Raw genomic sequence first — 72,089 nt, forward strand, 5'->3', positions numbered from 1 at the left:
TAGTGACAAGCATTAAGCATAACAAGTTGCAACAATATCATAAAAGTACCAACAACGGATACTAGGCACTATGCCCTAACAATCTTATGGCTATTACATGAACAATCTCATCCAATCCCTACCATCCCCTTCAGCCTACAGCGGGGGAATTACTCACACATGGATGGGGGAATCATGGATGGTCGATGGAGAGGCGTCGATGGCGATGATGGCGATGATCTCCTCCAATTCCCCGTCCCGGCAGGGTGCCAGAACGGAGTTTCTGATCCCGAGATTGGGTTTCACGATGGCGGCGGCGTTCTGGATGTCTTCTGGAAAAGTGGTTGAACCCCCTCGCGTTTTTAGGTTAAGGGCTTTAAGTAGTCCAGAGGGGAGCGTCGGGGGCTGGCCGAGGCGGCGTCACCATAGAGCGGCGCGGCCCAGGGGCCCACCGCGCCGCCATATGGTGTGCGCACCTCGTGGCCCCCCTCCGTCTCGTCTTCTGGCTCCGTAAGTCTTCTGTGAAAGTTGATTTTCTGCACAAAAATAAGACACCAGGGCAATTCTGATGAAAACAGCGTTAGTCCGCGTTAGTTGTACCCAAAATACACAAATTAGAGGCAAAACAATAGCAAAAGTGTTCGGGAAAGTAGATACGTTTTGGACGTATCAGTGCCCAGCAAGATGATTTCGCTGGTTGTATGCAAACTAAAGTTGCTGACATTGATGAAACCTCGTTGGATACAGGTATCCCTACACATGATGGAGAAGTAGATTTTACTGTTGAGGTTAGTATAGTCGACAAAGAGATGGATAAACTGAAGCTACCTGGTGAATCTCAGGAGGAGAATGGACACGACGAGCAGGATGAGACCATGCACGAATATCAGAATGAAGACTGAGGTGATGATGATGATGATGATGATGATGATGATTATACTCTTGTCTCTATATCATGCTGTGAGATGAAGAACCATGATTGTTTTGATTTTTCTATTTGGAAAATGTATGAGTCCTGAAGACAATTATCTGTTGGATTGTAATCCCATGATGACTAATAATTTATGTTTGTTGTCCTACTAAAAGTTGGTCAAACTTAATTGTGTGGAAGTAATCCCAGGCTGTTTGATTCATTGGGTCATATCCCATAGGAAAATAGAATGATAATAGATCAAACTAATGCAAAATATCTTATAACCACAATCAAATAGAATTTCTCTTGACATAGGATTAAAGTTGGCATGGCATCCCTACCATACAGGGTTTTTATTCATACTATGCTCCAAATCGAAAATAAGATGGGTCAACACTTTATCGCGATAGATAGGGCAGCTGGCGTTCGTTACAAACCAGGAGAAGATGCACTTCCTATGGAACGGGCGTTTGCATCCCCGGAGACGCACCGTTGTGCGCTGCGATATCCCCAGCATGCATATGCTGCAGTGGCCATCCTCCGGCGCAACTAGGACCCAACTGTCTTGCAGCGCCGGCAAGTTGACGATGAGCCGGTGGTCCACCCTAAGGGTGAGGTCGAAGTGGAGGCCACCGACCCGACGACACGCCTGCTGCCACATCAGGTGCATAACATCGTAAGGCATGATGATGTCCCACTCCTCCTCCGTGAGGTTCAGGTTCTTGAGCAGCCATACACGGGCAAGAATCTCGCGCATAGTTCGCACGACATTGCCCCCACTACGCAGCTCCCTCGGAGGCAAGCCAAGATCCAGCACCACCTCTTCGCAGGGTGTAGTGGTGATATCATCCTCATCCAGTGGGGCAGGGAGGGGGCCGGCCATCCTCCTGAGCTCGTACATCCTCGAGAAGAAGATCTGCACTGTCATAGTGTACGGGGACGCCTCGCCCTCGCCCACGGCCAGCGGCTCGCCGACGGAGAAGTCGGTCGTGCTTGGCGACACACGGCAGGCACGGAAGACATGTGGGCCAGACTCGATGATGCGCTCGCGTGAGGAGCGCTCTAGTAGGGGCGTCGTCACCATTGGGGATTCTTCAGTGGGGTGTAGACTGGCGGCTAGTCGACGGTGAGGTGGTTGGTGTGAGATCTCTGGGATGAGGCCAGGGGAAGTGGGCGAAGTGCTCGGGACTAGGGACTGCCCTCAACTTTCCGCAGTAGTACTCGTAATAATAATTGGTGGACGAGGGAGACTAGTCCAGAGACTACCCAAAGTTGAGTAGTAGTAGTACATCATGTTCGAGGGAAAATGCCCAAGATTTATTATCAAAATTCAAGCTAATTTCGCCTATTTTGTTCTGCCGTTTTTTTCTTGAACACAGTTCTACCGTTCATTAGACATCATCCAACGGCCTTGGTCTCTGGGGGTTCGCTGCTACAATGTCATCTACTATTTTCTACCCAATTCCAGAAACATCCATAAAGCTATAGATAGCTTTCCTGCTTGTTGGCCCCACCCCATTTTTTAATCTTTTCTTCCTTATCCCCTTCGCTCATGCTAGCAGCTACTTGCAGCCATTGCTACACCAGCGAGGTGATCTCTATAATAGGCACGGTTTTAGTAAGACAGCAAGTTGTAGATAGCTAAGCATGAGACACACGCCTCTCTGGTTGAGACTGAGCTCGCTCTGGTGATTGGGCTCCAATGGTCGAGGTGAGTCACAGCTGCAATGACAGAGGTTTGTGCTGGATGTAGGCACTGGGATAGAATTAATTAGCACAGAGGCGTAACTACCACTAGATGGAGAAGGCATAGTACACATATCGGACATGAAGTCGCGTCTGGCGAGCAGCTCGCATTCACTTGCATCAGTGCGGTACAACAAAGATGATGAAGAAGGATTGGAGCTTTGAAGGTAGTAAGAAAAGTTACAAAAAATAATACGTGCAAAACTTAACCTGCATAAACGCACATGCATGGATAATTTTACATTTCTGCATGAGAAAGACATGTCAATTTTCAGTAAGACATGGTTTGATTTGTCAAATTTGATGCTCCATAATGTATTTTAAGTGAAAATTACAGGTTTATTCATTATAATTGCCGATTTTTAACGTGCAAAGCACGTGCAGCTGACTAGCAAACTACATGTGTGTGATTGCTTGCTTCCAAAATAAGGATATATAATCATTTTATATAAGGTAGTACCAATTAGTCGTTATATTGCAGGAGTTAAAGAGTTTTGAGAGATTCAACTCGTTGCTACTCCATAAGAATGGTCATGTTGAGAAATTTGATCCTGTGTTGAACAGAGCCAGAAACATTTCTAAAACTTGAGCATGGAAGAGGCTAGGGGTAATTGCCCTAACGCCAGCCGAGCCTATCGTAGGTGTCGTCCCGAGGCCGATGTGTTCGTCGCCGGTACGTATCTCCGCGTAATAGGTACCTTAATTTGGGGCGCGCGCGGACGCTGCGGTACCCCGAGCTCGAGACGCCACCGTACCGCTAGCTCGACCCGCGACGAGGCATGGCTGCGGCGGAAGCGGAGCGGCGGCGGCGGAAGGTAAAGCTCCTGCTGACAAACATATTAGGCACAAATGGGCAACCTTCAGTAACCCATGTTCCATTTTTTTGTCAGGATAACCCCATGTACCACCTTCCCAATAGAAAAAGTACTGTTCAACCTTCCCCTGTTGGGCCCAATATTTCACTTTTGGGTTGCCAACGAACATCTACATGGTAATTGTTATCGGTCTACTTGGTCCGGCTGTCGAAGCCCAATAACTACAAATGGGCCTTTCTGCTCATGCAATTTCGGCCCTCTTCTAATGAAACACAGATCCAATGATTGGAAAAAAAACACGGAGATTCTACATAAAAGTTGTTTTTATTTATTTTGAATTATTGGGTTCCAATTTTTGAAACTGCTCATTCCCAATATGAAAATCCTTGATCGCTCCATACCCACATGGATAACGGTATTTTTAAAAATACATAAAGTGGATTTGAAATTTAAAACATATCCTAATAATTCCATGATTTAATCTATCAACTTGCAAGATCTTGGAGCGAAAGAGCTTGTATTAGTCTACAAAAATAATAATGATAAACCTGTCGTTAACAAGAAATGAAGGTTTATCGTTCAGAGAGGATGCCATGTGGGACCCATGAGACAGTAGCGTCCTCAACGTTTCAAAGAAAAAGGCAAGTAGCCCGAAAATATGGGTAAAAAATAAATCCTAGAAAGGAAACATTTATAGTTCATAGAGGCTGACATGTGGGACCGATCTGCCAGCAGCATCCTCATCATTTCGAAGTCGGCAGGGATCAGAAGAAAAAGGAAAATAGCCAGAAATTAGGGGTCAAAAATAAATCCAAAAAAGGAAACTTTTATTCTTCATAGAGGATGACATGTGGGACCGACCTGCCAGCAGCGTCCTCATCGTTTCAAAGGCTGCATGGGATCAAAAGAAAAAGGCAAATAGCCAGAAATTAGGTGTAAAAAATAAATCCAACAAAGGAAAGGTTTATTGTTCCTAGAGGCTAACATGTGGGACCCATGAGCCAGTGGCGACCTCAATTTCAAAGGCGGCATATGATCGAAAGAAAAAGGCAAGTGACCAAAAATCAGGGGGTAAAAAATAATCTAAGTGTAACACCCCAAATTTCAATAAAAAGAAAGTTAGAGAATTCCAGAAAGCAAAATTTCAAACCAACAAAAACTTTTCTACTTGCATATAGTACCATGCATAGGACTTGTGCATTTGAGTGATATGCCATGATGATTGCTTTTACTTGTATTTGATATGCTCTAAAACCCTAGTGTGATCATATGAAGATCACCAACCAAATAAATCAAAGAGGAAGAAAATCCAATAAAATGCAAAACCCTAAAAACCCTCACATATGCCCTATGGCATTTTTATAAATCTTGACCCTAGACCTATTTGGTCTTCACCATTAGTTGGATAATGTTATTAAACACTTATTACAACTTTTGGAATCAAGGTTTCTGTTGCTGCCAAAACCCACCGGCGGGCAGCGACGGGCAACACAGTAGAGCCGGGAACAACCTAGGGCTGCGGCTGGCCGAGGTCCCTCCGAGCGACGGCCCGCAAAGCCTTCTGGTCACACGTCCGATGCTGATTGCAAGGGCGTGCCACCTGACCTATACCTGGTCAGGAAGGTGATGGAGATGCCTCGCTTAGTTTCCTGCATGGCATACACGTAAACATTAAATACGAGCCTCGATCGGCTCTCAGGTTATCCTGTGAATCGGCTCAAGGAGCCGATCCACCCATGATTCGTACGAGGTGCACGAAAATATGGTGGTCCTGCTTGATCAAGATAAAGCTAATGAGATCTACGACGATTTAGGGTTTTCACCGCATAATCGGATCATCCTACTCAGGATTGGGCCTCGCGGCCACGCACGGTGATCGTAAGCCGATCCTAGACAAGGCCTAAAAACCAACACGAGGTTGATCCCCGGAACGTCCTGTCTAGGACTAGCAAACGACACCCTACGTGCCGCTGGATCCTCCCGCCCTTTGTAAGGCCTAACTATTGCAGATATTAAACTAATCCTTGATGAACAAGGAGCAATCGTAACGGATCGGATCTACTAAATAATGATCAAGCGGGGTGCCGCCCCTACACCTAAGATAGGTGTAAGGGCGGCTAGATATGCAAGGGTTGCACGACGATAGCATGTAAAACGAGGAACAATGCTAACCCTAACACATCTATGATAACTACGTTGCTCGCCATCAAAAAGGCTTCAGTACGAGCAACGCATGAACAACATAAAGCTTCTGCTGCCTAGATCGCAAGATGCGATCTAGGCAGCATGATGCTTGCCGGTAGAAACCCTCGAGACGAAGGAGTTGGCGATGCGCCGAGATTGATTTGGTTGGTTGAACGTTGGTTGTTGTTTATTCCATAAACCCTAGATACATATTTATAGTCCAGGGGACTTTCTAATTTAGGCGTGCACCTAACCGTGCACGGGTAAAACTCTATCTTCTAATCTAAGATGCGATCTACTATATTATAGATACAAGGGCAAACTAGCCCAACTTTGCATAACAGGCCGATTCTTGTTCTTTCTTCCATGTATATCTTCAAGTCCATCTTGGTCGCGGCCCACCTCTGACCCGGTCAAATTCTGGTGATAACACATGCCCCCCTGGTTTTGGAAATGACATTTCCAAAATCATTGCGCCTTTTCTCCGTCGGGTCATGTCGTGGCAGAGCAGAAATCGTCGCACTACCCTTCATCATGATGCCTTGCCTCTTCCACTTCTTCGCGTGGCTTAAATTTTTTTTTTTCTTGGAAGCACCACGTCCTCGGAAACTGCTGTGGCATTGAATCTCCACTATATCCCCTTTTATTTAACCATTCCAAACAGTTCGCTTCTCCCTCATCCTCCTCGCATTAGCACCCAAAAAACCCTCCCGCGCCACCATGTCTTCTTCCTCCTCTTCCTCTTCCGGTCTTTCCTATGGGTCTTCCTCCTCCCGCGAGACGCCTCCGGACGTACGCGCACCAGAAGAATGGGACCAGGAGGACCATGCCTCCTCCGTCTGGTCCGAGGACGACAAGTCCCTGACCAGCGGGGATGAAGATCTCCAGTTCCTAGCCGATGGGGAACTGGAATCGGAAAGCGAGGATGACTTGTTCCCCTGGGACGGCTGCCCCTCTTCCGAAGAAGAGAAGGAGGAAGACGACGACGACTCCCTCGAGGGCTACCCACCGGCGAAACGTCTCCGCATGTGGTGGGACGACGACGACAACGATGATGACGAGGAGGATGAAGCTCCCGTAGAGGGCTACGGGAGGAGCGACGAGGAGCCCATCGGCAGCAGTGCCGATGAGAGCTCCGAGGACGACGACGAGGGCAGCGACGGTCCGTAGATAGGATCCACTAGTGTAGGTCTAGTAGTAGCAGTTTGGTCAGCAGACCCCTCTTTTGTACCTCTCCCCTTGAGCAATCGACTCTTTCTCTGTAAGAAACCTCGTTTATCAATGAAGAATTTCTCCAATTTTGCCTTTGCCGATTCCTTTTATGCTGATTTAGCCGATTGTCAACTCGGTCAACGTTTAATGAGCCGACTGCCACGCACCAGTTCCTCATAATCCGCTCTTCATCTCTTCGACGTCGGAGTGATCGTGAATTTGGTCACTTTAAGAGAGCCTCAGAACCGCTGCTGAAACGACTCGACGCTGAAGCCAATACCTCTGGATATTCAGATTTTCAGTGATACTCTTCAAACCTGCCCAATCCCTTCGAAGAAGATTATGATGGAGGGCCAGCCGATGAAATCTCAATCGGTTTCTTAAGAACAGAATATCTACGCAGTCAGTTGCCCCCCGAGCCTTCATCAAGGCGAGAACAGCAGTGAGCCAACCAAATGTGGCACGATCGGCTTCCAAGTCATGATGCAGAGCCAGCCGATTTCAACAAAATCGGCTCCCCAGAGCAGAGAATTTTCAGGGCGAGCTGCCCCCCGAGCCTCTTGATTTCCAGAAGAGTCGACGCACTGAAAAACTTCGGGAAGATCAGCAAACCTGTTCCTTTGAACTAAGAAACCTCAAATATAGTGGCTTTCCAACTCTTCTTAGTCCAATCCTTTGCGCTTTGCCGATCAAATCAGCTCATCATCTTTTATGATTTTTTTTTGAATTTTCTGATGCCCTCCAAACTCTGGACGTAACAACCTCTGAAAGTGACATCGATCAAGCCGCCACCTTGGTATGCTGAATTTGGGAACCTGCAGAAGGAGTTTGGAAGTCTTGAGAAGGAATTTATCCAATAGAGCCTCTCCTCGTAACTCAACAACTGCTCCATCAGGCTTCTGCCGGTATCAGCTGCACCCCTCGAGTCGATGGCCATGCATCGGCTGTGTATCAACCATGAGAAAATTTCTTTTTTACTGGCCGATTTTTCCTAATCGGCTCCCAGTGTTTCACTGCACACATGTTTACCCATGTTTATCTGCACATGTTCATCTGACTATATGCCCCCCGAGCCGAATCTGCCAGGTGACTGCAGATATCGGCTTTGTGGTTAGCCAAGGCACTGTACTTGCACGTCGGCTCCGCGAGGATTCGTGTTGACCTTCATCCGCCGACGTGACCGCTGCCCAGTAGATCGATGTTGAACATAAGCAGAACATGTGGTGAAGATAATTTTGGCCGATTGCTGGAATCAGCCTCCATATCAATTGAAGCGCTGACTGAAGGTTCTGTAATGCTCCTTCATAATTTTTGGGGCCGATCACAAGGATCAGCCTCGCTCCGTTTGCTCATCGGTTTGTTCTTGCTACTCGGTCAGGCTGGTGGATAAAACCAGCCCAACCTCTGACTTTATGCGCTTGTTGTCGTCCACCTTGAGTGCCTCGTGTAATCGTGGAGCACTAAGCTCCGTCGGAAGGACGAGTACCATGTTTGTGCCAGCCGATGTTTCATCATCGGCTTTCCTTTGTTTGGGACGCCACTCCATTTTCCGTGGACGACCCTCTTCGTCCAGGGTTCGCTGAACTTTCACAGCCAGATCAGGTCGTGCCTTCCTTAGCGTATGCAAGTATAACCTTTCGGCTTCCTCCAGGCCGCGCAATCGCTGAACCCTGCGCTTTTGTGAACGGCTGAGTCCATTAGGGCACCACCTTGGACGGTGGTACCTGTCTTCTTCTTCTTCTTGTCCCTCGTCTTCTGAATCCTCGAGATCTGCCCACCGAGGGGACTCAGCGCGCTTGCTTTGTGGCGGGAGAGGCCCTAAGCGCCTGAACACAGACACGTTGGCTGCCTCCTTATTCTTCTGGTTGCATTCTGGGCAATTGCCGATTGTGGGCAATCGGCTCATTCCTAAATCCCAGCAGTGTCTGAAGAAGGGACAGTCCCAGTGCCTGTCATTGTCGTCTTGCTCCGTTGATTTTCCTTTGGCACGGCGCTCGTGCTCCTCCTCATCGTGATCGTGCCGACGATGTCTTCTGGCTTCTCTAGCCAAACGATCTCTTTCATCATCATAGCTGGATCGTCGGCGTTGGTCATACTGACTCACATATTTGTTGAGGAGGTGATCAGAGAGGGGTCGCTGATATCTTATGTTCTTCACCTCTCCCTCTGTGACGTAGCGCTTGCCATCATGATGGAGCCGATCGCGTGGAGCGGCCTCCTCTGTGTCCTTGCTACGAGAGCAGCTGCCCTCGTCTCCATCTTTGCCAGAGTGGTGCCCAGGTCCTACCATGTTGATGCTGAACGAGGATCCTGGCTGGCAACCTTCAGGGTAAGTGCATTCTACCATGTTAACGGCGGGGAAGGGCTGGGTGTCGACCTTCATGGCGTACTGGTTGAAAATCAGACGCCCTTTTTCTATCGCCGCTTGGATGTGCTGACGCCACACCCTGCAGTCGTTGGTGGCATGGGAGAGCGAGTTATGCCATTTGCAGTATGGCTTTCCGTTCAGCTCTTGCACCGTGGGGAATTTGAGACCTTCGGGAATCGTCAACTGCTTCTCCTTGAGCAGGAGGTCGAAGATTTGCTCAGTTTTGGTCACGTCAAAATCAAATCCCCTGGGTGGGCCTGGTGGCTTTACCCATTTGCAGGACACGGGGGTTCCTCCCCGAGTCCATTCAGCCACTGCTACCTCTTGATCTCCCGCAGGAACTTCGTCTTCCTCTGCATCGACCAGGACTACTGCACGCTTGAATTTGTCCCTGCACAGTCCGGGTGGCGCCGTTCATATGCCGACAGCTTCGAACCATGTGCGCCAGTGAGGGGTAGTCTGCTTGGGAGGCCATGTCCTTGAGCGGTGTTGCGAGGCCCGCTACTGCCAACTCGACTGCTTCCTTTTCAGTTATACGAACCGAATAACATCGGTTCCTAAGATTCCTGAAGCGCTGGATGTATTCTGTAACAGTTTCTCCACGCTTCTGACGTAATTGTGCTAGATCGGCAATGCCGGACTCGGAAGCCTCTGAATGGTACTGCATATGGAACTGCTCTTCCAACTGCTTCCAAGTCCGGATGGAGTCCGGTGACAACGAGGTGTACCACCCGAAAGCCGATCCCGTGAGGGACTGTGAGAAGAGCCTCACGCGTAGTTGATCCGACACTGAGGCCGATCCTAGTTGTGCCAAATATCGGCCTACGTGCTCGATGGAGCTGGAACCATCTGATCCACTGAATTTGGAGAAATCAGGGAGCCGATATTTAGGTGGTAGCGGGATCATCTCGTAGTCGTCGGGGTACGGCTTGGAATAGCCGATTGCCCTCCTTTTCGGCACCATGCCGAACTGGTCTCTCAGTATGGTACTGATCTGATCCGTCGTGCCGGCCGGCAGGAGTTGAACTCTGAAGATTCGCCGGGGTGGCGTACTTAGCCAGCCATGTTTGCTTTTCCAGCTCTGAGCCAACTGCAGGAGCTGAGCTCTGGAGGTTCGTCGGGGTGGCGTACTTGGTTAGCCACGTCTGCTTCTCAAGATCTGTCGCTGACGTCCCTCCTGTTTTCCCTGAAGTCCCTGATGTTGTGGCCTGGTTTGTGAGTGCCCAGTTACCACAATCTGGCACATACGTGCACGTGTACCCGTGAGGGATCTCCTTAGGCGCCTCAAGCAAGAACTGGCAGTCACTAGGGTCGCCACCGATCTTGTAGACGACGAATGCCGGTGAATTCGGCACCTCTGGTGCTGCCCATGCAAATGGCAGCGGTGGACGGGACTGGAGTGGCAACTCTCCTTGATGCGTCCCGAGAGCTGGTCCTGACGGCGAGTACTGGTGCCTCATGATCTCCTGGATCACCCGAAGAGCGACACGCTCCAACGTGTTTACCAGGCTCTCAGAGTGGCGGTGTAGCGAGTGAGCCACCAAGTAGTTGATCTCCTGCCGCAGGGACCTGGTACGTTCTTCTGACGGGGCAGAGAGGTCTATCCCATCGAGCGCACCTTCCGGTGAGAACCCCTTCCATCTGATGCCATGTGAACGGGTTCTCTGAAAAGAGCCGATGAGGTCGGCTTCGAGGATGGTTTTGACTTCGTCATACCTCTTCTTGAGCTCGTCGGACAGCTCCTCGTAGGTGACTGGCGTGCCGTCCGCCATCTCAGATGTAGATGGCAATGTGGTTGGTGTAGAAGCTTGTCCCACCGGGCGTGCCAGAATGTGTTGCTGCCAAAACCCACCGGCGGGCAGCGACGGGCAACACAGTAGAGCCGGGAACAACCTAGGGCTGCGGCTGGCCGAGGTCCCTCCGAGCGACGGCCCGCAAAGCCTTCTGGTCACACGTCCGATGCTGATTGCAAGGGCGTGCCACCTGACCTATACCTGGTCAGGAAGGTGATGGAGATGCCTCACTTAGTTTCCTGCATGGCATACACGTAAACATTAAATACGAGCCTCGATCGGCTCTCAGGTTATCCTGTGAATCGGCTCAAGGAGCCGATCCACCCATGATTCGTACGAGGTGCACGAATATATGGTGGTCCTGCTTGATCAAGATAAAGCTAATGAGATCTACGACGATTTAGGGTTTTCACCGCATAATCGGATCATCCTACTCAGGATTGGGCCTCGCGGCCACGCACGGTGATCGTAAGCCGATCCTAGACAAGGCCTAAAAACCAACACGAGGTTGATCCCCGGAACGTCCTGTCTAGGACTAGCAAACGACACCCTACGTGCCGCTGGATCCTCCCGCCCTTTGTAAGGCCTAACTATTGCAGATATTAAACTAATCCTTGATGAACAAGGAGCAATCGTAACGGATCGGATCTACTAAATAATGATCAAGCGGGGTGCCGCCCTACACCTAAGATAGGTGTAAGGGCGGCTAGATATGCAAGGGTTGCACGACGATAGCATGTAAAACGAGGAACAATGCTAACCCTAACACATCTATGATAACTACGTTGCTCGCCATCAAAAAGGCTTCAGTACGAGCAACGCATGAACAACATAAAGCTTCTGCTGCCTAGATCGCAAGATGCGATCTAGGCAGCATGATGCTTGCCGGTAGAAACCCTCGAGACGAAGGAGTTGGCGATGCGCCGAGATTGATTTGGTTGGTTGAACGTTGGTTGTTGTTTATTCCATAAACCCTAGATACATATTTATAGTCCAGGGGACTTTCTAATTTAGGCGTGCACCTAACCGTGCACGGGTAAAACTCTATCTTCTAATCTAAGATGCGATCTACTATATTATAGATACAAGGGCAAACTAGCCCAACTTTGCATAACAGGCCGATTCTTGTTCTTTCTTCCATGTATATCTTCAAGTCCATCTTGGTCGCGGCCCACCTCTGACCCGGTCAAATTCTGGTGATAACAGTTTCACAATTCAAATGAAATTCAAACACTTTTCCCACTCACATGTGATATTGGTCAAATCTGCCAAATTTAGTCTGATCACCACTTTGAGCCCCTGCAATTAAATTTTCCCAAACCAATTCTTGCTAACTCTTTGCACCTTTTCAAAGTCAACATCAAGGTGAACAACTTTGATGAAGACCACCCTGCCAAATTCATCTTTGATCACTAGCTATGCTCATCCAAAGTTGCAACATTTTAACAAGTGGAACAATCTCACACTTGTCAATTTTTGCAAATCTTTGAATTCTAAAATTCCACCACCACCTCTAATCACATATGGTCTTTTACAACTAATACCAACACTCACATTTCAAAAACTTTCACCTTTTGAATTAATTCAAATTTGGACAAAGTTGCAATTTTCCAAATATGGCAGTATTTGCACTATTTGAAATAGTGATCTACCTCAACCCTCATCTACCCTAACCTAGTCTAAATGGTTCCCCTGCCCCCTCTAACTCATTCAATGTCAAATAGCAACCCTAGGGGAGGGCTAACAAGGCATGGACATGGCCATGCCGGCCATGTCGCCACCTTGCCGCACCACCTCCTCTCCCCTTGCTTCTCTGCCCTGGCCACCATGCCACAGCTCGCCATCGCACCTCCCTACACCCTCCTAGCACCGCCACTGTCGAGCCCAACGACGACCAACGCCGGAGGACGCTCGCCCAGAACGCGCCCAGATGCCAATCGTGTCGCGCGTGTGCACGCCGTGGACACGCACTGGCCACGCGCCGCGCAGCCCCTCTGCTCACGCCCTGGACCCCCTTTCTTCACCAAGCACGCCGCCGTGACACCTCAGCCGCGCCAGACACGCGCCCAGCCCCAACCCGTGACCGCCGGCGCCGGAGACGACAACATGTTCCCGTACACGCCGCGGCCGTCGTGGAAGAAATGCGACCAATCCAGGAGCCGCCCGACCAAGCCAACACCACCCCTAGCTTCGCCTGGAAGAGGAGAACCCGACAGCACCCTCGCCTAGCCCAACCGCTCGCCGGAATCGCCGCGAGCATGTCGACCTCGCCGCAGCCCTCACGGTCACTCGCTCGCCTATAAAAGGAGAGCTCCGTTCGTCGAATGGAGCACACCAGCACACTCCCCTCTTCTCACTCGACCGCCTGAGCCACTCCACCATCAACATTCGCCGCCGTAGCCACCCAATCGCCACCTCACTGTCGACGGACGCCGCGGAAGCTCGCCGCCGATTGAAGCCGATCCAGGAGTTGCCGCCGGTACCCGTCGACTCGCCGTCGTCCACACCTTCACCGCGCACACTGCCAACCCTAGCTGGAGCCGCGGTGAGCTCTCCCACCCCCTCCCCTCGCCGCCAGACTCTCTGCTTCTCGCCGGAGAAGACGACGCACCAGCGCCGTCCGATCCTGTTCTAATCCTACGCCCCACGTTGAAACTTACCGTTTCGGGTTTTAAGAGAGGCTGACGGGTGGCCCCCACCCTGTCAGCAGGCCCGCGCGCACTGGATGCGTTGCTGGGCTGTTTTCCCTTTTTCAAACCGTTTCGGCCCAGTTTCGTTTCCCGCCGGCCCTTTTAATTCCAACTAGGTTTAATAATTTTCAAATGAATTTCAATACTGCCCAAACTTTGAAATTCAACCATTTCAAATTTGCTAAACCAAATTTAGTGAATTTGATATTGTTAGAAAGCCACTGAAATTCTCTACAACATGCCACTGGCCTCATGGTCAATTTCTTTGTAGAATTAATGTGACAAAAATAACAAGGCAGGGACTTTTCCCTATTCAAATAATTCTTAAAAATCAACCAAATTAGATATTAAGTTAGTTCCAACTCTAATAGCTCACATTTGACTTACACTAATTGTTTATGCAATAAAATGGTGTGGTCACTTTGCATGATCATGCCCTAGTTTAATTAGTGGATATTTTGACTAGTTTACCTAGTTGATATTGTCCAAAACTATTAAGGTTAAATTGTGTGAAGTCTTACACTTCATTTAAACTTGTCTCACATGGATTCATGAGATGCTTGGACCCCTGGTTCCAAACTCTCTTATATGAATTACTTGAGATTTAAATCCAAGGTAGTGTTATTTAAATGGTATGAGGTGATCCACCTCATTTAAATCATTTTCACAAATGATGATGATGAACATTTGACTTATGTCAATATGAGTTCATCCATGATTATGTGAGAAATTAAATCTTAAGAAGATTTTCAATGAGAGGAAATTATTCCTCAAGAACCCTATGGAAACTATCATTTACATAGGAAATACTAAGAAGTGAATTCTACTTAAATCCCACAACCCATGCACCCTAGTTAATTTATTTGTGTGCATAGAGTAGTTTGTGTGTTATATGTGATGTATGGAATAGCCATTGAATTAGTGAGTAATTATACTCGTATTCAAATTTAGACGGTAGCACCAGAGAGTACGCCGAAGAAGAAGGTTGCTACCAAGAGGAGGAGGAGGAACAATTTGAGAACTACCAAGGCAAGCTAATATTCTTGCAAAGTGCAAAGCCCCTTGGGGCAAGGCACCAAGTTTCTTACCTTTTCTTATATGAACCCATCCCAAGTGTTTACCTTACAAGTTTTTACTTGTTTTCTAAATGAGTTACTTTTATAGTTCACTTTGGTTAAAGTACAAGTTGTTTACTAGAGTAGTGAGTTAGTCTTCTCCAAGCAAAGCAAGTTAGCACCCCTCATGAATTAGAGCTAGTGCTAATGAATTAAAACTTGACTACTCTAGATGGGAACAATGTGAACTTGAAGGATTTTGAAACCTTGGAATGAAGATGCATTCCATTGAATGATTTTTGAAGGTGAATGTGAACAAGAGAAGATGGTGATTTTTGATAAAACAATGATGTTGGTTTGAATGCGATACCTTTCCAATTACTAAGTACCCCCACAATACCTGATTATGGGTAGGGCTTAACTGGAAGTTTATGCGTCTTAGTATGGGTTCCCTCTAAACAAGCGTCATCGGGGTTATGCCGAAAGCTGCCTCTACCACAAAAGAAACGATATGATATGATGCGAAATGAGGTGAATGTCCGGCCCAAGCCCCCGTGCGCTCCTGTGCTGACTGTCTATCTTCACTGGGAGGCCAAGCTCATGGGGAGAGGTGCTCATACTAGGATTCGTAAGTGAAAGGTTAGGGTTGATGATCCGCGTACTGTGTTACGATGATTCGGGGAAATCCCGACGGATGAAATCAAATGTTGTGGCACAAGTGTGCAACCTCTGCAGAGTGTAAACCTATTCGAATAGCCGCGTCCACGGTTACGGACGGTTGGAAAGGCCATACAGTTTCCGATGTCATATCTTTGAAAATGATGTTGAAAAGGTTGATGGTGAAATGACTTGTGGTGAATTGAATTGAAATCACCACTTGAATGCTGGGAATGACACTAATGTTCCCACTTGAGTTAGTTAGCACTTGAATAAGCTTTTTCTCAAACCTTGTGAACTAAAACTGGCTTTATGCAAATAAACTAGAGCTTAGCAAACCATACTAGAATGTCTAGCACTTACATTAGTATTAGTTTGCGAGTACTCAACGTACTCACGGCTTTGTCCCTGGCTATTCAAATGGCCAGAGTATGAAGATGACCAAGGAGATGACCAGCAGGACGCCTACGACAACTAAGCGCCTTCCGACGTCAAGCGTTGGCCTGTGGACTAGAGAGTCCTTGTATCTTACGCTTCCGCTATGTTGAACTATGAACTTGTGTTTATTCGTTGATCAATAGATCAACTATTCGTGTAATATGGATCATGTGATTCCAATTTGTAAGACTTATGGATTGTAATGAATGATGACTGTGATACTTAACTATTATGCCTCGCAACAACAATATTCCTGGGATTGCGATGTATGACATAATAGGCATTCGGACTTAAAAATCCGGGTGTTGACAAGTTGGTATCAGAGCCATTGTTTGACCTTAGAAGACCTTAGTTAGAAGGGGCGTTCTGAAAAATTTAACTTTGAAATCAAATGAAAGAAACTATTTGTGAAAATTTTCTACACTCTTGTCTTTGGGACTTTGCCAAAATTTGATGAATCATGTCTATCTTATTTGAATCAACTTAAAACTTTGCCACACTTTGCACTCTCTAACTTACTCCTCCAATTCTCTTTCAGATGGCGCTGAATGAAGGCATCAACACCAAGTTTTACCAGCTTGGGAACGGAGGAAGCTTGATCTTCGAGCACGACCTCAACGCCCTCTCTGACTTCCTTGGACGCCCACACCCTGAGTTTCACGGGGTTCAGCTGGACGACACGCCCGGAGGAGAGTTGCAGTGGGTGATCACTGCCGACTTGAGGGGCAAGATGGAGCCTCCCACTTCTGAGAGGATCCTCTTCTCCTTCCGTGAGAGCAACTGGCTCGACGGACTCGCACGTGGCCTACAGGAGGCACTTGCGCGCCTCTGTGGACAGAACGTGGTGAGCATCCTCGCCTCTCGCTATGCCCACCTTGTGAGGCGTGATGCCGCGGGAGTGCCCATGGAGCTACAGCCGCACCCGGAGTTGAGGCACCACGCTGAGCACCTGGACTTCATGCTCTACCAGACTCAGAGGGACCTCGACGCCACTCGCGCTTACGCGAACCAGACCCATGCTCACATCACCGAGCAGGGTGAGGCGATCAAGCTACTCAACAACGACTGCAGAAGCCTTCGCCAGCAGCGTGCCAAGAAGGACGCTACGATTCGCCGCCTTCGCGCTCGGATCGCGTCACTCGAGGCCACTGTCAAGGCCCAGGAGGATCAGATTCGTCAGCTGGAGGATGACGATGGAGGCATCGACATTCAGGGAGGAGACGCCTTTCTGAGCGACGACAACGACTTTGAGGAGGACGAGAACACCGAGGAGGAGGACTACGAGTTCCTGGAGGCAGGACCTGACGACTACGTCCCGATCGATGTCGATGATGAGGAGTAGTTGCACTAGTTCACTTATAGTAGGTGTGAGTTGTATCCCGTCCCTTGTATCGTATCATGAGAATGGTTCTTAAAACCATTGAAGTATGTGTGTAGTTTGTACTATGTGATGCATGAATGAATGAATGTTAGGTTTGTCATGAAAAGTTTACAAGTTTTCCAAATGCTTTTCAACTTAACCAAAATGAACCATAGAATGTTCCCTCTTATCTCATAATCTTTTACATCTTCAGATGGCCCCTCCGAATCGCACCAACGACGCGATGCTGCAACTTCTGCAAACCATGCTTGCAGACCGGGAAACCGAAAGAGCCGAACGCCAAGCCAACCTCATCGCCTTGCAGAACATCGCCAACCAAGGCCATGGAAACCATGACCACCCCAGATCCAAGCTTAAGAACTTCCAAAACACCAACCCTCCAGTGTTCAGCAAGACCGAGGAGCCCCTCGACGCCGACGATTGGCTCCAGACTATGGAGAACAATCTGGAAGTAGCTGGAGTGGAAGCCAACGAGAAGGTGTTGTTCGCCACTCACTATCTCGCTGGACCAGCCCGCGCTTGGTGGACAAGCACCCGTGCCATGAACGGAGGTCAATTCATGACTTGGGAGGATTTCAAACTCAAGTTCAGCAAGTACCATGTACCCCCAGGTCTTATCAAGAAGATGAGGGATGAATTCCGTGAGCTGAAACAAGGTCGCATGACGGTGGTTGAATACCGCGACAAATTTCTCACTTTGTCAAGGTATGCCCCTGATGAGACCGACACTGTTGAGAAGAGGAAGGAGAGATTCCTGAACGGACTGCATGATGAGATGCAGACTGTCCTCGTCAACATCCCCTTCGCCGACCTCGAAGCCCTTGTTGACTCCGCCATCCAGATGGAGGGCAAGTTAAACCAAGCCAATGAGAACCGCAAGCGCCGCATGGCCAATCAGAGTGGATCAAGCCACCCCCAGAAGTTTCGTCCTAGCTCAGGCGGAGGTTTCACTCCGAGAAACAACAAACCCCAGATGCAGAACTCTCGCCCCGGTTATCAGAACCGGAGTGGAGGAAACTCCAAGCCAGGAGGCAACAACAACAACTACAACCGCGCTCCACCCCGAGCCCCAAACAACAACAACACCAACACCAACACCACTCCCAGAACCGGAAGCAATGCCGTTCCCGTTGCGAACAAGCAAGACAAGAGCACTATCACTTGTTATGAGTGTGGTGTAGTGGGGCACTACTCCAATGAGTGTCCCAAGCGTCTCGCCAAGCTCGCCGGCAACACCGCTGCACCTGCTCAGCAGCAACGCCGTGTCTCCACCGGCAAGAAGTTCGCCCCCAACAACCCCAACAACCGCAACGGTCGCCTCTACCACATGAACGCTGAAGAAGCCCAGGAAGCACCAGATGTTGTGCTGGGTATGTTTTCTGTCAACCATATCCCTGCTAGAGTGTTGTTTGATTCCGGAGCATCTCATTCCTTTGTCACCGAAGACTTTGCATCAACAAGTAAGATTCAACCTCTCAGTTTGAAGCATGTTATGATAGTTCAAATCCCCGGATCAACCACCAAAGCCAGAAAATTTTGTAAAAATGTGCCAATCAAAATCCATGATGTAGATTTCTTTGCAAATCTGATCATACTTGGAACCAAAGGTTTGGAAGTTGTCCTAGGAATGGACTGGATGTCCAAACACAATGGATTGATAGACTGTGCCAAGAAAGCCATAACCATGACTAGCAGCACCGGTATAGTAGTTGAGCATATCTCTGAGAAACTACCCAGAAAATTCACCTGCAACCAAAGTGTATCCAAGCCAACTCTGGATCAAATCAGGGTCGTTTGTCGCTACCCTGATGTGTTTCCGGATGATCTACCCGGTATGCCCCCGGATCGGGATATCGAGTTTATCATCGAGTTAATCCCCGGAACTGGACCCATCGCCCAGAGAGCCTACAGCATGAACGCAACCGAGCTTGTGGAGCTGAAGAAGCAAATAGATGACATGTTAGCCAAAGGTTTGATTAGACCAAGTGCATCTCCATGGAGATCCCCCGTCTTGTTTGTTGACAAGAAAGATGGTGCAAATCGTTTATGCACGGACTATCGTAAGCTTAACGATGTCACCATCAAAAACAAATACCCCCTACCCAAGATCGAAGACTTGTTTGACCAACTCACCGGATCCTGAGTTTTCTCCAAGATTGATCTTAGAACCGGATACCACCAACTGAAGATTCGAGCAACCGACATTCCAAAAACTGCCTTTACCACCAGATATGGGTTGTATGAGTACAACGTCATGTCGTTTGGACTGACCAATGCCCCCGCTTATTTCATGAATCTCATGAATAAGATCTTCATGAACTTCCTGGACAAGTTTGTCGTTGTGTTCATCGACGACATCCTCGTCTACTCCAAGTCCGAAGAGGAACATGAACAACATTTGGAGATTGTTCTAGAAACCCTTAGACAGCACAAGTTGTATGCCAAGTTTAGCAAGTGTGAGTTTTGGCTGGAAGAAGTTGGATTCCTCGGACACATCTTGTCCGCAGGAGGAATTGCTGTAGATCCCGCCAAAATCAAAACTGTTATGGAATGGAAAGCCCCAACCACCCAAACCGAGGTCCGCGCTTTTCTTGGATTAGCCGGATACTACCGCAGATTCGTAGAAGGTTTTTCGAGCATCGCTCGACCAATGACCCAACTGCTGAAAAAGGACAGAAAGTTTGAGTGGACCGACAAATGTGAAGAGAGCTTTCAACAGCTCAAGAGTAGACTGACAACAGCCCCAATCCTGATCATGCCAGATATCGCAAAGCCCTTTGACGTATATTGCGACGCCTCCAAGACTGGACTTGGATGCGTGCTTATGCAAGAAGGCAAGGTTGTGTCCTACCTTTCAAGACAACTCAAGCAACATGAACAGAACTACCCAACCCACGACCTCGAGCTTGCAGCCGTGGTCTTAGCCCTGAAAGTTTGGCGTCATTACCTCATGGGTAATCGATGCGAGATCTACTCCGACCACAAAAGCCTCAAATACATATTCACCCAGAAAGAGTTGAACATGAGACAACGCCGATGGATCGAACTGATCAAGGATTACGACATGGAGATTCACTACCACCCCGGCAAGGCCAATGTGGTAGCAGATGCTTTGAGTCGACTGCCGTGCCAGTTGAACTCCATGCTCGCAACCGAACAGCCTAGTTTGCACCAAGAGTTTGAACAGTTCAGACTTGAACTTGTTATTGAAGGATTCCTAGCCAGCATAGAACTGCAACCCACCTTGGTTGGTCAGATCAAGGAAGCCCAGAAAGACAACGCTAGCATTGACGGAATCAAGAAACAGATAGCCGCAGGAAAAGCCCCCGGATTCACCGTAAACGAAGCCGGAGTGCTTTGGTACAAAGAACGTCTCTGCGTACCATCGGACTCTGACTTGAAACAAGTCATTCTGCAAGAAGCCCATGACACCCTTTATTCAATCCACCCCGGAGGTACCAAGATGTACCAAGACCTGAAAGAACAATTTTGGTGGCACGGAATGAAGAGAGAGATCGGTAGCTTATCGCTAAGTGTGACATCTGTCAGAGAGTCAAGGCAGAACACCAACGACCCGCCGGACTGTTACAACCCCTCCAGATTCCGGAATGGAAATGGGACTCCGTAGGAATGGACTTTATCACCGGACTGCCCAAATCCAGCAAAGGCAATGATTCAATATGGGTAGTTGTCGATAGATTGACCAAAGTCGCCCATTTCATCGCCGTCAAAACTACCTACCAAGGCCCCAAGTTGGCTGAACTTTACATCTCCAGAATAGTCGCTCTGCACGGAACCCCCAAATCGATAGTGTCAGATAGAGGATCTCAGTTCACCTCAAGGTTCTGGCAGAAAGTGCATGAAGGACTAGGCACCTGCCTAAATTTCAGCACCGCCTATCACCCTCAGACCGACGGACAGACTGAGCGAGTAAACCAGATATTGGAAGACATGCTTAGAGCATGCGTACTGGAATACGGATCCAAGTGGGAAGACTGCCTACCTTACGCAGAATTCTCTTACAACAATAGTTACCAAGCCAGCCTACAGATGGCCCCCTTTGAAGCCTTGTACGGAAGGAAGTGCCGTACCCCCCTGAACTGGTCAGAAGTCGGAGAGAGCCAAGTTTTCGGCCCAGATGTTCTTCGTGAAGCTTAAGAGAAAGTCCACAAGATCCGCGAGTACCTCAAGACTGCGCAATCCAGACAGAAGAGCTACGCCGACAAGAGACGTCGGGAGATGACCTTTGAGATCGGAGACTTCGTCTATCTCAAAGTATCCCCCTTGAAAGGAATGCAAAGGTTCCAATTGAAAGGAAAGCTTGCACCCCGCTATGTCGGACCTTTCCAAGTCCTTAGCCGCCGAGGTGAAGTATCTTATCAACTGGAGTTGCCTGAAGAAATGTCGGCTGTGCACGACGTGTTTCACATCTCACTTCTCCGGAAGTGCCTTGAAGTCCCTGAGAAGACCGAAGTGTTCAAGAACATCGATCACCGATCGGTGGATATCAACAAGGATCTGACTTATCGTGAAGTGCCGATTCGCATCCTGGAAGAAGCTTACCGAACCACCCGCACCCGAAGCATCAAGTTTCTGAAGATCCAATGGAGCAATCATACCGAGGATGAAGCCACATGGGAACGCGAAGACTTCATGAAGAAGGAGTACCCAGATCTCTTTAGTACCTAACTTTCTTTTCGATCTCGGGACGAGATCTTTTGTAAGGGGGAAGGGTTTGTAACACCCCAAATTTCAATAAAAATAAAGTTAGAGAATTCCAGAAAGCAAAATTTCAAACCAACAAAAACTTTTCTATTTGCATATAGTACCATGCATAGGACTTGTGCATTTGAGTGATATGCCATGATGATTGCTTTTACTTGTATTTGATATGCTCTAAAACCCTAGTGTGATCATATGAAGATCACCAACCAAATAAATCAAAGAGGAAGAAAATCCAATAAAATGCAAAACCCTAAAAACCTTCACATATGCCCTATGGCATTTTTATAAATCTTGACCCTAGACCTATTTGGTCTTCACCATTAGTTGGATAATGTTATTAAACACTTATTACAACTTTTGGAATCAAAGTTTCACAATTCAAATGAAATTCAAACACTTTTCCCACTCACATGTGATATTGGTCAAATCTGCCAAATTTAGTCTGATCACCACTTTGAGCCCCTGCAATTAAATTTTCCCAAACCAATTCTTGCTAACTCTTTGCACCTTTTCAAAGTCAACATCAAGGTGAACAACTTTGATGAAGACCAACCTGCCAAATTCATCTTTGATCACTAGCTATGCTCATCCAAAGTTGCAACATTTTAACAAGTGGAACAATCTCACACTTGTCAATTTTTGCAAATCTTTGAATTCTAAAATTCCACCACCACCTCTAATCACCTCTGGTCTTTTACAACTAATACCAACACTCACATTTCAAAAACTTTCACCTTTTGAATTAATTCAAATTTGGACAAAGTTGCAATTTTCCAAATATGGCACTATTTGCACTATTTGAAATAGTGATCTACCTCAACCCTCATCTACCCTAACCTAGTCTAAATGGTTCCCCTGCCCCCTCTAACTCATTCAATGTCAAATAGCAACCCTAGGGGAGGGCTAACAAGGCATGGACATGGCCATGCCGGCCATGTCGCCACCTTGCCGCACCACCTCCTCTCCCCTTGCTTCTCTGCCCTGGCCACCATGCCACAGCTCGCCACCGCACCTCCCTACACCCTCCTAGCACCGCCACTGTCGAGCCCAACGACGACCAACGCCGGAGGACGCTCGCCCAGAACGCGCCCAGATGCCGATCGTGTCGCGCGTGTGCACGCCGTGGACACGCACTGGCCACGCGCAGCCCCTCTGCTCACGCCCTTGACCCCCTTTCTTCACCAAGCACGCCGCCGTGACACCTCAGCCGCGCCAGACACGCGCCCAGCCCCAACCCGTGACCGCCGGCGCCGGAGACGACAACATGTTCCCGTACGCGCCGCGGCCGTCGTGGAAGAAATGCGACCAATCCAGGAGCCGCCCGACCAAGCCAACACCACCCCTAGCTTCGCCTGGAAGAGGAGAACCCGACAGCACCCTCGCCTAGCCCAACCGCTCGCCGGAATCGCCGCGAGCATGTCGACCTCGCCGCAGCCCTCACGGTCACTCGCTCGCCTATAAAAGGAGAGCTCTGTTCGTCGAATGGAGCACACCAGCACACTCCCCTCTTCTCACTCGACCGCCTGAGCCACTCCACCATCAACATTCGCCGCCGTAGCCACCCAATCGCCACCTCACTGCCGACAGACGCCGCGGAAGCTCGCCGCCGATTGAAGCCGATCCAGGAGTTGCCGCCGGTACCCGTCGACTCGCCGTCGTCCACACCTTCACCGCGCACACTGCCAACCCTAGCTGGAGCCGCGGTGAGCTCTCCGACCCCCTCCCCTCGCTGCCAGACTCTCTGCTTCTCGCCGGAGAAGACGACGCACCAGCGCCGTCCGATCCTGTTCTAATCCTACGCCCCACGTTGAAACTTACCGTTTTGGGTTTTAAGAGAGGCTGACGGGTGGCCCCCACCCTGTCAGCAGGCCCGTGCGCATTGGATGCGTTGCTGGGCCGTTTTCCCTTTTTCAAACCGTTTCGGCCCAGTTTCGTTTCCCGCCGGCCCTTTTAATTCCAACTAGGTTTAATAATTTTCAAATGAATTTCAATACTGCCCAAACTTTGAAATTCAACCATTTCAAATTTGCTAAACCAAATTTAGTGAATTTGATATTGTTAGAAAGCCACTGAAATTCTCTACAACATGCCACTAGCCTCATGGTCAATTTCTTTGTAGAATTAATGTGACAAAAATAACAAGGCAGGGACTTTTCCCTATTCAAATAATTCTTAAAAATCAACCAAACTAGATATTAAGTTAGTTCCAACTCTAATAGCTCACATTTGACTTACACTAATTGTTTATGCAATAAAATGGTGTGGTCACTTTGCATGATCATGCCCTAGTTTAATTAGTGGATATTTTGACTAGTTTACCTAGTTGATATTGTCCAAAACTATTAAGGTTAAATTGTGTGAAGTCTTACACTTCATTTAAACTTGTCTCACATGGATTCATGAGATGCTTGGACCCCTGGTTCCAAACTCTCTTATATGAATTACTTGAGATTTAAATCCAAGGTAGTGTTATTTAAATGGTATGAGGTGATCCACCTCATTTAAATCATTTTCACAAATGATGATGATGAACATTTGACTTATGTCAATATGAGTTCATCCATGATTATGTGAGAAATTAAATCTTAAGAAGATTTTCAATGAGAGGAAATTATTCCTCAAGAACCCTATGGAAACTATCATTTACATAGGAAATACTAAGAAGTGAATACTACTTAAATCCCACAACCCATGCACCCTAGTTAATTTATTTGTGTGCATAGAGTAGTTTGTGTGTTATATGTGATGTATGGAATATCCATTGAATTAGTGAGTAATTATACTCGTATTCAAATTTAGACGGTAGCACCGGAGAGTACGCCGAAGAAGAAGGTTGCTACCAAGAGGAGGAGGAGGAACAGTTTGAGAACTACCAAGGCAAGCTAATATTCTTGCAAAGTGCAAAGCCCCTTGGGGCAAGGCACCAAGTTTCTTACCTTTTCTTATATGAACCCATCCCAAGTGTTTACCTTACAAGTTTTTACTTGTTTTCTAAATGAGTTACTTTTATAGTTCACTTTGGTTAAAGTACAAGTTGTTTACTAGAGTAGTGAGTTAGTCTTCTCCAAGCAAAGCAAGTTAGCACCCCTCATGAATTAGAGCTAGTGCTAATGAATTAAAACTTGACTACTCTAGATGGGAACAATGTGAACTTGAAGGATTTTGAAACCTTGGAATGAAGATGCATTCCATTGAATGATTTTTGAAGGTGAATGTGAACAAGAGAAGATGGTGATTTTTGATAAAACAATGATGTTGGTTTGAATGCGATACCTTTCCAATTACTAAGTACCCCCACAATACCTGATTATGGGTAGGGCTTAACTAGAAGTTTATGCGTCTTAGTATGGGTTCCCTCTAAACAAGCGTCATCGGGGTTATGCCGAAAGCTGCCTCTACCACAAAAGAAACGATATGATATGATGCGAAATGAGGTGAATGTCCGGCCCAAGCCCCGTGCGCCTCCTGTGCTGACTGTCTGTCTTCACTGGGAGGCCAAGCTCATGGGGAGAGGTGCTCATACTAGGATTTGTAAGTGAAAGGTTAGGGTTGATGATCCGCGTACTGTGTTACGATGATTCGGGGAAATCCCGACGGATGAAATCAAATGTTGTGGCACAAGTGTGCAACCTCTGCAGAGTGTAAACCTATTCGAATAGCCGCGTCCACGGTTACGGACGGTTGGAAAGGCCATACAGTTTCTGATGTCATATCTTTGAAAATGATGTTGAAAAGGTTGATGGTGAAATGACTTGTGGTGAATTGAATTGAAATCACCACTTGAATGGTGGGAATGACACTAATGTTCCCACTTGAGTTAGTTAGCACTTGAATAAGCTTTTTCTCAAACCTTGTGAACTAAAACTGGTTTTATGCAAATAAACTAGAGCTTAGCAAACCATACTAGAATGTCTAGCACTTACATTAGTATTAGTTTGTGAGTACTCAACGTACTCACGGCTTTGTCCCTGGCTATTCAAATGGCCAGAGTATGAAGATGACCAAGGAGATGACCAGCAGGACGCCTACGACAACTAAGCGCCTTCCGACGTCAAGCGTTGGCCTGTGGACTAGAGAGTCCTTGTATCTTACGCTTCCGCTATGTTGAGCTATGAACTTGTGTTTATTCGTTGATCAATAGATCAACTATTCGTGTAATATGGATCATGTGATTCCAATTTGTAAGACTTATGGATTGTAATGAATGATGACTGTGATACTTAACTATTATGCCTCGCAACAACAATATTCCTGGGATTGCGATGTATGACATAATAGGCATTCGGACTTAAAAATCCGGGTGTTGACACTAAGAAAAGAAACTTTATTGTACATAGAGGATGACATGCGGGTCCCATGAGCCAGCACCTTACTCAACGTTTCAGAGGCGGCATGAGATCGAAAGAAAAAGGAAAGTGACCAAATATCAGGAGCAAAAAATAATCCAAGAAAAGAAACTTTTATTTTACATAGAGGATGACATATGGGTCCCACTAATACAATCTCTTTCGCTCCAAGATCTTGCAAGTTGATTGTACATAGAGGATGACATGCGGGCCCCATGTGTAAGCAGCTTACTCAACGTTTCCAAGGCGGCAGGGGATCAAAAGAAAAAGGAAGTAGCGTGAAATTAGCGGTCAAAAATAACTCCAAGAAAGGAAACTTTTATTGTTCATAGAGGATGACATGCGGGACCCATGCGCTAGCAGCTTCCTCAATGTTTCAAAGGCGGCATGAGATCGAAAGAAAAAGAAAAGTGACCAAATATCAGGAGCCAAAAATAATCCAAGAAAAGAAACTTTATTGTACATAGAAGATGACATGCGGGTCCCATTTTGCAGCAGCGGTGTCAACGTTTCAAATGCGGCTTGTGATCAAAAGAAAAAGAGTAGCCAGAAATTAGGTGGTAAAAAAACTCCAAGAAAAGAAAGTTGATTGTACATAGAGGATGACATGCGGTAAGCATTCAATTAAGTTGATAAACAAGGTCTAGACATATTCAAACCAGGAAAATCATGTATCTAGAAAGGAAACATTTATAGTTCATAGAGGCTGACATGTGGGACCGATCTGCCAACAACATCCTCATCATTTCGAAGTCAGCAGGGATCAGAAGAAAAAGGCAAATAGCCAGAAATTAGGGGTCAAAAATAAATCCAAAAAAGGAAACTTTTATTCTTCATAGAGGATGACATGTGGGACCGACCTACCAGCAGCGTCCTCATCATTTCAAATGCCGCAGGGGATCAAAAGAAAAGGAAAATAGCCAGAAATTAGGGGTAAAAAATAAATCCAACAAAGGAAAGGTTTATTGTTCATAGAGGCTGACATGTGGGACCCATGAGCCAGCGGCGACCTCAATTTCAAAGGCGGCATACGATCGAAAGAAAAAGGAAAGTGACCAAATATCAGGAGCAAAAAATAATCCAAGAAAAGAAACTTTTATTGTACATAGAGGATGGCATGCGGGCCCATGTGTCAGCAGCTTACTCGACGTTTCCAAGGCGGCAGGGGATCAAAAGAAAAAAGAAGTAGCCAGAAATTAGCGGTCAAAAATAACTCCAAGAAAGGAAACTTTTATTGTTCATAGAGGATGACATGCGGGACCCATGCGCTAGCAGCTTCCTCAACGTTTTAATGGCGGCATGAGATCGAAAGAAAAAGACAAGTGACCAAATATCAGGAGCCAAAAATAATCCAAGAAAAAGAAACTTTATTGTACATAGAAGATGACATGCGGGTCCCATTTTGCAGCAGCGGTGTCAACGTTTCAAATGCGGCTTGAGATCAAAAGAAAAAGAGTAGCCAGAAATTAGGGGTAAAAAACTCCAAGAAAAGAAAGTTGATTGTACATAGAGGATGACATGCGGGTCCCATGAGTCCGCAACTTACTCAACGTTTCCAAGGCGGCAGGGGATCAAACGAAAAAGGAAATAGCCAAAAATAAGAGGGTGAAAAAAATCCAAGAAAAGAAACTTTTATAGTACAGAGGATGACATATGGGTCCCATGAGCCAACAGCTTCCTCAACGTTTCAGAGGCTCCATGAGATCGAAAGTAAAAGGCAAGTGACCAAAAATAAGGGGGTAAAAAATCCAAGAAAAGAGACTTGATTGTACATAGAGGATGACATGCGGGACCCATGAGGTAGCAGCATACTCAACGTTTCCAAGGCAGCACAGGACCAAAAAAAAGAGGAAGTAGCCAGAAATCAGGGGGTCAAAAAAATCCAACAAAAGAAAGATTTCAATTGGGCTGCATCTGGCCGTCTGGGCCTTTGAACTATCCTGCTGGACGCCTTTGGACTCGTACAATTTCAGCCCACTCCAAAACAGGAAAGTCCTATGCTTTGCAAAAACAAAAAACAAGGAGATTCAACATATAAGTTTGTTTATTTAGAAATAAAGATTTATTTTTTCCGTTTGCAATAGCTCAGAGCGAAATACACTGTTTATTGTCTACAAAAATAATCAAGATATCACATGTTTCTTGTACGGGGAGGCTGACATCGGGGACCCATGAGCAAGCAGGGTCGTCGATGTTTTAAAGACGGCAGAGGATCGAAAGAAAAAATAAACCAAAAATCAGTTGGTAAAAAATCAAAAAAAAGAAATATTTATCGTTCTGAGAGGATGACATGCGGGACCCATGAGGCAGCAGCATCCTCAACGTTTCCAAGGCGACACAGGATTTAAAAATAGGCAAAATAGCCAGAAATTAGAGGTCAAAATAACTCCAAGAAAGGAAAGGTCTATTGTTCATAGAGGCTGACATGTGGGACCCATGAGCCAGCAGAATCCTCAACGTTTCAAAGGCGGCAGGGGATCAAAAGAAAAAGGAAGTAGCCAGAAATTAGGGGTCAAAAATAACTCCAAGAAAGGAAACTTTTATTGTTCGTAGAGGATGACATGCGGGACCCATGAGCCAGCAGCTTACTCAATGTTTCAAAGGTGGCATGAGATCGAAAGAAAAAGGCAAGTGACAAAATATCAGGAGCCAAAGATAATCCAAGAAAAAAGAAACTTTATTGTACAAAGAGGATGACATGCGGGTCTCATTTAGTAGCAGCGGTCTCAATGTTTCAAATGCGGCTTGAGATCAAAAGAAAAACAAAGTTGATTGTACATAGAGGATGACATGCGGGTCCCATGAGTCAGCAGCTTACTCAACGTTTCCAAGGCGGCAGGGGATCAAAAGAAAAAGGAAATAGTCAAAAATCAGAGGGTGAAAAAAATCCAAGAAAAGAAACTTTTATAGTACATAGAGGATGACATGCGGGTCCCATGAGCCAGCAAGTTTCTCAACGTTTTCAAAGGCGGCATGAGATCGAAAGAAAAAGGCAAGTGACCAAAAATCAGAGGGTGAAAAATAATCCAAGAAAAGAAACTTTATTGTACATAGAGGATGACATGCGGGTCCCATTTAGCAGCAGCGGTCTCAACGTTTCAAATGCGGCTTGAGATCAAAAGAAAAAGAAAGTTGGTTGTACATAGAGGATGACATGCGGGTCCCATGAGTCAGCAGCTTACTCAACGTTTCCAAGGCGGCAGAGGATCAAAATAAAAAGGAAATAGCCAAAATTCAGAGGGTGAAAAAAATCCAAGAAAATAAACTTTTATAGTACATAGAGGATGACATGCGGGTCCCATGAGCCAGCAGGTTCCTCAACGTTTCAAACGTGGCATGAGATCGAAAAAAAGACAAATGACCAAATATCAGGAGCCAAAAATAATCCAAGAAAAGAAACTTGATTGTACATATAGGATGACATGCGGGTCCCATTTTGCAGCAGCGGTCCCAACGTTTCAAATGCGGCTTGAGATCAAAAGAAAAAGAAAGTAGCCAGATTATGGGGTCAAAAAAACTCCAAGAAAGGAAAGCTTTATCGTTCATACAAGCTGACATGTGGGACCTATGAGCCAGCAGCTTACTCAACGTTTCAAAGGCGGCAGGGGATCAAAAGAAAAAGGAAATAGCCAAAAATCAGAGGGTGAAAAAAATCCAAGGAAAGAAACTTTTATTGTACATAGAGGATGACATGCGGGTCTCATGGGCCAGCAGGTTCCTCAACGTTTCAAACGTGGTATGAGATCAAAAGAAAAAGGCAAGTGACCAAATATCAGGAGCCAAAAATAATTCAAGAAAAGAAAGTTGATTGTACATAGAGGATGACATGCGGGTCCCATGAGTTAGCAGCTTACTCAACATTTCCAAGGCGGCAGGGGATCAAAAGAAAAAGGAAATAGCCAAAAATCACAGAGTGAAAAAAAACCCTAGAAAATAAACTTTTATAGTACATAGAGGATGACATGCGGGTCCCATAAGCCAGCAGGTTCCTGAACGTTTCAAACGTGGAATGAGATCAAAAGAAAAAGCAAGTGACCAAATATCAGGAGCCAAAAAAATCCAAGAAAAGAAAGTTTTATAGTACATAGAGGATGACATGCGGGTCCCATTTAGCAGCAGCGGTATCACCGTTTGAGAGACGGCAGGGGATCGAAAGAAAAAGGCAAGTGACCAAATATCAGGAGCCAAAAAAATCCAAGAAAAGAAAGTTTTGTAGTACATAGAGGATGACATGCGGGTCCCATTTAGCAGCAGCGGTTTCACCGTTTGAGAGGCGGCAGGGGATCGAAAGAAAAAGGCAAGTGACCAAATATGAGGTGCCAAAAAAATCCAAGAAAAGAAAGTTTTATAGTAGATAGAGGATGACATGCGGGTCCCATTTAGCAGCAGCGGTCTCAACGTTTCCAAGGCGGCACGGGATCAAAAGAAAAAGAAAGTAGCCAGAAATCAGGGGGTCAAAAAAATCCAAGAAAAGAAAGAATTTTGGTTCATAGAGGATGCCATGCGGGACCCATGATCCTGCATCGTAAACGGCTCAATCGGAGAGCGTTGAACGAGATGGCGCGATCGAGAAAAAAAACAATGATAGAGAGGCTGCCATCTGGGCCCTACATCCCTGGGCGGTGCGGATTTGCGTTGACACGGCCGGCGAACCCGAGAATTCGTGATGCACCACGTCCCGGGCCACCATACGCGATGTTTTGGCCGTTTTCGTCGGGCTAGGTGGCCTCAAAAACGAGAAAAAAAAAGTTTTGACGTGCACCACGGAGAGACCAAAAATCGTCGGCCATGGTGCACCAGCAACCACGACGCGACTTCAACTTCGTCGGCTATGGAAACTTTTCTTGTAGTGTGTAACTCTATGAAGGAATTATTAGAAAGGTAGATAGAGCCATAGGAGGTGTTATATGCGGGGTATGTACATGGGCCCGCCATATTCCCGCAAGCTCGGCATCGGGATGGTGAAGGAAACATGGGAGGTACTACTGGTGCGTAGCGCTGAATGTAAGTGGAAGAATTAGGTTGAGTAAAGTGCATAGTTCAGAGCAATGCAAATGTTGACAAGCGAGTGCATAACACTATGTTACAAACTGAACAGTGAAATTTTAGTGTATGATGAATATAAGAATGCTAATTTGGTGTTTCCGAATTCCAAAAAGCATTAGACAGAGCCGATGATAATATCAGACATAAATCATGACATGTATATGTGGCTTAAGAAAATATACCCGAACCCTTGGATGGTTACGGCCCGGCTGGTCCTTGGACTTGAGCTTATATAGGCATCCAGAAGGTGGGGCTGACAGTAACTTGGTGGCAGCCTCTGCAGATGCCTCATCAGAAGCAGTTGCAATCCTTTTGACCAATGAAGGCTTAGCAGTTTCAGTCTGCATATGAAAATTGAAGAGCAACAAACATCAGAAGTGATATTAAATGAATCTATGATACACTGATGCATATAGTGCTGGATGTAAGTGGAAGAATAGGGTTGTGTGTGTTTCTGAACTTTTGGTAAGCATTAGACAAAGCCGGCAATAAACAGACAAAAATCAAATCATGTATGAGGATTAAGAAAATATACCTGCTTCCTGAAAAGGATACCACCCAGCTGGCCCGTGGTCTTGTGCTTGAGGAGGTTTTCAGAAGATGGTGGCGGCACCATCGTCTTCACAGCAGCCTCGTCAGGATCATTTTTTATCCATTTGAGTAGAGACACAGAAATTTCATCCTGCATATGAATAGCAACAGAACTCATCATTGATATTTAATAAATCTATGAGATAGGCTGATGCATATAGTGCGGGATGTAAGTGGAAGAATATGGTTGTGCATAGACAACAGTTGACAACAATGCAAATGATTACAAAAGAAACCAACGGAACTCAACAGTTTATATACTCGATGAGAAAGACTGAAAAGTGACAAATTAGTGTATGAAGATTGTAAGGAAACATGGTGTTTCTGAACTTTTGGTAAGCATTAGACAAAGCCAACAGTAATTAAACAGATAATATTAAAATCATGTATGTGGATTAAGAAAATATACTAGATTCATTAAAAGGTCACCACCCAGCTGGCCCATGGCCTCGTGCTTGTAGAGGTTTTCGGAAGATGGTGCCGGCACCATCGTCCTCACAGCAGCCTCATCAGCCTTATTTTGTATCCACTTGAGTAAAGGCGCAGCAGTTTCAGCCTGCATAAGAATGGGAACAGATCTCAGCAGTGATATTGAATGACTCTGAGACAGACTGATGCATATAGTGCTGGATGTAAGTGGAAGAGTACGGCTGTGTATGGACAACGATACGTCTCCGACGTATCGATAATTTCTTATGTTCCATGCCACATTATTGACGATATCTACATGTTTTATACACATTATATGTCGTATTTATGCATTTTCCGGCACTAACCTATTAACGAGATGCCGAAGAGCTAGTTGCTGTTTTCTGCTGTTTTTGGTTTCAGAAATCCTAGTAAGGAAATATTCTCGGAATTGGACGAAATCAATGCTCAGGGGCCTATTTTGCCACGAAGCTTCCAGAAGACCGAAGAGAAGACAGAGTGGGGCCACGGGGCGCCGCCACACTAGGGCGGCGCGGCCCAGGGGGGGCCGCGCGGCCCTAGCGTGTGGGGCCCCCGTGACCCCTCCGAGGCTGCCCTTCCGCCTACAAATAGCCTTCGTAGCGAAACCCCCAGTACCGAGAGCCGCGATACGGAAAACCTTCCAGAGACGCCACCGCCGCCAATCCCATCTCGGGGGATTCAGGAGATCGCCTCCGGCACCCTGCCGGAGAGGGGAATCATCTCCCGGAGGTCTCTTCACCGCCATGGTCGCCTCCGGAGTGATGAGTGAGTAGTTCACCCCTGGACTATGGGTCCATAGCAGTAGCTAGATTGTCGTCTTCTCCTTATGTGCTTCATTGTCGGATCTTGTGAGCTGCCTAACATGATCAAGATCATCTATCTGTAATGCTATATGTTGTGTTTGTCGGGATCCGATGGATAGAGAATATTATGTTATGTTGATTATCAATCTATTACCTATGTGTTGTTTATGATCTTGCATGCTCTCTGTTATTAGTAGAGGCTCTGGCCAAGTTTTTACTCTTAACTCCAAGAGGGAGTATTTATGCTCGATAGTGGGTTCATGCCTCCATTAAATCTGGGACAAGGATGTAAAGTTCTAAGGTTGTGGATGTGTTGTTGCCACTAGGGATAAAACATTGATGCTATGTCCGAGGATGTAGTTATTGATTACATTACGCACCATACTTAATGCAATTGTCTGTTGTTTACAACTTAATACTGGAAGGGGTTCGGATGATAACCTGAAGGTGGACTTTTTAGGCATAGATGCATGCTGGATAGCGGTCTATGTACTTTGTCGTAATGCCCAATTAAATCTCACAATATTCATCATATCATGTATGTGCATTGTCATGCCCTCTCTATTTATCAATTGCCTGACTGTAATTTGTTCACCCAACATGCTATTTATCTTATGGGAGAGACACCTCTAGTGAACTGTGGACCCCGGTCCATTCTTTTACATTGAATACAATCTACTGCAATACTTGTTCTACTGTTTTCTGCAAACAATCATCATCCACACTATACATCTAATCCTTTGTTACAGCAAGCCGGTGAGATTGACAACCTCACTGTTTCGTTGGGGCAAAGTACTTTGGTTGTGTTGTGCAGGTTCCACGTTGGCGCCGGAATCCCTGGTGTTACGCCGCACTACATCCCGCCGCCATCAACCTTCAACGTGCTTCTTGGCTCCTACTGGTTCGATAAACCTTGGTTTCTTACTGAGGGAAAACTTGCCGCTGTACGCATCACACCTTCCTCTTGGGGTTCCCAACGGACGCGTGCTGTACGCGTATCAAGCTCTTTTTCTGGCGCCGTTGCCGGGGAGATCAAGACACGCTGCAAGGGGAGTCTCCACAATCCAATCTCTTTACTTTGTTTTTGTCTTGCTTTATTTTATTTACTTTGTTGTTTGCTGCATTATATCAAAACACACAAAAATTAGTTGCTAGTTTTACTTTATTTACTGTCTTGCACTCTATATCAAAAATACAAAAAAATTAGTTATTGCATTTTACTTTTGTTACCATGTCTACTTCTGCACCTGTTACTTCTTCACCTGAGGAATTAGTCTTCACTTTTAAACAAGGGGATGAGGAGAGTTTTAAAGATGCTTGGTCTAGAATTTTTGATTCTTATCGTAAAGTTGAACCTCAAATGACTCTAAGTTTGCTCCTTAGTAATTTTTATTTTGGTCTTATGATTCGCTATAGATATGCCTTGGATGCTGTAGTGGGAGGAGATTTCCTTCATTGCAATGGGGATCAAGCTTTTAATGCCATAAAGAAGTTGGTTGCATCACATGATTCAGCTAATAACTTTGATTCAGCCCTTATTAGCATTTATAATAGATTAAACACTCTTGAGACAAGTGCATCTGGCTTGAATGAAAATTATAGATATGTGCGTAACCGTCTTGATCAAGTTTTAGTGAACTCTGAACCTTCATTATGGGATCCTACTATTAAAATTGTTATCGGTGACCAAACTCTTCATGCCAATTGTGATATTATGTCTGAATTTTGCCTAATGCCTACGAGTATTCATAAATCTTTGAAACGTTGGGGATTCATTGAAGGGGGAGAAGGAATAACTCTTATTGATAACTCTGTTATAATTCCTAAAGGAATAGCTGCGGGTGTGCATACAACCGTTCTTGGGAGAACAATATCCATTGATTATCTTGTTATTGAATGTGCAGGAACAGGACAAATCACACTCGGAAGATCCCTGCTGAAACTATTGGGAGCAGTCATAGATATGGGAGAAGGCACCCTAAAATTCACCTCTACACCGGGGGGTAGACATATATTCCCTAAATCAAAGAGTAAGAAAAAGAACAAGAAAGGTAAGGGTAAAGCCCAAGGTAATGTCGATATTCCATCTCTTGATAATACTTGATACACACTTTCTGCGCCTAGCTGAAAGGCGTTAAAGAAAAGCGCTTATGAGAGACAACCCATGTTTTTACTACAGTACTTTATTTTATATTTGAGTCTTGGAAGTTGTTTACTACTGTAGCAACCTCTCCTTATCTTAGTTTTGTGCATTGTTGTGCCAAGTAAAGTCTTTGATAGTAAGGTTCATACTAGATTTGGATTACTGCGCAGAAACAGATTTCTTTGCTGTCACGAATTTCGACCTGCCTCTCTGTAGGTAGCTCAGAAAAATATGCCAATTTACGTGCGTGATCCCCAGATATGTACGCAACTTTCATTCAATTTGGGCATTTTCATTTGAGCAAGTCTGGTGCCACTTTAAAATTCGTCTTTACAAACTGTTCTGTCTTGACAGATTCTGCCTTTTATTTCGCATTGCCTCTTTTGCTATGTTGGATGAATTTCTTTGATCCATTAATGTCCAGTAGCTTTATGCAATGTCCAGAAGTGTTAAGAATGATTATGTCACCTCTGAACATGTAAATTTTTATTGTGCACTAACCCTCTAATGAGTTGTTTCGAGTTTGGTGTGGAGGAAGTTTTCAAGGATCAAGAGAGGGAGATGATACAATATGATCAAGGAGAGTGAAAGCTCTAAGCTTGGGGATGCCCCGGTGGTTCACCCCTGCATATTTTAAGAAGACTCAAGCGTCTAAGCTTGGGGATGCCCAAGGCATCCCCTTCTTCATCGACAACATTATCACGTTCCTCCCCTGAAACTATATTTTTATTCCATCACATCTTATGTACTTTGCTTGGAGCGTCGGTTTGTTTTTGTTTTTCTTTTTGTTTGAATAAAATGGATCCTAGCATTCATTGTGTGGGAGAGAGAAACGCTCCGCTGTTGCATATGGACAAATATGTCCTTAGGCTTTACTCATAGTATTCATGGCGAAGGTTGAATCTTCTTCGTTAATTTGTTATATGGTTGGAATCGGGAAATGCTACATGTAGTAATTCTAAAATGTCTTGAATAATTTGATACTTGGCAATTGTTGTGCTCATGTTTAAGCTCTTGCATCATATACTTTGCACCCATTAATGAAGAAATACATAGAGCTTGCTAAAATTTGGTTTCCATATTTGGTCTCTCTAAAGTCTAGATAATTTCTAGTATTGAGTTTTGAACAACAAGGAAGACGGTGTAGAGTCTTATAATGTTTTCAATATGTCTTTTATGTGAGTTTTGCTGCACCGGTTCATCCTTGTGTTTGTTTCAAATAACCTTGCTAGCCTAAACCTTGTATCGAGAGGGAATACTTCTCATGCATCCAAAATCCTTGAGCCAACCACTATGCCATTTGTGTCCACCATATCTACCTACTACATGGTATTTCTCCGCCATTCCAAAGTAAATTGCTTGAGTGCTACCTTTAAATTTCCATCATTCGCCTTTGCAATATATAGCTCATGGGACAAATAGCCTAAAAACTATTGTGGTATTGAATATGTACTTATGCACTTTATCTCTTATTAAGTTGCTTGTTGTGCAATAACCATGTTTCTGGGGACGCCATCAACTTTTACCTTTGTTGAATATCATGTGAGTTGCTATGCATGTCCGTCTTGTCTGAAGTAAGGGAGATTTACCACTAATTTAATGGTTAGAGCATGCATGATGTTAGAGATGAACATTGGGCCGCTAACTAAAGCCATGATCCATGGTGGAAGTTTCAGTTTTGGACATATATCCTCAATCTCATATGAGAACATTAATTGTTGCTACATGCTTATGCATTAAAGAGGAGTCCATTATCTGTTGTCTATGTTGTCCCGGTATGGATGTCTAAGTTGAGAATAATCAAAAGCGAGAAATCCAATGCGAACTTTCTCCTTAGACCTTTGTAGAGGCGGCATAGAGGTACCCCTTTGTGACACTTGGTTAAAACATGTGTATTGCGATGATAATCCTGGTAATCTGAGCTAATTAGGACAAGGTGCGGGCACTATTAGTATACTATGCATGAGGCTTGCAACTTGTAAGATATAATTTACATGATACATATGCTTTATTACTACCGTTGACAAAATTGTTTCATGTCTTCAAAACCAAAGCTCTAGCACAAATATAGCAATCGATGCTTTCCTCTTTGAAGGACCTTTCTTTTACTTTTATGTTGAGTCAGTTCACCTATTTCTCTCCACCTCAAGAAGCAAACACTTGTGTGAACTGTGCATTGATTCCTACATACTTGCATATTGCACTTGTTATATTACTCTATGTTGACAAATATCCATGAGATATACATGTTATAAGTTGAAAGCAACCGCTGAAACTTAATCTTCCTTTGTGTTGCTTCAATACCTTTTACTTTGATTTATTGCTTTATGAGTTAACTCTTATGCAAGACTTATTGATGCTTGTCTTGAAGTACTATTCATGAAAAGTCTTTGCTTTATGATTCATTTGTTTACTCATGTCATTACCATTGTTTTGATCGCTGCATTCATTACATATGCTTACAATAGTATGATCAAGGTTATGATGGCATGTCACTCCAGAAATTATCTTTGTTATCGTTTACCTGCTCGGGACGAGCAGGAACTAAGCTTGGGGATGCTGATACGTCTCCGACGTATCGATAATTTCTTATGTTCCATGCCACATTATTGATGATATCTACATGTTTTATACACATTATATGTCGTATTTATTCATTTTCCGGCACTAACCTATTAACGAGATGCCGAAGAGCCAGTTGCTGTTTTCTGCTGTTTTTGGTTTCAGAAATCCTAGTAAGGAAATATTCTCGGAATTGGACGAAATCAACGCTCAGGGGCCTATTTTTGCCACGAAGCTTCCAGAAGACCGAAGAGAAGAAGGAGTGGGGCCACGGGGCGCCGCCACACTAGGGCGGCGCGGCCCAGGGGGGGCCGCGCGGCCCTAGCGTGTGGGGCCCCTGTGACCCCTCCGAGGCTTCCCTTCCGCCTACAAATAGCATTCGTCGCGAAACCCCCAGTACCGAGAGCCACGATACGGAAAACCTTCTAGAGACGCCGCCGCCGCCAATCCCATCTCGGGGGATTCAGGAGATCGCCTCCGGCACCGTGCCGGAGAGGGGAATCATCTCCCGGAGGTCTCTTCACCGCCATGGTCGCCTCCGGAGTGATGAGTGAGTCGTTCACCCCTGGACTATGGGTCCATAGCAGTAGCTAGATGGTCGTCTTCTCCTTATGTGCTTCATTGTCGGATCTTGTGAGCTGCCTAACATGATCAAGATCATCTATCTGTAATGCTATATGTTGTGTTTGTCAGGATCCGATGGATAGATAATATTATGTTATGTTGATTATCAATCTATTACCTATGTGTTGTTTATGATCTTGCATGCTCTCCGTTATTAGTAGAGGCTCTGGCCAAGTTTTTACTCTTAACTCCAAGAGGGAGTATTTATGCTCGATAGTGGGTTCATGCCTCCATTAAATCTGGGACAGTGACAGAAAGTTCTAAGGTTGTGGATGTGCTGTTGCCACTAGGGATAAAACATTGATGCTATGTCCGAGGATGTAGTTATTGATTACATTACGCACCATACTTAATGCAATTGTCTGTTGTTTACAACTTAATACTGGAAGGGGTTCGGATGATAACCTGAAGGTGGACTTTTTAGGCATAGATGCATGCTGGATAGCGGTCTATGTACTTTGTCGTAATGCCCAATTAAATCTCACAATATTCATCATATCATGTATGTGCATTGTCATGCCCTCTCTATTTATCAATTGCCTGACTGTAATTTGTTCACCCAACATGCTATTTATCTTATGGGAGAGACACCTCTAGTGAACTGTGGACCCCGGTCCATTCTTCTACATTGAATACAATCTACTGCAATACTTGTTCTACTGTTTTCTGCAAACAATCATCATCCACACTATACATCTAATCCTTTGTTACAGCAAGCCGGTGAGATTGACAACCTCACTGTTTCGTTGGGGCAAAGTACTTTGGTTGTGTTGTGCAGGTTCCACGTTGGCGCCGGAATCCCTGGTGTTGCGCCGCACTACATCCCGCCGCCATCAACCTTCAACGTGCTTCTTGGCTCCTACTGGTTCGATAAACCTTGGTTTCTTACTGAGGGAAAACTTGCCGCTGTACGCATCACACCTTCCTCTTGGGGTTCCAAACGGACGTGTGCTGTACGCGTATCAGACAACAGTTCACAACAATGCAAAGGTGTGTTTGGTTCTGAAACAACGTGGAATGGAATGGAATGGTTCTATTTCAGAGGAATGGAATGGTTACATTTTTGTTCGGTTGGGAAAAATGGAGAGCAGAAGAGATCGAGGTTAAACTAATCATTTCTCTCAAAATTGTAATTAACAATTGCAAATGACATTTTTATCTCAAAGTCGTAATTAACAACGCCTAATGGTGCTCTTTTAATCTAAAAATCGTAATTAAAATCATTTTTTGTTGGGTTAGGGGAACTGGAGAGTAGATGAACATTACTGTATGATGATTGTAAGCAAACGAATTTGGTGTTTCTAAACTTTTGGCAAGCATTAGAAAAAACCGACAATAAACAAACAAAAATCAAGGCATGTTTTTTGGATTAAAAAAATAGGGATTTTCTATTTCCGTGCCCTCGGGTCCTTAGTTGTGCTCAGTTTTCCCCAGCTCGTTAGTTTTTCCTCAGTTTTCCCCTCCCTCTATTTTGAAACCCCTCGCAGACGCTCGGACGGGAGGGTTGCCGTCAGGTCGGAGGCCTTACCGTTACCGTTAATCTGACGGGTAGGGCTGCACAGAGGGCAGTTCCTCTCTGACCGTCTCGCGCTGACAGGTAGCCATCCATCTATCGCTGACGCGTGGGCCGTTTTATTTCCTGATTGTATACGCGGTGCTGCCAATGACAAATGGGGCCGCTCTATAGGGCTGCCGCAGCCAATGACCAGTGGGGTCGTCTAATTTTCACGAAAAGTCATATATTGCCGCTCTGTGGGGCTGCCGCAGCCAATGACCAGTGGGGTCGTCTATTTTTCAGGAAAAGACATATATTTGCCTCTCTGTGGGGCTGCCGCAGCCAATGACCTGTGGGGTCGTCTATTTATTTATAGAAAATCATATATTGCCCCTCTGTGGGGCCTCCGCAGCCAATGACCGCTGGGGTCATCTATTTATTTAGAGAATATAATATAGAGCCGCTCTGTGGGGCCGCCTCAGCCCATGGCAGGTGACTATTTTCACAGCTTTATCTAAAGTGACTCTTATGCTAAACATTGTGCATCCTGACGGTGACCTAGCAGTGGCAGCGAGCATAGCCGTTCTGACCATGCCGATATCAGCATCGGCATCAGCATCGTTTGGAGGCTGTGGTGCTCGAATCATGGTGGAAATGCGATATTATTTTTTACATGCATAATATATAGAAAATAGCTAGATCTCTAAATCGATGCATATGAAGCTACATATATATTTTTGGTCATAATCCCCTTATCTAAAGGGGATGGATGCATGGCTTCACGTCGTCATTGCTTTCATCGTCAGTATCTTCGTCGTCTGAGTAGTAGTACTTCCTGCACATTGTTCCATCGAACACCTTCACTGTGAGCACATCACCGCCTTCATATTTGAAGTGTACGTAGCAGCCGAAATCCACACCGTGCGCGATGGAGAAATTCTCCCAGCCCTTGTCGAGGTACATCCGGCCTTGTCCGTCAAGTAGGACCTCCACGGTCCAGAGACGAGGACCGCAGTCAGCTGCTCGCAGATACACCTTAGCTGGCTCCTGGCTGTCAAGATAGTCCGCAAACTTTTTTGGGAGTGCCTGCAAAGAGATCGAGCGCCGATCTTTTGAAATTAAAGGTTTTTTAGAACATGCCCATAATTAATCAAATGCATCATATATGTGGGACGTACCTTCTTGACCAAAGGGTCTTCATAGACGACGATGAAGAACTCCTCTATGATCAATGGCAGTGTTGACGGTGGTGGTGGCAATGATGATGATCCACCACCCCGACCGCCCCTCCCCTTCCCCTTCCGGTCCGCGTTCGAGACGTGGAAGCCATGGCAATGGATCAAGTGTATGTGAACGAAGAAGAGAGAGGCAGAACCTATTGACAGAAGGGATGGCCGTTGTGGGTGTTTATAAGGGAGAGATGACCATTGTAGGGGTTTACACAATAAATTAAGGAGGAGGTGACCGTTGTGGGGGTTTACACAATAAATTAAGGAGGAGATGACCGTTGTGGGGGTATATATCTCAACAAAAAAGTAATGCGGACTATCTTGACGGAAATGGAACTTCGTGATATAGTTTATCATTTTACCGTGAAAAGTAATGCCTAAAAGAAATGGTAATTCGTGATAGTTTATCATTTTACCGTAATGGCTACAAGAAATCGGTGATTGTTCATCATTTTTTGCGTGAAAAGTAATGGCTACAACAAATCGGTGATGGTTTATTATTTTTTGCGTGGAAAGTAATGGCTACAAGAAATGGGTGATGGTGTATCATTTTTTGCGTGAAAAATAATGGCTACAAGAAATGGGTGATGGTGTATCATTTTTTGCGTGAAAAGTAATGGCTACAACAAATTGGTGATGGTGTATCATTTTTTGCGTGAAAAGTAATGGCTACAACAAATTGGTGATGGTTTATCATTTTTTGCGTGCAAAGTAATGGCTACAAGAAATGGGTGATGGTGTATCATTTTTTGCGTGAAAAATAATGCCTAAAAGAGTTTATAATTTAGCTCGTGAAAAATAATGCAGAAAACCAAACTTTAGCGTACTGGGTAACCGCCCTTTTGCATACATAGAGGGTGGAAGCTAACCGCCGACAGAGAGAGAGAGGGTGGTGGCCCCGACCAGAGAGAGAGATAGGGGTTATCCTGCCCTTTAAATCATACAATCAACGGTCGGCTGACACGATCCGCGTCACATGGGCTAGACCAATCAGGGCAATGTTGGGCGTCTGTGAGAATTTGTGAAGGGAGTGGGCAAAACTGAGTAGTATCAAGAAACCAAGGGTAAGTGAGTAGTAAACAGACTAAGGGATTCAAATATGAGATTTAAAAAATGGAAAATGCGTGTTTTGTACAATGAAACCCATCTTGGCCTACCTCAAACTATTTGCAATACAAATATACATGAGTGTGAAAATTATGGCCTCATTCAGACAAAGTATGTTTTGGGGAAAGCTGTTTTGGGTAGGGCTTATTGTGGAAAACCATGCACCTTCATAGCTACTAGGTGATTTGAGAAGTGAGAATTTGTGGTAAAACTTGATTTATCTATGACTAGCAAAATTGCCCGTGCGTTGCTACGGGTTATTTTATTAAATATTTCAAAGTTTGTGGAGAGCTTCATGTGTTGAATTCAGCCACCAAATTGATTCTAGTTCTCGTCTCCTTCTCCTCACCGGCCCCTCTATGAGACGTGAAACACTCTCGAGGCAAGAACCGCGCTCGGGAAGGCTCCTAGAGGGAATTTGGCGATGCATGGGTAACCTAGAGGTGAGACACCGTGCTTATCATGTGCAAAAAGTATATAAGATAATATTATGATTAGTACTTTGGTAACAAAAGTGTAATCATAAGTGGATAGTTAGTTGGATTTGGCATAATCTTGGTACTAATAAATACATATTTTCACTAACAAAAAGATAAAATAACTACGGTCTGCCTGATTTAATAATTTTAATCTTAATTCTACTCATTTCAATAAAAAATTGATTACTAATTTGGTTAACAAAATATTTGATATATATCAAAAAATGTATTATTAGTAAGTATTTTTTTAATGTGAATCTAATGCTATAATTTTGTGACATATATCCCACATTTTGTTGACCAAATTAATGATTAAAAGCTTTTCGAAGTGTGTAATACACGAATAACCAATATGAAGGTAGTGGTTATTTTTATGTGATTGAGCAGAAAGTGCAACAGTAATATGTCAGCATGGTATCAGGACTTTATGATAGCCTCGATAACGGTACCGTTCCTCTACAATTTAGGCAACACTACAGTGAAGCTCACCCGATGGAATCATGCATCTTGCACTTCACTAATACCTTGGACTCGATGACTTGTGCAGCGCCCTGGGTATCTGAACAATGGTGCACAAATTCGTGCAAGCAACGATGGATCAAAAACAATCAGAGAAGAGCAACCAAAACAGTAGTGTGATAGTGTGCTCCATGGAACTCTCACGACTGGACTTTGGTATGTTCACGCAATCAGACTTTGATATGCTCTCTGTGATAACCGTTGCCGCCCGCGGCGGCATGAGGCTGGCAAACTCGAACGCTGAAATCAGCTCCACGAGATGCGCTGAATAGCATTGGCAAAGCAGGCGGTGGACAGAGAAGATGAAGTAGAGTTAGTCCTGGGCTGAGGCTGCGCTAGATGCTGTGCAGCGCGGCGGACACGGCCACCAAGTCAATCCGGCCGTAGCACTGGTCCAAGCGTCGGGTCTGCCCTCACGACTGCGTCAAAATCTGGCTGCAGCGCTGGTCCAAGCGCCGTCAAAATTCCGATTCAGACATCATTATTAGGTTAGCCTTCTCGATCAAAATCCGGCTGCAGCGCTGGTCCAAGCGCCGTCAAAATTCCGATTCAGACATCATTATTAGGTGAGCCTTCCCGACCCTCACGGTCGCGTCAAAATCCATGACCAGAACACCAGCGCTCGCACCGCGGAACCTTGATTGGAGCAGATCGAGTACCATACCGGGCTCGATCCGGCCGCAAATTCCGACGATAAGGACACTGGATTTGGGGTAAGTATTGCGACCTCTGCCAGAGAGAGGAAGAGGAGATTAATTTGGCTCGGCTGGCTTGATTCAGAAGGAGGAGAGTCGCCTTTTAAGGACGGGATTACTTGGGTGTCTTGTGCCGGAACTTGGAGCAACCGACTGGGACTCGAGCTGTTCGTCGTAGGAAGAAGAAGAAAGAGAGCGATGGATGTTATGCCCAGTCGACAGACAGAAGCCCGGGACTAAGGCCCACTTCGGTTGGACGAACCGTTCTTCCACTTAAGGGCCTGTTCGGTGCCAGTGTTTATTGAGGGGGTTTGTAGCGTTTTGGGGTGTAAAATCTGGGCTGAGGTAAAACAAAACACTTGAAAACACTAGTTGGCTGTTTGACAGGCCGGTTTTGGCCGGGTTAGAATCCAAAAAACACCCCAAAACACCCCAAAACATGTTGGGTTGGGGTGGGATAAAAACACCCCACCCCCCTAGCGTTTTGCTTGGTTTTGCTCGGTTTTACTCGTGTGAAACTACTCACAATTTTGTTTGTGTTTTGAAACAAGTGTTTTAAGTAGTGTTTTGGGTAGTGTTTTGGGTGGTAGCTATTTTTACCAAAAACACTTGCAAAAACACTCATCAAAACTCTAAAAACCAGTTGCAGCGAACAAGGCCTAAGGGGTGGCAGTAATTTTCACAGGAATTTGGGCCTAGAAATAACACGATTTGGCCCCTTTGTGACACCAGGCGATCACCTATTGCAATTTAATAGTAAAGATTTGAGAAGTGGCAATTTGTGGTAAAGACTCCATGAGTAAGTGCCACTCTTTTTCGAAATTTTTTTCACATTAAATAACTCATTTAACTAGTTAATCCCATTTGTTGACTCTCTGTTGACCAGCCACTTGAGGGTAAAACTGAGTATATTGCACTAGCCAGTATTAGAACTCAAGGCGAAAACTGAGCACACAACAAATGCTAGTATATGACTCGAGGGTATACCTGAGTATATCTAAATTTCCAGGGTTAGACTCGAGGACGCGTGTTGCGGTGCAGAAGTGGAAGACGTGCCATTGTTGACGTGTGTCGCGGTGCAGACGTGCAATAGTGGACGCGTAGGACGCGGGTCGCATTTAGGACGTGTAAGCCCCTCTCTCCCTCCCTCTGCATACAGTACGTCTCATTCTCGCTCACGCACGAAACCACACCTCTCACGTCCCATCAACTTCTCCAAATCGAAGGAAAAAACCCCAACCGCCGTACGAGCGCTCCCCTGCCGGCGATGGAGAAGAAGAATGCGCCGGCGGCCATCGCCCCCGAGCCCGTCGCCTCCGAGCCCGTCGCATCCGAGCCCGTCGCCGCCGAGCCCGTCGCCGCCGAGGGCGGCGCATCCAAGCGCGGCGCCTCCATGAACTGGGCCTCTCTCGTGGCTGACGGACCACTTCACAAGATCGGCGAATGCTTACTGGCGAATGAGGAGTACGTGGACACCTACTCTGCTATGAGGCAAGTCTGTAGAAATTGGCGCTCAGGTTTACCTGAGCCCGACGTGCACCTGCACGAATGGATCATGGTAGACCACGCCCTTCCACGCGCCGCTGAGTTCACCTTCCTCCAACTCGGCACATCCCGCTACGTCACCATAGATCTATCTGAAGTTCGTGCAAGGTTCAAATTCCTCCATATCTATAGGGTAAATCTATTCTTATTTTTAATCTTAGTGCTGAATGTTATCTTCATCAATATATTTTAGATACTAATTTGTCGGCTTTTGCCGTGGCGTCATCGTGCTTGCCCAGAAGAACCCGCCGCACAAGATACGGCTTCTGAACCCACTCACAAAGATATTGAACACTATGTTTGAGGCGCAGATGTCATCTGTTTTTTCTGGATTTAGTCGCTGTAATCAAATCCCCGACTATGGTCTTCGTTTCCGCACATTATCCGGAGGAACTTGGTTGGGTCGATGAGAGCACTCCAACTAACGATATATATGAAGATTGGGGAGAAGGAAGATTTTCGATCGAGAACCATAGTCTGCGTTGCATTACCCCGTTCAATGGTGAACTGTATGCAATAGATGTGGACAATTTTGAGTCCAGAAGAATAGTGTGCACCAATGTACAGTTGCAGCAGCGCGCGAGCACTGTCAAGATGGAGACACTAATTTCATTTCCAGAACTTGGAAATGACAAGTTCTACCTTGTGAAGTCGGATGGTCATCTGCTGCTTGTGTTGTTGGAGAACATGCTTTTGGCGGACCAACCATTGGTGTACCGTGTGGACACTCAGAGCCGCTCTCTCCATCCGGTCAGTAACATTGGCATTCATGCCTTCTTCGTGCATCATATACGGTGTATCTCCGTCGACACTAGAGTGCACCCGACACTTCGACCTAGCCGCATCTACTACGCGGATTTGGGTTATATCAGAGAGTACTTTCATGATACAAAGTCCTGGGATGAGTGGCCACGATATGTGGATAGAATAGGAAACTACGGTCTGAGAAATGAACACAGGTTACCGTTTGGAGGATGTATTGTCCGCACACTGCAGACGGAAGGAGTTCAATGAATATTTCCTTGGGATAATGCACGAATGGAGCGACGAAGAAATATATGAGGAATGAAGAACAAATTCATTCATCCTGGGGTATCCTAATCTTCTTGTTGGCCATACATTGCGTGCGTCTTTAATTTTTTTCAGCTTAGTTTGTCGTGAACATTAACAATATTATTGGCTGCTTTTGGCTGCTGTATTCAGTTTATGTATTATACTTAGTTTTCTGATTATGCTGCTGTGAATTTATCATATACTAGCTTCTAGATTTGCTACTAGATTTGCTACCATATTGGGCAAAAAACGAGGGCCAAAAGGCATAAATAATTGAAGAAAGACAGAAATAGAAGCTTCTCTAGATTTGATACTAATTTGGTGAAAAAGACAGAGAGAGAAAGAGGGGAAAAGGTGCTCTTAAAAATGCCAATTTGGGCCGAGAGAGACAAAACCCAGCTCTCACGTACAACCAAACACGGTCTCGTGCTATCCCACGCGGTCCCTTCCTACCAACCCCACACGACGCGGCCCCACACGTCAGCACGGAACATTCAAATAAACGGATTCCTTCCGTCTGAGCTCCTGATGTCTACGCACGCTTCTATTCCTTTAGACAGTGTTGGGCCTCCAAGAGCAGAGGTTTGTAGAACAACAGCAAGTTTCCCTTAAGTGAATCACCAAAGTTTTATCGAACTCAGGGAGGTAGAGGTCAAAGATATCCCTCTCAAGCAACCCTGCAATTAAGATACAAGAAGTCTCTTGTGTCCCTGATGTCCCACAAGTATAGGGGATCGTGTGTAGCCTTTTCGATAAGTAAGAGTGTCGAACCCAACGAGGAGCTAAAGGTAGGATAAGTATTCTCTCAAGTTCTATCAACCACTGATACAACTCTACGCGCACTAAACGTTTGCATTATCTAGAAAATAAAACTACGGTAGCAATACGGGTATGAGAGATAGCTTTGCAAGATAATAAATACATGAAAGTAAATGTTAGTGCTGCAGCAATAAAGTACACTAAGTAACCATATACTAACAGTACCATGAGTGTGGAAAAGTGGTGGTAATTGTGGTGGCTTTGTCCAAGATTAATTAGTGAAGACATTTAGTTCATTGTCTTTGATGTAGTTTTCAACTTGGGAGAGGCTAAATATACATGCACTCCACTACTTGGGATTTACAAGTACTATATGATTGGATTGTTAGCAAACATCCGTAAATACTAACAATGCATTAAGGTTTCCCCAACCATAGCCTTAAGTTTATGGTCTCTTACTCCCATACATGCAACTAACCGGTTCGCGTCCTCAGGTTTCTGTCACTCTGGCAGAACTTCCCCCTTCTAGTATACAAGTACTACCAACCCTATGGTGCTTGATCCATGCGCGCACAAATATAATGGGCACCAAGGACGGTAACATATCAACATACAACTCTAATGAACCAAAGAGAAACAACCAATCAATCAAAGAGCAAATAAACTATGGCAACATGACATAGATCATAGGATTATAACTTATAGCATCAAACAGCATGTTTACATAGGGCGGTACAGAGGTTTGTGAGAGGATGGACCACTGAATACAATGAGGAGTTGGTGATGGAGATGGCGGTGAAGACGTTGGAGGGCTCAACGAGGAGCGCCGGGAGGCGGAGGCTTGGGCGGCGCCGGCGGCGGTGCGGGGGACTCCTTCCTTGCCGCCGGCATCATGGGGGAGCGCCGCCCCTTAGCCTTCTTTTTCCTTGAGTTGGTGCTGGTGTAGATGAGTGTTTCCCCCTCCTTGGCTGCTGCCAAGGAGGAGGATTTTCGTGACAATGCTTGGGGGCCTCCAAAAATAGGGTTTCCCATCAATATATAGTGTTGGAGATGCAATCTAGGCCATGGGATGGATGCCTCTTTGATCCAAGGGCTTTTGGGCACCTCTAGAACCTTCCTAGGACTCCCCTCTGTCCTTCATGAGCCTCACAACTCGTGGCTGGGCCGAAATATCCAGGTATGGAAAGAGTTTGTGTCAAATACGTCACCAACTTTCGGAGTCCCGAGACTGCACGAACCTCCACAGTAATTCTGCTCTGCCGGATACATCCGTTGTCCGTTATGGACGAATATGATTTCCAAATTATTCGGTTTGAAATTCTCTACAACTTTCTAGTTTACGACTTTTCCATTGGACGTCGTTTTGATGGAGTTTCGAAGCGATCTTTGAAAAGTGTTCAGCAGGGACAGATTCCGGGAAATTCCAGATTTCACCATAATGAGCTATTTCCTTCCATATTTGCCTATTTCATGCACAACAAAGTTGAAACCAAGAACTTGTGCACTTTTGCAACTATTAATAGGTTAGTCCCTTAAAACATATAGTAATTGGTGTAAAACAAGCATGGAACATCAAAAATTATAGATACGTTTGCGACGTATCAACATCCCCAAGCTTAACTCCTGCTCGTCCTCGAGTAGGTAAGTGATAAAAATAATAATTTTTGAGGTGACATGCACCTTCAAAGTTCAAAGGATGACTAGATACAAATAATTTAAGAAGAAGTAATAACACATTCATGATTCAATCAATAATAATTTTGAGACCATGCACATAGAACTAAGAATGACAACTATGCTCTCATAAGATGGTGCATATAACTTAGAAGATGAAGACTCAACATAAAAGTAAAAGAATGGCCCTTCACAGAGGGAAGCAGAGATTAAACATGTGCTAGAGCTTTTTATTTTGAAAACATAGAGATATAAAATTTTAAAAGAGGCAATTGTGTCAACGGTAGCAATAAGTAATATAGGTTATGTATAAAACTTCCTATAAGTTGCAAGCCTCATGCATCGAATACTAATAGTGCCCGCACCTTGTCCTAATTAGCTCGGATTTCCATGGATTATCATCGCATTACATATGTTTCAACCAAGTTTCACAAAGGGGTACCTCTATGCCACCTGTACAAAGGTCCAAGGAGATAAATCGCATTTGATTTCTCGATTTTGATAGATCTCAACTTGAGGACATCCATACCGGGACAACATAGAAAACAGATAATGGACTCCTCTTTTTAATGCTTTAAGCATTCAACAACAAATAATATTCTGATAAGGGATTCTGAGGATTAATGTCCAAGCTGAAACTTCCACCATGATACATGGCTTTGGTTGGCGGCCCAATGTTCTTCTCTAACAATATGCATACTCAAACCATTTAATCATGAGAAATCTCCCTTATTTCAGACAAGACGAACATGCATAGCAACTCACATGATATTCAACAAAGGTGTGACAGGTTGATGGCGTCCCCAGAAACATGGTTACCGCTCAACAAGCAACTTATAAGAACTAAGATACATAAACAACATATTCATTACCACAATAGTTTTTTAGGCTACTTTCCCATGAGCTATGTATTGCAAAAACAAGGAATTATTTTGAAGGTTTTAAAGGTAGCACATGTAAATTTACTTGGAGTGGCGGTGAAATACCATATTTTTTTTGAGGGTAAAACAGTGGGGAAAATCCCCACTGCCGCAGCCAATGACCTGTGGGGTCGTCTATTTATTTATAGAAAATCATATATTGCCCCTCTGTGGGGCCTCCGCAGCCAATGACCGCTGGGGTCATCTATTTATTTAGAGAATATAATATAGAGCCGCTCTGTGGGGCCGCCTCAGCCCATGGCAGGTGACTATTTTCACAGCTTTATCTAAAGTGACTCTTATGCTAAACATTGTGCATCCTGACGGTGACCTAGCAGTGGCGGCGAGCATAGCCGTTCTGACCATGCCGATATCAGCATCAGCATCGGCATCGTTTGGAGGCTGTGGTGCTCGAATCATGGTGGAAATGCGATATTATTTTTTACATGCATAATATATAGAAAATAGCTAGATCTCTAAATCGATGCATATGAAGCTACATATATATTTTTGGTCATAATCCCCTTATCTAAAGGGGATGGATGCATGGCTTCACGTCGTCATTGCTTTCATCGTCAGTATCTTCGTCGTCTGAGTAGTAGTACTTCCTGCACATTGTTCCATCGAACACCTTCACTGTGAGCACATCACCGCCTTCATATTTGAAGTGTACGTAGCAGCCGAAATCCACACCGTGCGCGATGGAGAAATTCTCCCAGCCCTTGTCGAGGTACATCCGGCCTTGTCCGTCAAGTAGGACCTCCACGGTCCAGAGACGAGGACCGCAGTCAGCTGCTCGCAGATACACCTTAGCTGGCTCCTGGCTGTCAAGATAGTCCGCAAACTTTTTTGGGAGTGCCTGCAAAGAGATCGAGCGCCGATCTTTTGAAATTAAAGGTTTTTTAGAACATGCCCATAATTAATCAAATGCATCATATATGTGGGACGTACCTTCTTGACCAAAGGGTCTTCATAGACGACGATGAAGAACTCCTCTATGATCAATGGCAGTGTTGACGGTGGTGGTGGCAATGATGATGATCCACCACCCCGACCGCCCCTCCCCTTCCCCTTCCGGTCCGCGTTCGAGACGTGGAAGCCATGGCAATGGATCAAGTGTATGTGAACGAAGAAGAGACAGGCAGAACCTATTGACAGAAGGGATGGCCGTTGTGGGTGTTTATAAGGGAGAGATGACCATTGTAGGGGTTTACACAATAAATTAAGGAGGAGGTGACCGTTGTGGGGGTTTACACAATAAATTAAGGAGGAGATGACCGTTGTGGGGGTATATATCTCAACAAAAAAGTAATGCGGACTATCTTGACGGAAATGGAACTTCGTGATATAGTTTATCATTTTACCGTGAAAAGTAATGCCTAAAAGAAATGGTAATTCGTGATAGTTTATCATTTTACCGTAATGGCTACAAGAAATCGGTGATTGTTCATCATTTTTTGCGTGAAAAGTAATGGCTACAACAAATCGGTGATGGTTTATTATTTTTTGCGTGGAAAGTAATGGCTACAAGAAATGGGTGATGGTGTATCATTTTTTGCGTGAAAAATAATGGCTACAAGAAATGGGTGATGGTGTATCATTTTTTGCGTGAAAAGTAATGGCTACAACAAATTGGTGATGGTGTATCATTTTTTGCGTGAAAAGTAATGGCTACAACAAATTGGTGATGGTTTATCATTTTTTGCGTGCAAAGTAATGGCTACAAGAAATGGGTGATGGTGTATCATTTTTTGCGTGAAAAATAATGCCTAAAAGAGTTTATAATTTAGCTCGTGAAAAATAATGCAGAAAACCAAACTTTAGCGTACTGGGTAACCGCCCTTTTGCATACATAGAGGGTGGAAGCTAACCGCCGACAGAGAGAGAGAGGGTGGTGGCCCCGACCAGAGAGAGAGATAGGGGTTATCCTGCCTTTTAAATCATACAATCAACGGTCGGCTAACACGATCCGCGTCACATGGGCTAGACCAATCAGGGCAATGTTGGGCGTCTGTGAGAATTTGTGAAGGGAGTGGGCAAAACTGAGTAGTATCAAGAAACCAAGGGTAAGTGAGTAGTAAACAGACTAAGGGATTCAAATATGAGATTTAAAAAATGGAAAATGCGTGTTTTGCACAATGAAACCCATCTTGGCCTACCTCAAACTATTTGCAATACAAATATACATGAGTGTGAAAATTATGGCCTCATTCAGACAAAGTATGTTTTGGGGAAAGCTGTTTTGGGTAGGGCTTATTGTGTAAAACCATGCACCTTCATAGCTACTAAGTGATTTGAGAAGTGACAATTTGTGGTAAAACTTGATTTATCTATGACTAGCAAAATTGCCCGTGCGTTGCTACGGGTTATTTTATTAAATATTTCAAAGTTTGTGGAGAGCTTCATGTGTTGAATTCAGCCACCAAATTGATTCTAGTTCTCGTCTCCTTCTCCTCACCGGCCCCTCTATGAGACGTGAAACACTCTCGAGGCAAGAACCGCTCGGAAGGCTCCTAGAGGGAATTTGGCGATGCATGGGTAACCTAGAGGTGAGACACCGTGCTTATCATGTGCAAAAAGTATATAAGATAATATTATGATTAGTACTTTGGTAACAAAAGTGTAATCATAAGTGGATAGTTAGTTGGATTTGGCATAATCTTGGTACTAATAAATACATATTTTCACTAACAAAAAGATAAAATAACTACGGTCTGCCTGATTTAATAATTTTAATCTTAATTCTACTCATTTCAATAAAAAATTGATTACTAATTTGGTTAACAAAATATTTGATATATATCAAAAAATGTATTATTAGTAAGTAATTTTTTAATGTGAATCTAATGCTATAATTTTGTGACATATATCCCACATTTTGTTGACCAAATTAATGATTAAAAGCTTTTCGAAGTGTGTAATACACGAATAACCAATATGAAGGTAGTGGTTATTTTTATGTGATTGAGCAGAAAGTGCAACAGTAATATGTCAGCATGGTATCAGGACTTTATGATAGCCTCGATAACGGTACCGTTCCTCTACAATTTAGGCAACACTACAGTGAAGCTCACCCGATGGAATCATGCATCTTGCACTTCACTAATACCTTGGACTCGATGACTTGTGCAGCGCCGGGGGTATCTGAACAATGGTGCACAAATTCGTGCAAGCAACGATGGATCAAAAACAATCAGAGAAGAGCAACCAAAACAGTAGTGTGATAGTGTGCTCCATGGAACTCTCACGACTGGACTTTGGTATGTTCACGCAATCAGACTTTGATATGCTCTCTGTGATAACCGTTGCCGCCCGCGGCGGCATGAGGCTGGCAAACTCGAACGCTAAAATCAGCTCCACGAGATGCGCTGAATAGCATTGGCAAAGCAGGCGGTGGACAGAGAAGATGAAGTAGAGTTAGTCCTGGGCTGAGGCTGCGCTAGATGCTGTGCAGCGCGGCGGACACGGCCACCAAGTCAATCCGGCCGTAGCACTGGTCCAAGCGTCGGGTCTGCCCTCACGACTGCGTCAAAATCTGGCTGCAGCGCTGGTCCAAGCGCCGTCAAAATTCCGATTCAGACATCATTAGTAGGTTAGCCTTCTCGATCAAAATCCGGCTGCAGCGCTGGTCCAAGCGCCGTCAAAATTCCGATTCAGACATCATTATTAGGTGAGCCTTCCCGACCCTCACGGTCGCGTCAAAATCCATGACCAGAACACCAGCGCTCGCACCGCGGAACCTTGATTGGAGCAGATCGAGTACCATACCGGGCTCGATCCGGTCGCAAATTCCGACGATAAGGACACTGGATTTGGGGTAAGTATTGCGACCTCTGCCAGAGAGAGGAAGAGGAGATTAATTTGGCTCGGCTGGCTTGATTCAGAAGGAGGAGAGTCGCCTTTTAAGGACGGGATTACTTGGGTGTCTTGTGCCGGAACTTGGAGCAACCGACTGGGACTCGAGCTGTTCGTCGTAGGAAGAAGAAGAAAGAGAGCGATGGATGTTATGCCCAGTCGACAGACAGAAGCCCGGGACTAAGGCCCACTTCGGTTGGACGAACCGTTCTTCCACTTAAGGGCCTGTTCGGTGCCAGTGTTTATTGAGGGGGTTTGTAGCGTTTTGGGGTGTAAAATCTGGGCTGAGGTAAAACAAAACACTTGAAAACACTAGTTGGCTGTTTGACAGGCCGGTTTTGGCCGGGTTAGAATCCAAAAAACACCCCAAAACACCCCAAAACATGTTGGGTTGGGGTGGGATAAAAACACCCCACCCCCCTAGCGTTTTGCTTGGTTTTGCTCGGTTTTACTCGTGTGAAACTACTCACAATTTTGTTTGTGTTTTGAAACAAGTGTTTTAAGTAGTGTTTTGGGTAGTGTTTTGGGTGGTAGCTATTTTTACCAAAAACACTTGCGAAAACACTCATCAAAACTCTAAAAACCAGTTGCAGCGAACAAGGCCTAAGGGGTGGCAGTAATTTTCACAGGAATTTGGGCCTAGAAATAACACGATTTGGCCCCTTTGTGACACCAGGCGATCACCTATTGCAATTTAATAGTAAAGATTTGAGAAGTGGCAATTTGTGGTAAAGACTCCATGAGTAAGTGCCACTCTTTTTCGAATTTTTTTTCACATTAAATAACTCATTTAACTAGTTAATCCCATTTGTTGACTCTCTGTTGACCAGCCACTTGAGGGTAAAACTGAGTATATTGCACTAGCCAGTATTAGAACTCAAGGCGAAAACTGAGCACACAACAAATGCTAGTATATGACTCGAGGGTATACCTGAGTATATCTAAATTTCCAGGGTTAGACTCGAGGACGCGTGTTGCGGTGCAGAAGTGGAAGACGTGCCATTGTTGACGTGTGTCGCGGTGCAGACGTGCAATAGTGGACGCGTAGGACGCGGGTCGCATTTAGGACGTGTAAGCCCCTCTCTCCCTCCCTCTGCATACAGTACGTCTCATTCTCGCTCACGCACGAAACCACACCTCTCACGTCCCATCAACTTCTCCAAATCGAAGGAAAAAACCCCAACCGCCGTACGAGCGCTCCCCTGCCGGCGATGGAGAAGAAGAATGCGCCGGCGGCCATCGCCCCCGAGCCCGTCGCCTCCGAGCCCATCGCATCCGAGCCCGTCGCCGCCGAGCCCGTCGCCGCCGAGGGCGGCGCATCCAAGCGCGGCGCCTCCGTGAACTAGGCCTCTCTCGTGGCTGACGGACCACTTCACAAGATCGGCGAATGCTTACTGGCGAATGAGGAGTACGTGGACACCTACTCTGCTATGAGGCAAGTCTGTAGAAATTGGCGCTCAGGTTTACCTGAGCCCGACGTGCACCTGCACGAATGGATCATGGTAGACCACGCCCTTCCACGCGCCGCTGAGTTCACCTTCCTCCAACTCGGCACATCCCGCTACGTCACCATAGATCTATCTGAAGTTCGTGCAAGGTTCAAATTCCTCCATATCTATAGGGTAAATCTATTCTTATTTTTAATCTTAGTGCTGAATGTTATCTTCATCAATATATTTTAGATACTAATTTGTCGGCTTTTGCCGTGGCGTCATCGTGCTTGCCCAGAAGAACCCGCCGCACAAGATACGGCTTCTGAACCCACTCACAAAGATATTGAACACTATGTTTGAGGCGCAGATGTCATCTGTTTTTTCTGGATTTAGTCGCTGTAATCAAATCCCCGACTATGGTCTTCGTTTCCGCACATTATCCGGAGGAACTTGGTTGGGTCGATGAGAGCACTCCAACTAACGATATATATGAAGATTGGGGAGAAGGAAGATTTTCGATCGAGAACCATAGTCTGCGTTGCATTACCCCGTTCAATGGTGAACTGTATGCAATAGATGTGGACAATTTTGAGTCCAGAAGAATAGTGTGCACCAATGTACAGTTGCAGCAGCGCGCGAAACCTTTGTCAAGATGGAGACACTAATTTCATTTCCAGAACTTGGAAATGACAAGTTCTACCTTGTGAAGTCGGATGGTCATCTGCTGCTTGTGTTGTTGGAGAACATGCTTTTGGCGGACCAACCATTGGTGTACCGTGTGGACACTCAGAGCCGCTCTCTCCATCCGGTCAGTAACATTGGCATTCATGCCTTCTTCGTGCATCATATACGGTGTATCTCCGTCGACACTAGAGTGCACCCGACACTTCGACCTAGCCGCATCTACTACGCGGATTTGGGTTATATCAGAGAGTACTTTCATGATACAAAGTCCTGGGATGAGTGGCCACGATATGTGGATAGAATAGGAAACTACGGTCTGAGAAATGAACACAGGTCATACCGTTTGGAGGATGTATTGTCCGCACACTGCAGACGGAAGGAGTTCAATGAATATTTCCTTGGGATAATGCACGAATGGAGCGACGAAGAAATATATGAGGAATGAAGAACAAATTCATTCATCCTGGGGTATCCTAATCTTCTTGTTGGCCATACATTGCGTGCGTCTTTAATTTTTTTCAGCTTAGTTTGTCGTGAACATTAACAATATTATTGGCTGCTTTTGGCTGCTGTATTCAGTTTATGTATTATACTTAGTTTTCTGATTATGCTGCTTTGAATTTATCATATACTAGCTTCTAGATTTGCTACTAGATTTGCTGCCATATTGGGCAAAAAACGAGGGCCAAAAGGCATAAATAATTGAAGAAAGACAGAAATAGAAGCTTCTCTAGATTTGATACTAATTTGGTGAAAAAGACAGAGAGAGAAAGAGGGGAAAAGGTGCTCTTAAAAATGCCAATTTGGGCCGAGAGAGACAAAACCCAGCTCTCACGTACAACCAAACACGGTCTCGTGCTATCCCACGCGGTCCCTTCCTACCAACCCCACACGACGCGGCCCCACACGTCAGCACGGAACATTCAAATAAACGGATTCCTTCCGTCTGAGCTCCTGATGTCTACGCACGCTTCTATTCCTTTAGACAGTGTTGGGCCTCCAAGAGCAGAGGTTTGTAGAACAGCAGCAAGTTTCCCTTAAGTGAATCACCAAAGTTTTATCGAACTCAGGGAGGTAGAGGTCAAAGATATCCCTCTTAAGCAACCCTGCAATTAAGATACAAGAAGTCTCTTGTGTCCCTGATGTCCCACAAGTATAGGGGATCGTGTGTAGCCTTTTCGATAAGTAAGAGTGTCGAACCCAACGAGGAGCTAAAGGTAGGATAAGTATTCTCTCAAGTTCTATCAACCACTGATACAACTCTACGCGCACTAAACGTTTGCATTATCTAGAAAATAAAACTACGGTAGCAATACGGGTATGAGAGATAGCTTTGCAAGATAATAAATACATGAAAGTAAATGTTAGTGCTGCAGCAATAAAGTACACTAAGTAACCATATACTAACAGTACCATGAGTGTGGAAAAGTGGTGGTAATTGTGGTGGCTTTGTCCAAGATTAATTAGTGAAGACATTTAGTTCATTGTCTTTGATGTAGTTTTCAACTTGGGAGAGGCTAAATATACATGCACTCCACTACTTGGGATTTACAAGTACTATATGATTGGATTGTTAGCAAACATCCGTAAATACTAACAATGCATTAAGGTTTCCCCAACCATAGCCTTAAGTTTATGGTCTCTTACTCCCATACATGCAACTAACCGGTTCGCGTCCTCAGGTTTCTGTCACTCTGGCAGAACTTCCCCCTTCTAGTATACAAGTACTACCAACCCTATGGTGCTTGATCCATGCGCGCACAAATATAATGGGCACCAAGGACGGTAACATATCAACATACAACTCTAATGAACCAAAGAGAAACAACCAATCAATCAAAGAGCAAATAAACTATGGCAACATGACATAGATCATAGGATTATAACTTATAGCATCAAACAGCATGTTTACATAGGGCGGTACAGAGGTTTGTGAGAGGATGGACCACTGAATACAATGAGGAGTTGGTGATGGAGATGGCGGTGAAGACGTTGGAGGGCTCAACGAGGAGCGCCGGGAGGCGGAGGCTTGGGCGGCGCCGGCGGCGGTGCGGGGGACTCCTTCCTTGCCGCCGGCATCATGGGGGAGCGCCGCCCCTTAGCCTTCTTTTTCCTTGAGTTGGTGCTGGTGTAGATGAGTGTTTCCCCCTCCTTGGCTGCTGCCAAGGAGGAGGATTTTCGTGACAATGCTTGGGGGCCTCCAAAAATAGGGTTTCCCATCAATATATAGTGTTGGAGATGCAATCTAGGCCATGGGATGGATGCCTCTTTGATCCAAGGGCTTTTGGGCACCTCTAGAACCTTCCTAGGACTCCCCTCTGTCCTTCATGAGCCTCACAACTCGTGGCTGGGCCGAAATATCCAGGTATGGAAAGAGTTTGTGTCAAATACGTCACCAACTTTCGGAGTCCCGAGACTGCACGAACCTCCACAGTAATTCTGCTCTGCCGGATATATCCGTTGTCCGTTATGGACGAATATGATTTCCAAATTATTCGGTTTGAAATTCTCTACAACTTTCTAGTTTACGACTTTTCCATTGGACGTCGTTTTGATGGAGTTTCGAAGCGATCTTTGAAAAGTGTTCAGCAGGGACAGATTCCGGGAAATTCCAGATTTCACCATAATGAGCTATTTCCTTCCATATTTGCCTATTTCATGCACAACAAAGTTGAAACCAAGAACTTGTGCACTTTTGCAACTATTAATAGGTTAGTCCCTTAAAACATATAGTAATTGGTGTAAAACAAGCATGGAACATCAAAAATTATAGATACGTTTGCGACGTATCAACATCCCCAAGCTTAACTCCTGCTCGTCCTCGAGTAGGTAAGTGATAAAAATAATAATTTTTGAGGTGACATGCACCTTCAAAGTTCAAAGGATGACTAGATACAAATAATTTAAGAAGAAGTAATAACACATTCATGATTCAATCAATAATAATTTTGAGACCATGCACATAGAACTAAGAATGACAACTATGCTCTCATAAGATGGTGCATATAACTTAGAAGATGAAGACTCAACATAAAAGTAAAAGAATGGCCCTTCACAGAGGGAAGCAGAGATTAAACATGTGCTAGAGCTTTTTATTTTGAAAACATAGAGATATAAAATTTTAAAAGAGGCAATTGTGTCAACGGTAGCAATAAGTAATATAGGTTATGTATAAAACTTCCTATAAGTTGCAAGCCTCATGCATCGAATACTAATAGTGCCCGCACCTTGTCCTAATTAGCTCGGATTTCCATGGATTATCATCGCATTACATATGTTTCAACCAAGTTTCACAAAGGGGTACCTCTATGCCACCTGTACAAAGGTCCAAGGAGATAAATCGCATTTGATTTCTCGATTTTGATAGATCTCAACTTGAGGACATCCATACCGGGACAACATAGAAAACAGATAATGGACTCCTCTTTTTAATGCTTTAAGCATTCAACAACAAATAATATTCTGATAAGGGATTCTGAGGATTAATGTCCAAGCTGAAACTTCCACCATGATACATAGCTTTGGTTGGCGGCCCAATGTTCTTCTCTAACAATATGCATACTCAAACCATTTAATCATGAGAAATCTCCCTTATTTCAGACAAGACGAACATGCATAGCAACTCACATGATATTCAACAAAGGTGTGACAGGTTGATGGCGTCCCCAGAAACATGGTTACCGCTCAACAAGCAACTTATAAGAACTAAGATACATAAACAACATATTCATTACCACAATAGTTTTTTAGGCTACTTTCCCATGAGCTATGTATTGCAAAAACAAGGAATTATTTTGAAGGTTTTAAAGGTAGCACATGTAAATTTACTTGGAGTGGCGGTGAAATACCATATTTTTTTTTTGAGGGTAAAACAGTGGGGAAAATCCCCACTGCAATTTTTATTAATAATTAAAATAAAAAGGTAACCAGTTGTACAAGGTGTACATAGGTGAAAAAATAAAAAAGAAAGAAAGAAAACAGAAAAAGAAAAGGGCAAAAACTAGGAGACTAAGGTAGACTCTGCAGCCAAGCTTTGAATGGAGCATCCCATTTCTTTTTCATTCTGAATGACAGTAGCTGCAATTCTTGTTTGAAAACTATCTTCCAAGCCATGAACGTAGGATTTTGGTCTTCAAAGATTTTTCTGTTCCTTATTATCCAAATGCTCCAGGCAGCCAGAATAATAATCTCAACCGCAAAAGGTAATTTCAAAGAATCTTTGATATCATAAAAGGCCTCCATGACAGAATGTTGATTTGTAACTTGTGGGCAAACATAATTCCAACACTGCTGAGCAAAAGGGCAACTCCAGAATAGATGTGCCAATGTTTCCTCAAGATTACACTGCTATATAGGTAGGTATGGTGGACACTTTTGGCATATTTTGGTTTTTGGTGGTTGGATGCACGAGTAGAGATCATACTCAGTACAGAATGAAGGCTAGCAAAAAAAAGATAGCGACCAACTAAGAGAGCAATAATGGTCATAATCATGCATAGCGACAAAACTTATTAATTAAAGCATATGGTGATATTAAAAGTCTAAACTAAATGATCAATTCAACCCAATTGAAACATCAGAGGAGATCTTCCATTTGCATCACTATTAATATGAAACCTTTTTACTCGTATCCAACACCAATCAACTTATTTGAAACAACTCTCATTTATAATATTCATTAAAGATCAGAGAGCTAATCATATATAACTGAAGCATACTAACAAGCTCTGAACAAAATAGGAGTGAAAAACCAGAGCTAAACGCAGTTCTAGCAAAAATAAAACGCTCGTTGAACAATAAGAGTGAAAACTAGAGCGTTCATACAATTAAAACGGAGCGTGTCTCTCTCCCAAACAAACATGGTATGATGGTGCCCACTTTATTGAAAATAAAATACACAACAGAAAATAAAGACGCTCCAAGAATAACACATAGTATATGAAGCAATAAAAATATAGTGAACAGAAACAGGACCTGATATTTTTATTGATGAAGAAGGGGATGTCTTGGGCATCCCCAAGCTTTGACGCTTGTACTTATTGAATATATCTTGGGGTGACATGGGCATCCCCAAGCTTGAGCTTTTGTCTATTCTTCATCTCATCTCATCATTCTTCTTTCCTATACTTGAAAACTTTCTTCATACAAAACTCATCACAAATCTCATTAGCAGCGTTAGTGCAATGATAATATTAATCAAATCTACAAAGTTCAGTATGACATATGAAAAGCATTTTAATAAGCATTAGCTACTGTAGCACAACTTCAGTAAGGTTCTTTGATCAAGAGAACTCAAAAAGGTAGGCAAAAAGATGCAAATGCAAAACAGTGCAAGATTCTGTCAAAACAGAACAGTTCGTAAAAATTAATTTTTGAAAAATAGTTACGCTGCGTAACTAGAAAAACTATGAACTAATGAAAGTTAGATAAATACCTGGGGAAGATGCTCCAAAATTGGCAGCTCAAACTTACATTCTGGTGATTTTTGGCGATTTTTCTCGTGACGAACCAGAAAGAGTAAACAAGATTGCAAATCCCCCAAATACCACATTCTTACCATTAGAGGCAATTCTTGGCACAAAAACAAAACAAACATGATAAGGAGAGGTTATTACAGTAGTAATGACTTCCAAGACTCAACAAAGCAGTAAATAACAGAAATATAAACATATTGGATTGTCTCCCATAAAGTTCTTTCTTTATAGCCATTTAAGATGGGCATGATTATTTGATGGAGCTCTCAAACCCTTTTTTTTGTTTTTTTCCAATTATAAGTGAAACTGACAAAGAAACAAGAACCAAATAAAGAACATAATAAAACTAAATAGGATAAAATCAAAAATAATAAAAGCAACTATATACAATGCTTACATGTGGATGGGTAATATTGAGTTTGAAGGAGACAACCTCATGTTGGTTGATGAATAGGGGGATGCCTTGGGCATCCCCAAGCTTAGATATTTGCATCTTCTTGAATATTCTCTTGGGATCCATCTACACATCCCCAAGCTTGAGCTCTTGCATCCTCTTGCTCATCTCATATCACCATATTGATTGGAACTTAAAAACTGCATCCACATAAAGCTTCACAAAACTCATTAGTAGGTTAGTACTCATTAAATAAAATCCACAAGTGTTCAAGTATCCCTAATTTCTATAAAATCTATCAAATATTTAGCCACTGTAATACTGAGGTTTCTTATTATTTCAATCGTACGTCGAAAACGAAGGAAACTTTTGAATCCTAAGTACAATATTTAAACAAAGAGAATAGAAATCTGTGAAAACTGAACACTCTGTAAAGATGTCACTCAATGAGATAGTTACGTAGCTCAAATCGAAAAACTCATGATTAATGAAAGACAGATCATAACCTCAGGTCTATGCACAAAAAATTTCAGATCAAAATGCCATACTGATATTTTTCACGAATTTTTGCAGCACAGCACAGGAAATCTGTCTCAACAGAACCAATCCGTAAAGATTGAATTATTACGTCTGTCTACGTACCTCAAATCAGAAAAGTCAGAACTAACGAAAGTTAGATAGCAAGCAGTACTATGCACTCAAGAAATTTCAGATCAAGATCACGTTCTGGTGATTTTTAAAATTTTCTACAGTGGAGCCTAGGAAATCTATTTTCTAGGCAGCATAGTGACAAACTTGCATAGCAAACTAGGGGTTATCTATACATTCTATTTACAGCGGGATATGTACACTATATACACTATTTACAAGTTTTTAATGAAAAGCTTCCATGGAAAGAATTGTTTTGGTTTCGCAGGCATGAACACAAGTGTTCAAGGTCGACCCCCACTTCACCATTACTCATCTTTCTAATCACTTTTCTTTTCTGAAAACATTTTTTTATTTTTTTATATAAGAAGTACAACTAATTTTTTTTGTAATTCGCATTCTCTATCCATACAAGAGATAGAGAACAACTAGGTACAGGAAGTAAAACTACTTAGAGATAAAGCAAACAAGTGCACATGAAAATATTCACCTACGCTATGGCTCCGCGGCAACGGCGCCAGAAAAGGTCTTGATGTCCCACAAGTAAAGGGGATCGTGTGTAGCCTTTTCGATAAGTAAGAGTGTCGAACCCAACGAGGAGCTAAAGGTAGGATAAGTATTCTCTCAAGTTCTATCAACCACTGATACAACTCTACGCGCACTAAACGTTTGCATTATCTAGAAAATAAAACTACTGTAGCAATACGGGTATGAGAGATAGCTTTGCAAGATAATAAATACATGAAAGTAAATGTTAGTGCTGCAGCAATAAAGTACACTAAGTAACCATATACTAATAGTACCATGAGTGTGGAAAAGTGGTGGTAATTGTGGTGGCTTTGTCCAAGATTAATTAGTGAAGACATTTAGTTCATTGTCTTTGATGTAGTTTTCAACTTGGGAGAGGCTAAATATACATGCACTCCACTACTTGGGATTTACAAGTACTATATGATTGGATTGTTAGCAAACATCCGTAAATACTAACAATGCATTAAGGTTTCCCCAACCATAGCCTTAAGTTTATGGTCTCTTACTCCCATACATGCAACTAACCGGTTCGCGTCCTCAGGTTTCTGTCACTCCGGCAGAACTTCCCCCTTCTAGTATACAAGTACTACCAACCCTATGGTGCTTGATCCATGCGTGCACAAATATAATGGGCACCAAGGACGGTAACATATCAACATACAACTCTAATGAACCAAAGAGAAACAACCAATCAATCAAAGAGCAAATAAACTATGGCAACATGACATAGATCATAGGATTATAACTTATAGCATCAAACAACATGTTTACATAGGGCGGTACAGAGATTTGTGAGAGGATGGACCACTGAATACAATGAGGAGTTGGTGATGGAGATGGCGGTGAAGACGTTGGAGGGCTCAACGAGGAGCGCCGGGAGGCGGAGGCTTGGGCGGCGCCGGCGCGGGGGACTCCTTCCTCGCCGCCGGCATCATGGGGGAGCACCGCCCCTTAGCCTTCTTCTTCCTTGAGTTGGTGCTGGTGTAGATGAGTGTTTCCCCCTCCTTGGCCGCCAAGGAGGAGGATTTTCGTGACAATGCTTGGGGGCCTCCAAAAATAGGGTTTCCCATCAATATATAGTGTTGGAGATGCAATCTAGGCCATGGGATGGATGCCTCTTTGATCCAAGGGCTTTTGGGCACCTCTAGAACCTTCGTAGGACTCCCCTCTGTTCTTCATGAGTCTCACAACTCGTGGCTGGGCCGAAATATCCAGGTATGGAAAGAGTTTGTGTCAAATACGTCACCAACTTTCGGAGTCCCGAGACTGCACGAACCTCCGCAGTAATTCTGCTCTGCCGGATACATCTGTTGTCCGTTCTGGAAGAATATGATGTCCAAATTGTTCGGTTTGAAATTCTCTACAACTTTCTTGTTTACGACTTTTCCATTGGACGTCGTTTTGATGGAGTTTCGAAGCGATCTTTGAAAAGTGTTCAGCAGGGACAGATTCCGGGAAATTCCAGATTTCACCATAATGAGCTATTTCCTTCCATATTTGCCTATTTCCTGCACAACAAAGTTGAAACCAAGAACTTGTGCACTTTTGCAACTATTAATAGGTTAGTCCCTTAAAACATATAGTAATTGGTGTAAAACAAGCATGGAACATCAAAAATTATAGATACGTTTGCGACGTATCAGTCCCCAACACACCTAATACACTTGTCAGATGTATAGGTGCACTAGTTCGGCGAAGAGATAGTGAAATACAAGTAATATGGATAATTATAAGTAGTAATTGCAATCTGAAATAAAAATGGCAACAAGCGAACATGTAGCAGAACTTGTTGGAAACGGTGTTTCAATGCTTAGAGACAAGGCCTAGGGATCATACTTTCACTAATGGACACTCTCAACAATGATCACATAATTGAATAAATAAATGCTACTCTCAAACACTCTCTTGTTGGATAACAAACACCATTCATTGTGTAGGGCTGCAAAAGCACACCTCAAGCTGGAGTAAACAAGCTCCACAACGTCATAAAGGAATCACACACGATGCGCACACTGTCACCATCACACCGTGGAGAGTGACTCCGGAGTTCATATTAAAGTAACCTCTAGAGTGCATAATAGACAAGAGTAACATCTACATATTCAACTAGATTACAAAGCTCATGATCACATAAAGATCACACCATGGGAGAGAGAGATGAATCACATAGCTACCGGTAGAGCCCTCAGCCTCGGGGGAGAACTACTCCCTCCTCATCATGGGAGTTAGCAGCGGCGATGAAGATGGCGGTGGTGTCGATGGAGATGACTCCGGGGGCAATTCCCCATCCCGGCGGCGTGCCGGAACAGAGACTTCTGTCCCCCGAACTTGGCTTCGCGATGGCGGCGGCTACGTAACTTTTCGTGGAGGAAGACCGATGCCCCTAGGGTTTTTACTTCTGGGAGAATATATAGGCGGAAGGGCGGCCTCGGAGGGGCCCCAGGGTGCCCTCCCCACCTGGTGGTGCGGTAGAGGGGTGGGACGCGCCCCCTATGGTGTGGGGGCCCCTTGGCCCCCCTCTGGCCCTTCTCTGGCTCTCTGGGTCCGCCTCGGCAAAATATTGACTTCTGTCTTCGTGGGGTCCAATTCCGAGAATATTTCCTGTGTAGAATTTCTGAAACCAAAAACAGCAGAAAACAGGAACTGGCGCTTCGGCATCTTGTTAATAGGTTAGTCCCGGAAAATGCATAAAAATGATATAAAGTGTGAGTAAAACATGTAGGTATTGTCATAAAACAAGCATGGAACATAAGAAATTATAGATACGTTGGAGACGTATCAAGCATCCCCAAGCTTAGTTCCTACTCGCCCTCGATTAGGTAAACGATAAAAATTATAATTTCTGAAGTGACATGCTACCAACATAATCTTGATCAACACTATTTGTAAAGCATATGAGATGAATGAAGTGACCCAAAGCAATGGTCTATAGTTTGCTAACAAAAAGATAATGACTAAACAACTGAATCATATAGCAAAAACTTTTCATGAATAGTATTTTCAAGACAAGCATAAAAAAGTCTGCATAAGAGTTAACTCATAAAGCAATAGATTCAAAGTAAAAGGCATAGAAGCAACACAAAGAATGATTAAGTTTCAGCAATTGCTTTCAACTTGTAACATGTATATCTCATGGATAGTTGTCAACATAAAGCAATATAACAAGTGCAATAAGTAAACATGTAAGAATCAGTGCACACAGTTGACACAAGTGTTTGCTTCTAAGATAGAAAGAAGTAGGTAAACTGACTCAACATAAAATAAAAGAAAGGCCCTTCGCAGAGGGAAGCAGGGATTACTCATGTGCTAGAGCTTTTTATTTTGAAAACATGGAAACAATTGTGTCAACGGTAGTAATAATTCATATGGGTTATGCATAAAATTTCCTATAAGTTGCAAGCCTCATGCATCGAATACTAATAGTTCCCGCACCTTGTCCTAATTAGCTCGGATTTCCATGGATTATCATCGCATTACACATGTCTCAACCAAGTGTCACAAAGGGGTACCTCTATGCCACCTGTACAAAGGTCCAAGGAGATAAATCGCATTTGATTTCTCGATTTTGATAGATCTCAACTTAAGGACATCCATACCGGGAAAAATAGAAAACAGATAATGGACTCCTCTTTTTAATGCTTTAAGCATTCAACAACAAATAATATTCTCATAAGAGATTCTGAGGATTAATGTCCAAGCTGAAACTTCCACCATGATACATGGCTTTGGTTGGCGGCCCAATGTTCTTCTCTAACAACATGCATACTCATACCATTTCAACTCATGGCAAATCTCCCTTACTTCAGACAAGACGAACATGCATAGCAACTCACATGATATTCAACAAAGATATGACAAGTTGATGGCGTCCCCAGAAACATGGTTACCGCTCAACAAGCAACTTATAAGAACTAAGATACATAAACAACATATTCATTACCACAATAGTTTTTTAGGCTACTTTCCCATGAGCTATGTATTGCAAAGACAAGGAATGAATTTTTAAAGGTAGCACGCAAGCAATTTACTTTGGAATGGCAGAAAAATACCACATATAGGTAGTTATGGTGGACACAAATGGCATAGGTTTTGGCTCAAGGTTTTTGGATGACGAGAAGCATTTCCTCTCAGTACAAGGCTTTGGCTAGCAAGGTTGTTTGAAGCAAACACAAGTATGAACCGGTACAGCAAAAACTTACACAAGAACATATTACAAGCATTATAAGACTCTACACTGTCTTCCTTGTTGCTCAAACACTTTTACCAGAAAATATCTAGACCTTAGAGAGACCAATCATGCAAACCAAATTTCAACAAGCTGTACGGTAGTTCTCCACTAATAGATTTAAACTACATGATGCAAGATCTTAAACATGATCTACTTGAGAGCTCAAAACAATTGCCAAGTATCAAATTATTCAAGACAATATGAGGCATTTTCTGTTTCGAACCAAATAACAACAAGTATAAGTGCTGCGGCTTTCAGCTTTCGCCATGAATATGAAAGATAAAACGAAGAACACAAGTGTTCAAATGAAAAAGCAGAGCGTGTCTCTCTCCAACACAAGGATTGCTAGGATCCGAATTTATTCAAAAATAAACAAAAATAGAAACAAACAGACGCTCCAAGTAAAGCACATAAGATGTGACGGAATTAAAATATAGTTTCACTAGAGGTGACCTGATAAGTTTTGATGAAGAAGGGGATGCCTTGGGCATCCCCAAGCTTAGACGCTTGAGTCTTCTTGAAATATGCAGGGATGAACCATGGGGGCATCCTCAAGCTTAGAATTTTCACTCTTCTTGATCATATCATATCATCCTCCTCTCTTGATCACTGAAAACTTCCTCCACACCAAACTCAAAACAATCTCATTAGAGGGTTAGTGCATAATCAAAAATTCACATGTTCAGCAAGGACACAATCATTACCAACACTTCTGGACATTACCCAAGGCTACTGAAATTTAATGGAGCAAAGAAATCCACTCAAACACAGTAAAAGAGGCAATGCGAAATAAAAGGCAGAATCTGTCAAAACAGAACAGTCCGTAAAGACTAATTTTTTCGAGGCACTTAACTTGCTCAGATCAGAAAACTCAAACTAATGAAAGTTGCGTACATATCTGAGGATCACATTTGATTTTTTTCAGAATTTTTAGATTCTTATACAGAGAGAAAAACGCGAATTCGTGACAGCTAAAAATCTGTTTCTGCGCAGAAATCCAAATCTAGTATCAACTTTCTATTAGAGACTTTACTTGGCACAACAATGCAAGAAAATAAAGATACAAAGGTATTTCTACAGTAGTAACAAGAACCTTGACTCAAATATAAAACAAAAATTGCAGAAATAAAATAATGGGTTGTCTCCCATAAGCGCTTTTCTTTAACGCCTTTCAGCTAGGCGCAGAAAGTGAAAATCAAGTAATATCAAGAGATGAAGCATCAACATCATAATTTTTCTTAAGAACACAACTTGTCATAAAAGGTATCTTAGATGCTCCTTTATCTAAATTTCCTATAGTGATACTAAGGGTTTTATCAATTTTAAACTCATAATGATTCTTTGGCTTTGGCATCTTAGGAACATACTTGAATTTTTGCTCCTTTCCCACATAAGCTTTCTCCGTAAACTTAAGAGAAGAAAAGGTTGAACCCAAGGTTCCCATAGCTTCTTCAAGTTCACCAATCCTATGGGTTTGATTATCATGGATAGCACAAGTTTCTAAGACAGCAATTCTTTCATTAATTCCTCCTAGGAATTTATCAAGTTTATCAGTATTATCAAGTAATGTTCCCAATTTAGTCTCAACACTTGGAAGATTTTTCTCTATGGCTTCCAACTTATTCATGACATCCTCAAGAGAGATTTCAATTTTAGCTTCATTAACAGGTGGTATTCCAACTAGACTCTCAATGATGCAACTAGCTTCTACAGCAGGAGTACCTAGGAAATTACCCCCCGTAAGAGTATCAAGAACATACTTATTCCAGCTAGAGATACCAACATAAAAGTTCCTAAGGAGAATAGTACTGGAGTGTTTCTTAGTGCACCTATGATGAGCATCACTAATTCTATACCAAGCATCTTTAAAACTTTCTTCCCCTTGTTGCTTAAACGAACGAACTTCAACTTCAGGATTACTCATTTTAGCAATAATAAAAATAAACTAAGCAGAACCGAATTAAATAAAGTAAAACAAGTAACTATTTTTTTGTGTTTTTGATATAAAGAAAGCAAACAAGATAGAAAATAAAATAAAGCAAGACAATAAACAAAGTAAAGAGATTGGGTGTGAGAGACTCCCATTGCAGCGTGTCTTGATCTCCCCGACAACGGCGCCAGAAAAGTATTTGATGGCGGTTGACGGGCTTGATGGAGTGTCTTGATTACTCCCCGGCAACGGCGCCAGAAAATAGCTTGATGTCTACGCACACTTCTATTCCTTTAGACAGTGTTGGGCCTCCAAGAGCAGAGGTTTGTAGAACAGTAGCAAGTTTCCCTTAAGTGAATCACCCAAGGTTTATCGAACTCAGGGAGGTAGAGGTCAAAGATATCCCTCTCAAGCAACCCTGCAATTAAGATACAAGAAGTCTCTTGTGTCCCCAACACACCTAATACACTTGTTAGATGTATAGGTGCACTAGTTCGGCGAAGAGATAGTGAAATACAAGTAATATGGATGATTATAAGTAGTAATTGCAATCTGAAATAAAAATGGCAGCAAGCGAACATGTAGCAGAACTTGTTGGAAACGGTGTTTCACTGCTTAGAAACAATGCCTAGGGATCATACTTTCACTAATGGACACTCTCAACAATGATCACATAATTGAATAAATAAATGCTACTCTCAAACACTCTCTTGTTGGATAACAAACACCATTCATTGTGTAGGGCTGCAAAAGCACACCTCAAGCCGGAGTAAACAAGCTCCACAACGTCATAAAGGAATCACACACGATGCGCACACTGTCACCATCACACCGTGGAGAGTGACTCCGGAGTTCATATTAAAGTAACCTCTAGAGTGCATAATAGACAAGAGTAACATCTACATATTCAACTAGATTACAAAGCTCATGATCACATAAAGATCACACCATGGAGAGAGAAATGAACCACATAGCTACCGGTAGAGCCCTCAGCCTCGGGGGAGAACTACTCCCTCCTCATCATGGGAGTTAGCAGCGGCGATGAAGATGGCGGTAGTGTCGATGGAGATGACTCCGGGGGAAATTCCCCGTCCCGGTGGCGTGCCGGAACAGAGACTTCTGTCCCCCGAACTTGGCTTCGCGATGGCGGCGGCTACATAACTTTTCGTGGAGGAAGACCGATGCCCCTAGGGTTTTTACTTCTGGGAGAATATATAGGCGGAAGGGCGGCCTCGGAGGGGCCCTGATGTCTACACGCGCTTCTATTCCTGTAGACAGTGTTGGGCCTCCAAGAGCAGAGGTTTGTAGAACAGCAGCAGTTTTCCCTTAAGTGGATCACCCAAGGTTTATCGAACTCAGGGAGGAAGAGGACAAAGATATCCCTCTCAAGCAACCCTGCGATCACAATACAAGAAGTCTCTTGTGTCCCCAACACACCTAATACACTTGTCAAATGTATAGGTGCACTAGTTTGGCGAAGAGATAGTGAAATACAAGTGGTATGAATGAATATGAGCAGTAGTAACGGCGCCAGAAAAGTGCTTGCTGGCGTGCAGTTGATGGTAGTAATATTGCAGGAAGTAAAAATGCAGTAAAAAAGTAAACAAGCGATGATTGCAGTATTTGGAAACAAGGCCTAGGGATCATACTTTCACTAGTGTACACTCTCAACATTGATCACATAAATAAATAAGTTCTCTTCCTTTGTGCTACATATACTCTTGTTGGATAATGAACACCATTCGTTGTGTAGGGCTACAAGAGCACCTCAATGCCGGAGTTAACAAGCTCCACAACATTCGACATTCATATTTAAGTAACCTTTAGAGCATAATAGATCTTTGCAATTTAAACCGAGTACTAACATAGCATGCACACTGTCACCATCACACTACGAAGGGGGAATAAATCACATCAATACTATCATAGTAATAATTAACTCCATAACCTACAAGAGATTATGATCATAGCCTACGCCAAGTACTACACGATGCACACACTGTCACCATTACACCGTGAAGGAGGAATAGACTACTTTAATAACATCACAAGAGTAGCACATAGACTAATAGTGATACAAAACTCATATGAATCTCAATCATGTAAGGCAGCTCATGAGATCATTGTATTGAAGTACATAGGAGAGAGATTAACCACATAGCTACCGGTACAGCCCCGAGCCTCGATGGAGAACTACTCCCTCCTCATGGGAGATAGCAGCTTTGATGAAGATGGCGGTGGTGTTGATGGAGGAGCCTTCCGGGGGCACTTCCCCGTCCCGGCGGCGTGCCGGAACAGAGACTCCTGTCCCCCAGATCTTGGCTTCGCGATGGCGGCGGCTCTGGAAGGTTTCTCGTACCGTGGCTTTTCCGTCTCGATGTTTTAGGTCAGGGACCTTTAAATAGGCGAAGAGGCGGAGTCGGAGGGGCTACGAGGCGGTGACACAACAGGGGGGCACGGCCCAGGCCCTGGCCGCGCCGCCCTATCATCTGGGCCCACCAGTGCTCCCCTCTGGTGGCTCTCGGGTGTTCTGGAAGCTTCGTGGAAAAATAGGATGATGGGCATTGATTTCGTCTGATTCCGAGAATATTTCCTTACTAGGATTTCTGAAACCAAAAACAGCAGAAAACAGCAACTGGCACTTCATCTCGTCAATAGGTTAGTTCCGGAAAATGCATAAATATGACATATAATGTGTATAAAACATGTGAGTATCATCATAAAAGTAGCATGGAACATAAGAAATTATAGATACGTTTGGGACGTATCAAGCATCCCCAAGCTTAGTTCCTACTCGCCCTCGAGTAGGTAAATGATAACAAAGATAATTTCTGAAGTGACATGCTATCATAATCTTGATCATACTATTGTAAAGCATATGAGATGAATGCAGCGATTCGAAGCAATGGTAAAGAC

Source organism: Lolium perenne, chromosome 7 (genome assembly GCF_019359855.2).
Source record: "Lolium perenne isolate Kyuss_39 chromosome 7, Kyuss_2.0, whole genome shotgun sequence".
NCBI lineage: Eukaryota > Viridiplantae > Streptophyta > Magnoliopsida > Poales > Poaceae > Lolium > Lolium perenne.